At 42.0% G+C, this 71,805-nt stretch overlaps 3 protein-coding genes across 3 annotated transcripts in view; all 3 read right to left on the reverse strand.

Moving 5' to 3' along the window:
• The window catches only part of LOC133759213 (Fc receptor-like protein 3), a 17,881-nt gene extending 13,897 nt beyond the window's left edge, over positions 1 to 3,984 (reverse strand). Inside the window, exons 1-5 of the mRNA XM_062190160.1 lie at positions 3,954 to 3,984; positions 3,186 to 3,206; positions 1,949 to 2,191; positions 1,213 to 1,473; positions 695 to 979 (exon numbers count right to left, since the gene is read on the reverse strand). Of these exons, the coding sequence (XP_062046144.1) occupies positions 695 to 979; positions 1,213 to 1,473; positions 1,949 to 2,191; positions 3,186 to 3,206; positions 3,954 to 3,984 (841 nt within the window). The remainder of the gene's footprint in view (positions 1 to 694; positions 980 to 1,212; positions 1,474 to 1,948; positions 2,192 to 3,185; positions 3,207 to 3,953) is intronic.
• Positions 3,985 to 33,207: 29,223 nt separating this feature from the next.
• LOC133761025 (Fc receptor-like protein 2) lies at positions 33,208 to 51,932 on the reverse strand. Its single transcript, XM_062193674.1, has 12 exons — positions 51,902 to 51,932; positions 51,022 to 51,042; positions 45,138 to 45,398; positions 44,608 to 44,892; positions 43,452 to 43,739; positions 42,357 to 42,635; positions 41,932 to 42,048; positions 36,495 to 36,522; positions 35,435 to 35,520; positions 35,125 to 35,190; positions 33,343 to 33,374; positions 33,208 to 33,246 (listed from the first exon to the last, which is right to left on the reverse strand). Exons 1-12 carry the CDS (start codon positions 51,930 to 51,932, stop codon positions 33,208 to 33,210), a joined length of 1,533 nt encoding a protein of 510 aa, XP_062049658.1.
• A 16,476-nt stretch (positions 51,933 to 68,408) lies between these two features.
• LOC133759214 (Fc receptor-like protein 1) overlaps positions 68,409 to 71,805 on the reverse strand; it is a 6,652-nt gene continuing 3,255 nt past the window's right edge. Inside the window, exons 6-9 of the mRNA XM_062190161.1 lie at positions 71,330 to 71,357; positions 70,339 to 70,421; positions 70,016 to 70,110; positions 68,409 to 68,480 (exon numbers count right to left, since the gene is read on the reverse strand). Coding sequence (XP_062046145.1) covers positions 68,409 to 68,480; positions 70,016 to 70,110; positions 70,339 to 70,421; positions 71,330 to 71,357 — 278 coding nt within the window. The remainder of the gene's footprint in view (positions 68,481 to 70,015; positions 70,111 to 70,338; positions 70,422 to 71,329; positions 71,358 to 71,805) is intronic.

Genomic DNA, 71,805 nt, shown 5'->3' on the forward strand with positions numbered 1-71,805 from the left:
GATGCTGCCATAAATAAACCAATAGCAGCCATAGGCAGGGGTCTAAGGTAGGAAATGGGAAATTACAAATGGAGCAACATTTCTCCCCACTCCCACAATAATTCTCATCTTTGGGGAATGTGGGCACCCAGGTCCACCATCTTCCTAAGCTGAATGTTGCCCACAGTCACATTTTACAGGCATTTATCTCAGGAATCTCTGGTGCAGCGATGGGCCACAGAATAAGAGGAAGCAGTGGAGACGTTACTTCTATCTGAAGTGACCTTGCTCAAAATCCAAACCCTATCTAAACCCTTGAAGACTTCTGCAGCTTCACCTCCACGTCCCCACATTCTTCTCTAGCTATTCTAGTTTATGCCCCCATTCCTCTTTCCCCAGTATTTTGTAAGAGTTTAGGTCCAGAAATGAAAACACCATACAGCCTCTAAAGCCAGCAGCGTTTCTTGTTGTCTGTATACTCATGAGAGAACATCTTTGTAACCCTCACAGAGCTGGGCACCCTGCAACTGATCAATAACTATGACTGACTTGGGTGGAAAAGAATGTTATAGGAAAGTTAGGTGAATGTTGAACCTGCAGGAAGGCTAAAAGCCCCTCTCTGTCATGTCCACCCAAGAGGCAGGTGATATTCTTGTTCTGCTCTATCTGCCCCTACCAGCTCTGACCCTGTAAGAACAGCCCCTTGGACACTTACTCTGCACACGTATCTGTAATCTTGGGCTCTTTTTGATGATGCTGTTGTTTATTGTCTTTGCCTTACACCAGTAAGAGCCTGAGTCTTCCTTCCTTGTCGTGGGGATCTGGAAATCTGGGGAACTACTCCAGCCTGGCTGCAGGCCCTGGTCATCTCTGTAGAAGTGGAAGTGGAGCTGGACATCTGACTTCTGTGGATGGACCTGGGTCTCACAGGTCAGGGTCATTAGACCCCCTTCGATAGGCTGAGTGGGGCTTGCTGTCAGCACAGGCTGTGGAAACAGCTCTAGAGAGAAGAACACAACCATTCCCAGGGCAGTGAAGTGCAGAGCTCCTGGAGAGAAACACCTGAGTTTTTAGCACAGACTTCAGGCATTGGGGAACCATGCAAGTGGAGCCCACTGCCTCCACGACTGGCCCTTCAGAGGCTCTTCAGGAAATCCCCACTGACAAGCCCCCTCCCTCAATTCTCACCATTTCCCCACCAAAACCTACAACCCACAAAAGTCCAGCCATTACCTTGAACTTGGATGTTTAGAGGTGTTGAGGTTTTTGGCCATAAAATTCCAAGTATTTTCCTTGAAGCAGTACAATAATATTTACCACTGTCCCTGGAGACTGAATTTAGTGTAATGCAGTCTGGGTTGTTATTGTCAGGAAGTCGTTTAAAATTCTTGTAGTACGCCTTCTCACTTGTTTTCTCTTCTTCTTTCCCCTGGCATCTCAGGACTACATCATCTCCTTCAAAGACAGGGTGTGAAACCTGCAGAATCAGCCAATCTGCAAAGAGCCAAGAAGCGTGCTCAGTTTATCCCCTGGTATTTCTTTTTTCCCCCTCTTTTCTGCCCAGGAGGAGAGAGCTACAACCTTCACATATCTGCAAATGTCCTCCACCAATGTTTCCACATGACTCCAACACCCAATTCTTCTTTGCCCTAGGAGAATGAACTAATTACAAGAAAATGCCCTTGAGAAATTTCCCCCACATGCACTTAAGTAACAGAGGAATTTTTTCCCATACATCCCAAACCTTTCTTTGGCCTGAGTCCATTTTTGCCAGATAGCCCCTGGTATACCAGTGCTTCTCTGGACAGAGAAGATGAGCAATACAGCACCATGCTGCTGCCCTAGCTCCTTATTTTCTCCTCTGAAGTCAGTACATCACACACACCCATGCCTGGTTACAACTCTCGAGTCCCTGAATTAACCCAGCCCTCAGAAACCCTGCCCAGTGGCTTGACTTTCCTTTCCTCACCATCTGAAAATTCCACATGCACAGGGTCACTGAGGGAAGATCCTTGTGTTTTGCATTGGTAATATCCAGAATGTTCAGTTTGGATCTTGTTAGATTCTGTTTTCCAGACATTCCCATCATGATACCAAAATACATCTCTCCAGGCTGGGGAATGGAAATCTTTGCATATGAGAATCACTTTATTGCCTTTGAAGGTCGTGGACCATGGAGGATCGAGGAGAAGGGCAGCTTTTGGAGGGGTTCCTGCACAGGCAATACGAAGATGAAGGCAGATAAATAGGAGGTGGGCACAGAGCAGGGGAGGGCTCAGCCTTGCAGCTGGGAGTTTCCTGGAGCTAATCTCAGTCAGAACCAGAATGAGAAATGTCCCTGGGGAAATATCTGGGACACACTCTATTCTTCCTCATCCTTTGCTCAGCCTGGTCATAGTCAAGCAATCCTGGGGATAGATCTCCAATTCCTGATATGGGCTCAGCAAAGCTATCAGATGTGATGGGTAGTTGAACAAACACCATGAAGGTCTCAGAAGGTGGGTTGATTCTGAAATGCTCTTGTCTTATACATCCCTGTGAAGCCAGGATGTGCATATCTCAGAGGTAGTTTCTGAACTCTAGAAAACACACTTCCTACTTGGCTGATAGCATTTGATGATCAGGCTTTTTTTGTTTGCTTGGTTTTGCACTCACTTCTTTTAAATCTTGCTAGCCTGAGATTCTACAAGAAAGAAACTTTTCATCTAGATTGGACACAATCGATAATTGAGGACCATAAAGAATCTGAATGGAAGAAAGTGAGCTGCTTGAAGGATCTGACTGATAGGCCCAGAAGTTGAGCCATGGCAGAACCATGCACTTCTTTGGGAAATGGATAGTTCACTGTAGCATTTTCCTCTAAGAATGGGAGTCATTGCTATGTCCTTTGGTGGTGGCACTAGCTTGGATACATGCAGGGAGAGGTCTAGGGAACAGAGGAGATCAGATGTGAGGTTCTCTCAACATCAGCTTCCTACTTGCGCCCTCCCCTCAAATGTTCCCTTTCTTTCTACGCTGAGACGTCCTGGACTGAGAAACCTGCAGATGGAGAAGTGAGAGGAGAGTCTGTTGCCCAGCGTAGGAACAGGCATGACTCCAGTAGCAAGCTCACTGGTGTTGGTGTGTCCCTGCAGCCTCATTTACAAGGATTGGGATAGGACATGCTGGGAGGAGACCCGGAGGATCAGAAAGAAGGGGAAACTCACCCAGTTGTTCTCTTCCAGGAGCTGTGAGGGAGCCAAGATTCAGAGACTCAATTAGACACTTTGGGTAAAATTTTCCGACAGTGTAACCACGATCATTTCTTCAGTTTATCCTTCCCAGTTTTTCTCCTGTTCCATACCACTCACAACCCATAAAAGCAAGAAAAAGTAGAGTGGAATTTGTTTTACAGCAATGGAATGCCTGGAACCCTGGCTTGGTGCTCTGCTGTGGCTTGCCTCGCTGCTTTGTAGCACGTTCCCTCCCTCTCTTCTCTAGCCTCAACTCAGCAGTGCGGAGACGGGCAAGGACTTGGAAAGAGGGCATCATCTCCTCTCAGTTCTTGGGATTCCTATGGTCTCCCTGACCTTTTCTACCTCAAGTTAAATGTTGACTTAAAACTTTAGAAACAGTCATGTTTCTTAGTAGATCTTCCCTCAGGTGCCTTGGTTTTGAAAGTAATTGTTTCTCTGAAAAATAATTTCATTTGAGGCCATAGCAAAGAGGGACATAGAGTTGTGGGTTCATGGAAAGAAAAGTCCAAGTTTCCCAGGATTTGAGCATCTGTGGGAAGCCAAAAGCAGTATTCTTGGCTGGCTCTGATGTTGTATTCAGAGACTTTTGGTTGTCCTGGGACCCAGTTCTGCTCATTTCCCATCTCTCACTGTCTGTCTCCAAGCCCTGAGTGGAAGCAGAGAAAGCAGCTCCCCGGCTATTCCCCTGGCTGACTTTAGAAACCGAGACCATTCCGCTGGCCTGGCCTGGCTACTCACCCAGGATCAACAGCAGCAGCCACAGGAACATGGGGGCCTGGCCTGGCTGAGGGCTGGGCACATCCATCTCACAAAAGCTGGGCTTATCTCTCATCCAGGAAGCAGGGTAGGAGGTTTCTGCTCAGATAACACCTGCAAAATTAGAAAGGGGAAGTAGAAGAACTTAGTATCACATTATACTTTGAGTTCTGAATACATGAACAGGGCTGCCTTTGTACATGATGTTTCTATCTCACCCCCTGGAAGCTGTGTATATTTAAAATGTTGGGGATTACCTCCCAGTGGTTCAAGTCTCTCAGGAGAAACTTCCGCAGGTCCATGCCTGAGTTCTCTGAGAGTGCCAGGCTGTGAATTGGCTAGTATTCATGTAGCTGTTTCTTCACCTTTCAAATGGAAATCCCCTGTATTACCTCGAATTCACATAGCCACTGGTTCCACATGAGGCTCTTCACATAGGCTTATCTGTGAATGTCGTGCCCTGCTATGTGTTAGTATGAGTCATACACATCAAGTTGTCAAAGTAGGTGCAAAACCCTTTTTGATGTTTACATAATGGGCATGAACTTTACCCACATTTTCAGATTAGCAAAAGGAGCTGTCCCTAAGTCCCACCCACACCTGTGCAAATCAGGAGCCAGATGAAACCCACCCTATTTTTAAGCCAGGGCCATTTTCAAACAGGCTTTCACTCATCTTGCAATTCAGAGGTCCTACCCCATTCTTTTCTGTTTCAGGCCCTGTGTGCATTTTTGTTGTTGTTGTTTTCTTTTTTGTTTGTCATATCTGTCATTATTTTCTTGCTTGCTTTTGTCTCTTCACCTTAATTAACATTTAAGTCTTCACCACCATTATATCCCCTGTGCCTCTAATAACACTTTCTTGAAAGCAGGTATTTTATACATATGTGGTGGGGTAGTGGTTACTGTTGAATGGACTGTGAGAAACTCTGACTAGTATTTCACAACCTTTTTGTCCATTAGCATTCCTCTAAAGAGCATTCTTAAATTTTTTTTTAAAAAAAGATTCATTTACCTCAAAGGCAGAGTGACAGGGAGTGGAGAGAGAGAAAGAGGGAGAGGGAGAGGGAGAGGGAGAGGGAGAGGGAGAGGGAGAGAGAGAGAGAGAGAGAGAGAGAGAATCATCCACCTGCTGGTTCATTCCCCAGATGGCTGCAACGGGCTGAAGTTAGGAGCCATGAACTCTTCTGGTTGTCCCATGTGGGCCATCTTCCGCTGTTTTCCCAGGGGCATTATGAACACACTGCATCCGAAACAGCACATCTGGGACTTGAATAGCATTCTGACATGGTATGCAGGCTCCGCAAACTAACACACTGTGTGTAACACTGGCTCCAGACGTTTTTTCCCCTAGCAACTTTCTTCATTCATGAAATTCCCATACACAGATAGACAATCTGCTTACATACTGTCTGCTTAGCTGTACTTTATATAGTAAAAGGTGAGGTGTTTTCCCCTTCCTGAGAACGGATTTGTGGGGATGGTATCACTCCTAACCTAGGCCTACAAACACACCATTCTCAGTAATCTAACTAACAGGATAAACGTTGTGGCCATCGAAGAGACTTTTACCGTAGAGATGGAAGATGATCTCAGGCCTGACCCCGTCACTTCTTCAGGGCTGCTGACTCTGAGCATGAAGGGAAAAAGAGCTCCTGTTTTGTTCAACAGATTTACATCCTTACCCCCACAGAAATCACCAAAGTTTGACTTTCCGTTTGCATTTAAGGGATTGTGCACATGCAGTTCTCTAATTAGGCTGCAGGATTGCCAGAGTTGAAAAACAGGTCTGGTTTGGTCTTCACTGTGCTCTCAGTACCGAGTAGAATCCTTGTCACCTACCAAGGTGTCAGGAAGTTCTTGGCTGAACCAGTGAATGGATTTTAAACAATGAGGAATAAGATGACAGTAGAAGAGGATCAGATGTATTTAAGATATTTCCTTAGTAATTCCATTTTTTAAAAAAGATTTACTTATTTATTTGAAAGACAGAGTTACAGAGAGGCAGAGCCAGAGGGAGAGTGTGAGAGATATCTTCCATCCCATGGTTCACTCTCCAAATGGCAGCAATGACTGGAACTGTGCCGATCCAAAGCCAGGAGCCAGGAGTTTCTTCCAGGTCTCCCACATGCATGCAGGGGCCTAAGGACTTGGGCCATCTTCTACTGCTTTCCCAGGCCATAACAGAGAGCTGGATAGGAAGTGGAACAGTTGGGACTTGAACTGGCACCCATATGGGATATGGGCTTTACCCTCTATGCCACAGCGCCAGCCCCTAGTCACTCCCTTTTAAAGGCTTCTCCAATATTCTGAAGAGGAGGTATAGATTATATCTACTTATTTAAATTAAATTAAACTCCTGATTAAAAATTGTACCCAGTTCATTCATAGTATAGGATCACTGTAAACTAGTAATTGTAGAGAGTGTGTGCCACTTGTGGGCTAGGTGTCTCTCTCATGTGTGTCAATAACACTTTGATTTCCTTTGCCACAGAGCTCATCACAGCAAACTATAATTTCCTATGTCTGACAATATTCCTTAGCGTACCTTTAGGGAAGTAAAGAGTTCAGGCTCACTTTTGTTTTCTTTGTAGACAGCACTCATTAAGGCACAGTTGAATATGGATAAGTTTAATGTTTAGCATGTCCAAGTCCAACGAGCTCGGACATGAACAAAAACGAATTCCTTTCTTGGTCAGAAGTGGGAGTTTTGATGATCACTGCTAACAGTTGTTTCCTGTGGTTGAGAAAGATGCTCAAGAAGCAGTCTTTTGAATTTCACTGACCAGCTGGGGCCAAAAACGACACATTTTCTATCTCCTTCTAAAAGACATGGAATATATCATGTTCATTCCATAATCCCCACTGTAGCACAGGCCTGGCAATTTAGTATAGGATGGCCAGATTTGGAGTGCCCAGTGAAATTTGAATTTCTGATAAAAACTAAGAAAATTTTACTTTAACTGTGTCATATAAAATATTTCAGGTATTTGTAACTATACTAAAAATGTAATGCTTGTTTATCTGAACTTGAAATGTAACTAGAAGTCCTGTGTTTATACTTGCTAACAATCCTAACTGGACAGAGTCAGTTCTAATTTGTATGAGTGAGTTAATGAATGATTGTGTTGGAGGCAGACTTGTTTTCTTCCACAAGCATGCACCTTCACCTCCATTCCTCCCTCTACCCCTTAACTCTCTTCATTCTGGGGAAGGTGCAGAACCTTATTTGATTTCTAAGTTTTGGAAGAATGAAGGAGCCATGCTTGTTTCAGCTCCATGCTCTTCCTCCTGGATGCAAGCGTGTGCTGGGAGGAATCTATGGGTGGAGAGCAAATTCTAAGACACTGACAATTGGTGCATGGGCTTTTGTAAGATAAACAGAAAAAAAAAAAAGAACAAATTTGTCTAAATGGGAGCCACATATTCACAAGGAGAAGCTTTTGATGGGACCAGGCCTTATGGTTCTTGGCCTTGGGCTTTAGCCAGAGAGTAGAATTCTTTAGATTGCAGAAACAAATACTGGACTACCTTTTAAACTTAACTACTGAACCTGGGCAAGAGGATTTCAGCCTTAGGGATAATTGTTTGGTGACCTCGTAGATGACATCAGCTTATGGTGTTTCTATAGAAAGGTAATTACACTCGTGGAGGACAAATTAGCAAAGGGTTCAAGAACCTCATGAGAGGCCTCAATAGAGCTGCGAATGTCTTTGCAAACAGGGGCAGATGAGGCACATGGTTGGTTTCAAAGACCCAGGGTAGCCTGGGTCTCTTTTCCAAGGCAGTCGTGGCTGAAGTGGACAGCTCTTTTAGCCTCTGGTGGCTGGAGTAGTATGCTTAGCCACAAGATTCCTTGTGTGCTAGAAAGCATCAATGTGAGTGTCTAGTTTCAAACTGCTAGTCCCAAAGCTAGGAAGGCTCCTTGTTATCAGTCCTCAAATTCCAACCTGCATTTAGGTCCTAGGAGTAAACAGGAGGGGCCACACTTGATTCATGTGGTGTTCTCTAGACTCAAGCGAGAAACTGCTGGAGGAGTTTCAATACTGTATAGTTATTGCGTGCAAGTCTTGCTCCTTCTTCCACAGGCTGTATAGTTATTGCGTGCAAGTCTTGCTCCTTCTTCCACAGGATCATGCCTGATAAATCCATGGACTTCAGAAGGGATGAACGTCAGATTCTTGGGAAGAATTGATTTTCATGGGAGCCTTTGGGACACAGAAACATATATAGCAGTTTCACTTCAGAAAGTGTTGAAATATATTTTGTAACTGAAATAAATATGAGGGAAGGTGAAAATACTCTCCAAGAGGCAGGCTCTGAAGGCTAACACAATTCCATACTGGCAGCAGCTCCTGTGCTGGCGCCAGGGCAGCTCTGTGTCTCTTAAGAGACCTCTCCTGAATGCAGAATCAAGGGGGCAGAACACTTCCCTCCAAGAGGAAGTGAAAACTAGAGACTTTAAATAGATTCACTAGGGGAAGAAATGCACAAAACCCAACTTCACAACAGTAAACGCTTGCTGTCAGCATTAACCTTATGTTGGGAGGTTTCTCACAACTGAATGTAAATTCAAAGGTTCTGAATCAAGTGGTGTTAACCAACTTGCATCCTGCTGAAGTTAAACAAAGACTTTAACGGATTTTTTCTCTTCATATGTAAATGGATCTCAGTTATGGTCCATGGAAACATTCAGAATGAGTTCTAGGAGTATGAGACTGCTAAATACTACAACTGCAGAGTTCGCATTGGCTTGTCCAATTCACAGGGTATGGGCCTACTGGGATCAGACTTTATGCCCTATTAATGCTTTTTACTCATTAGAACCACCATTCCTGAGAGTCCTGGCATCAAATCAATACCACCTCTGAGGCTCTGAAAGAAATGACTCAATTCAGACAGTCGGAACAAGCATTGCTGAAACAACCTTAGCTCCATTCAACACTGAAGACTTCCTCTTAGCTGAGGTTAATAGAAAAAATCAAGGACCAAGGCTTACCTTAATTTCTTTTGACTTTCCACTGAGAGGATGTTGATTGATTTAAGGCTCTAATTTATATTTTAATGTGTATGGAAATTTTCTTACTAGGGGATTTAATCTTTGAATGTAAATTTCTTCCTAGAAATATGCAACAGGGAATAGTGTAATGAAGGCCAAACAAAGTCAAATTTATCGCATCTCAAAACTGCAGTCTTAGTTTTGAAAGATCTTATCTTAAATTTTAATTTCATTGAAGAACATTTGAATTGGTTTTTGGACTTAATTTGGGATGGAAAATGAAATTAGGGCAAATTTCCAGCCTTGGATGCCAAATGACGTTCATGTTAGATGATGAACATGATTTTTTTTGGGGGGAGCAGCAATGTAGCATAGTGGGTAAAGCTGCTGCTTGCAGTGCCTGCATCCCATATGGGCACAAATTCTAGTCCTAGCTGCTCCATTTCCAATCCAGCTCCCTGCTTAATACACCTGGGAAAGTGGAGGATGGCCCAAGTCCTTGGGCCCCTACACCTATGTTGGAGACTCAGAAGAAGCTCGAGGTCCTGGCTTTAAATTGACCCAGATCTGACCGTTGCAGCCATTTGGTGAATGAAGCAGTGGATGGAAGACCTCTCTCTGCCTCTGCCTCTCTGTAACTCTATCTTTCAAATAAATAAATAAATCTTTAATAAATTATGTTTTCCTGAATCCACTCAAGAAATTTTATGTCTCTACCCACCAGCAGTCGCATGAGGATATTCATAGGAACAGAGTTGGTCCTGGGAGAACAACTTCATAAACATAGGTGACAAGTTCTGGGAACTCTGAGAGATATTGTTTGCAACGCAAGGAGAAATAAGATAGGATTCCTAAAAATCTACAAGGAGAAACCTAAGTTTTTATAGTGAAAATGGATAAATTTGATAAAAGATGTATGCACAAATTACTATGTGAAACAAGTATGAAATAAGTATAGTATCAAGCCAAGTGTGTATATGACATAAGTCTTTGTCAAAGAAAGGTTTTGGCACAATTGGAGAAATAGAAGAAAGTCATAGTTCCAAGGCCAGGTAGGGTAGAGATCTAACCACATTTGCATGTCATTCTAGGATGAGACAGGAAGTTTCATTCCCCATCTTTCCAATATTTTCAACATTTGAAAGCTTAACAGTAAAATAAAATGGAAAATAATTTTCTCTGTCTTACCTCATCTCTCCTCTTTTTTTCCTCCCCCTCTTTTTTGTATCACTGTCTTTGATTCACAAAGCTTATAATAATGCTCTACTGGTGAGCTAAAACATAATACAAGTGGCATCTACTGATGAGGTAAGGAAATAGCATGCACACAGAAGCAAAGTGCAAGGAGATTGTAGCTTTGGAGTTCACTGACTGCTAAGCTCTTGGAAAGATTTGAGAGTACCTATGTTCTGCTTTAGGGCCCAGTGATCTCTGAGAGACAAAATGGTATATACAATACACTCGACTCTGAGCCTGCATAGAATGGATATTAAATGGTTAAAACATTAAACCTTGAACTGGTCCAGGAATCTGAAATTGGATTTAATTTTATTACACACAGTATTTGATGTCTTTGTGTAGTGGTAGAATCTTTTTCACATCTGCTCTAACAGAAAACTGATGAAGCTGTGAGAGTAGATGAAGTTGCCCAGGAAAGTGTCTGGACAGGGGGAGAAGTCACTCTGGAAAAGAGCCCTGAAAAGGATCCACATTTCAGGGAATGCTAATGGTGGGAGAGGAGAAGAGGAGACTGGGGTAGGAATATTTGCTCACTTCCTCACTCTCAGATTAAACTGACTTATCCTCCTTCTTTTCAGGAAAAATGGAAGATACATGATGGGAACTCACTCATTTTTACCTTGTCAAACCTGCTAACTCTTAATTCTGAATTCACACATTCATCCCAACCAGCAGTGTTCTTGAAGCAATAGGAGGGAGAGCTACACTGCAAGACCAGTCTGACCTGACCTGATTCCACACCACCTTGCCTTCTCACCAATTCTACCACTGACTTTCTTTCTGTCTCATATCTTCAAATGCTCCATTTCTTCTTCCTGTCAGAATTCAAATATGACAATATTTTTTAATTAAAAGCAGCAACAACCATGACAACTCTTCTCCTAACTGAAGTATTTCTGAATCTACTTCTAAAGACCCAGGAACAAGGTTTAAATCTTGGCTGTGCTATTTTTCCACCACGTGACCTCAGGTAAATTACTGAAATTCTTTACATCTCCTTTACATATAAACTTCTTCAAATTATGCATTCACATACATCACATCTGCCCTGCCTAGTCAAATTTCCAACCAATTTGCAAATTTGCTTCCATCATTTCTCGGAATCTACTCTGGCCAGTGTCATCAAGATCTTGACTTGAAATTGCCTCTTCTTTTTTTTTTTTTTCATCTTTAAAATCTTATTTGACTTCTTCTTTTGAAGTGTTATTTACTTTTGGTTTCCATGACGTGACACTCTGTCCACTTTCTTTCTGTGTCTCTCTATTACTTCTCAGACTTCTCTGATGCTCCTTATCTCTGTCCTTCCCTTAAGTGCTAGAATTACTCTGGTTTCAGTCATAGGCATTTTTATTCTTTTTTTATTCTACGTGCCCTTCTTTGCTTATTTATTCCTCGCTCACAGCATTCAATCCTTACTTAATTAAACACGATTCTGTCCTTACTGTAGAGGCTAGATGAAAGTGGACATTCATTGGATATTGTCTTCCATCTGTTTTACTGGCTCTTCCAATACAACACATCAAAAAATGAAATAATCATTTTTATCCACATCTTCTCTTCCCTAGATGATCCCATCCCCATCCACTCAGGTGCTCAAGTCAGAAACTTGAAAATGTTTTTATTTCTTTCTGGGTTGCATTTGTTTATTTCACAAGGCTTAATTCACACATGAAAACAAAACACTAATCCAGTTTAATTCGTAACAATTATAAAAGTAAATATTTGTTGGGACAGTGTTCAATAAATTTCACTTTTCTTAACAAGCATTGCATTTACATGTATAAAGTGTAATACATGGGACTACAGAAATTTATAATTTCTGTGTTTTTAGAGGAAAAGACTAACCACCAATGCCTCTTGTCATCAATTAGCACTTTGATTCTCTCCAGTCTCTTTTCTATTCCTAGATTTATTAGTTCTGTTTGATAAAATTACCCTTAACTTCTTTCACTTCCCTTTTCATCAATATGACCTAGTCTAACCTTTCACTACTGGTCTAAAATAGGGCTTCAAAAAGTTCATGAAAAATGGAATTAAAAGATGAACTTGTAGGGCCGGCACATTGGCACAGTAGGTTAATCCTCCGCCTGTGGCGCCAGCATCCCATATGGGAGCCGGTTCTAGTCCCGGCTGCTCCTCTTCCAATCCAGCTCTCTGCTATGGCCTGGGCAAGCAGTGGAGGATGGCCCAAGTCCTTGGGCCCCTGCACCCGTGTGAGAGACCAGGAAGAAGCACCTGGCTCCTGGCTTTGGATCAGCACAGCTCTAGCCATTGCGGCCATTTGGGGAGTGACCCAACAGAAGGAAGACCTTTCTCTCTGTCTCTCCCTCTCACTGTCTGTAGCTCTACCTCTCAAATAAATAAATAAAATCTTTTAAAAAACCAGATAGACTTGTTTACTTTTTTTTTTTCACCAAATAAAACATACTTTTTATAACCATTTTCTCCGTTTTGGCAAAATGCCCTTTTCAACTGAAAGATCAATTTAAGTTGACTTATGATCCATGCTCAACATAATTTCTTCCCACTCCTATGAATTTGGGCTCTGCTTAGAGATCATAGAAGAGAGAGAGCTTCACCTTGGGACACAACAATAATTCCACAGATCTGGAAACTGAGACTACAGCTTGGCTTTGGGACCTTCCCTTTAGTGGACCCATAGGAAAAAAAAGAAACAGCTTACTGTTTATGTAAGGATCACTTATTATGATGATGCTTGCTGATGGACAAGAGTATGACTGGAATTCAAGTACCTTTTATTATATTCAGTAGCAAAATTTTCAGATTTATTGACATAATTTTTAAATTTCCCTATGTTATCCTTTGACAGTCCGATTTTGTGTATCTACATTTTCTTGATTTTTCTTAGCCAGTCTTGTTAGATGTTTGCATATCTCATTAGTCTTCTTACAGAAATAGCTATGGGTTTGGCTGATTCTCACCCTTTATCAGTTGTTTTCAGTTATTCTCTTATTTTTAACCTTTCTACCATTCCTTCCCTTTTAGAGAAGATAATTCTGTTTTTCCTTTTTTGAGCTTTTTGATTTGAATGATAGGTCTCTTGACTTGAATCTCATTTGTATTAATTCAAGAAATAATTGTTAATGAATGCAATAAAGCTCCTCATATCACTCTAGCTGTGTTTTATATTTTTCACACTATGTTTTCATTATCATCCTGTTGTTTTTTATAATATTCTTTAGGAGTTCCTCTTTCATTGTGGTGCTATTTAGAGTAAGCTTGTGGGGGGCCGGTGCTATGGTGCGGTAGTTTAAGCATCTGCTTGCTGTGCTGGCATCCCATATGGGCTCTGGTTGGAGTCCTGGCTGCTCCACTTCCCATCCAGCTCCCTGATGATGGCCTGGGAAAGCAGTGGAAGATGGGCCCCTGTATGCATTTGGGAAATCCTGGCTCCTGGCTTTAGATCAGCACAGCTCTGGCTATTGTGGACATTTGGGAAGTAAACCAGGAGATGGAAGACCTCTCTCTCTGTGTCTCTCCCTCTATCTGTCTGTAACTCTGCTTCTCAAGTAAATAAATAAATCTTGAAAGAAAATAGAGTAAACTTGCTTTTCTTCATACATGAAACTTTCTGTTATTTTCTTTAAATGAATTTTACTACATTATAGTTTGAAAACAATACACTGGCTTTTTTTGAATTTCTGATAGACTTGAATATTCCAAGTGTACTCTCAAAGATAATAGGCTGGCACCAAGGCTCACTTGACTATTCCTCCACCTGCGGCGCTGGCACCCCCGAGTCTAGACCTGGTTGGGGCGCTGGTTCTGTCCCGGTTGCTCCTCTTCCAGTCCAGCTTTCTGCTGTGGCCCGGGAAGGCAGTGGAGGATGGCCCAAGTGCTTGGGCCCTGTACCCGCATGGGAGACCAGGAAGAAGCACCTGACTCCTGGCTTCCGATAGATGCAGCGCGCCGGCCGTAGCAGCCATTTGGGGAGTGAACCAACGAAAGGAAGACCTTTCTCTCTCTCTCTCTCACTGTCTAATTCTGCCTGTCAAAAAAAAAAAAAAGATAATAAGTTTTCAAATTCACATATGCTTAGGTCTATTTTAATCCATCATTGAAAGCCGCTGGCCGGCGCCACAGCTCAGTAGGCTAATCCTCTGCCATGCGGCGCCATCACACCGGGTTCTAGTCCAGGTCGGGGCGCCAGATTCTGTCCTGGTTGCCCCTCTTCCAGTCCAGCTCTCTGCAGTGGCCCGGGAGTGCAGGAGGATGGCCCAAGTCCTTGGGCCCTGCACCCGCATGGGAGACCAGGAGAAGCACCTGACTCCTGGCTTCGGATCAGTGCGGTGCGCCGGCCGCAGTAGCCATTGAGGGGTGAGCCAACGGCAAAGGAAGACCTTTCTCTCTGTCTCTCTCTCTCATTGTCCACTCTACCTGTCAAAAAAAAAAAACTGCTATGTTTTTGTCTAGTCTTTACTTATTTTGTCTATTGGATTTCAGAAGGGTCGTGATAAAAATCAACACTTAACTATCATTGACTAACTTTTCTTTCCCTATAGTTCCCTTGTTACCTTACATATTTTGAGAGTATATTGTTGCATGAGTGTGTTAACATGATATTAATATCATCTTGATTTTTACCAGTATTTACTTTGAATATGTTTCTTATGCTTTTTCTTCAGCTTTTCTGATTTGTTTTAAGTGTATAAACAGGTGGTTAAAATGAGAGTTATGACTAGACGTCATGACTCAATAGCTGTAAAGCTCTAAAATTAGATGCTGAAGAGCCATATGTGATTTTGAAAGTAAATATGGAGGAGCTGCTCTCTGACTCCTGTACTCCTGATCTACTGGAAGAGTGTGAAGGCTTTGGAGAGAGAGGTATGAGATTGGTGAATGTGTTGCTTTGAGCAGAGTCATTGAGGGGTAGATTTCTCCTCATTAAAGGAGGATGGGTTTACGGGGTACTTTCTTTGCCTTGGGTCTCAGAGAACTTTGACATGCATTCTCTGTATTCAGAGGAGAATGGTAGACTGATATGATTCCTTCGTGGGCAATCCAGAGGGAAAGAGAGAAAAAACTAACTGCTCTAATGGTGAATCTGGGAGAGAGCTTTCTCAGAGCTTCCTGGCACCTCAGAAGAGGACTTCACAGGACAGGAAAAGAGAACAATAGGAGGCAAAGTGTTGTGGTCATTTTGAGTTTTGTCTAATAAGGCCACATGGAGGTGTGGAGAGATCCTAGAAAGAAACTGTTGGAGGTGAATATCCTGTGCTGGAAAAGGCGTTTCAAGGTCATAAGTTATTGTCTAGACTGATGATACCTTTGCATGGATTAAGGAAACTGAAATGGGAAAGACCCAGCCGGCAATTCCTGCATAGCCAATTAGAACCTTCCAAAAGAGAGAGATAACTGCTTTAAATATCTGGATGCCTGGAGGATGTGAAGCCTGCTCCTTTTCAAAGTTGTCTTCTTAGGTAGCAGCCCCCAAGTTTTGGTGCCACCTGGGGTTGGGAAATGGAGAAAGATGGAACAAGCACATTCTACTCTGTCTTCACTACAGGCTTTCAACATGAAATACATCCAGGCTGACAGAAGGAAAGAGACTTGTTGCAGAGAGAAGGGGGATAGTTTGAATTTTGATTAACATCTGGGATTTGACTTATCTAAGAGTGAGAAGAAAACCCATGATACCCACCTGAATTTTCTCCTAAGAGAAGGCAAATTGTATCATGACAAAATTCATTTTAGTGGTGAAATGGGAGAATAATCTCTTTGTTTTGAAGGAATAATTCAGATAGTAATATTGGAACTCAACTAAAGTGCATTCAAATGATATTATTTGTGCTCATTTAGCTATTATGTTATAAATATACTTCTGAATGCACTGTTGGATTTTTAGGCTGCTGCCTATGATGCTGGCATCTTCTATGAGCTGGTGTAAATCTTGAGCTGATCTACTTCAGATCCAGCTTCCTGATAACGTGCCTGGAAAAGCAATTAAAGATGGCCCAAGTCTTTGGGCCCCTGCCACCCATGTGGGAGACCTTGATGGAGTTCCAGATTCCTGGCTTTGACTTGGCCCAGCTCCAGTCATTGAGGCTGTGGGGAGTGAACCAGCGGATGGAAGATCTTCATGTCTCTGTCTCCCCCCAACCCTCCTGCCTCTGGAACTCTGCTTTCCAACAAATAAATACATCAAAATAAAATAAAATAAAATAAATCAGTCTTAGAGTTCATGACTTCATTATTAAGCTTCTCATTTACGATCAATGTAAATACTGTGGTAATGGGACCTGGTTTCAGTTGTTTTACTTCATCCTTTTTGCTTAAGCATATTTTTCTTTATGTCTCTTTCCCCCTGGCCTACCAGTTTTCATCACAGAGGTTGAATTTCATTTTTGAGTTTCAATGTTTTAGTCTAATTTTAAGTGCTGTTATAACATTTGAAGGGGCAAATCTAATTCTACTTGGAATGGAAGACTTTAAAATGTGCCCATTAAACTGTGAGAAAATAGTGGTGAGCAGATATCCAGTGTGGAGTCTGGGTGTTGTTGCTTTATGGTTGCAGTCATAGACTCTGCTCAGCTTGTAGCTTGGGAACCCTTTCCTGCTCTGGCGAGGCTGTCTGGGGCGTGAGCCAGCAGATGGAAGATTCATTCTCTCTCTCTCTCTCTCTTTATCTCTCTCTCTCTCCTCTCTCTCTCTCTCTTTCCCCTAACTCTGCCTTTTGAATAACTAAATGAATATTATTTTCAAAAACCCAGAACATGAGCAGGAACTAAGTCCTGAGATATTAGCTTCCTCACACCCACCTCTTTAGCTCGAAGTGGAATAAAAGAACCAGACTCCACTCTGAAAGCTGCTTTTGCTGCTGTGAGGGACTGGGTGATGATTCAGAGTAGAAACAGATTAGGAAACTCTATCAGAGTCTCTTTCAGAAGAGTTTGTACACATCATCAAACGATGAGTTTCTCCTCATTGGAAAACCAGGATTCAGCTCTCAGGAGGTCAAAACATCATCCATTTATTCAATATGAATTTACAAAGTGCCTATACTCAATTAGCTTCCACTTTCAGCCATTTCCAGGTGGAAATGAAAGCTGGCATCCCTAGAGGGCCCACCACGTGTGTCCTGCCCACAAACTGGCAGCCAGATTGGGTTCCTTCTGTACTTCTGGAAGGGTAGCAATATAAAGCTGAGTCATCCTTAACTTCAGGTTTAACACAATATTTAACAATACTTGCATCCAGACATAGGCCATTAAAAGATACAAGAAATATTGAAGGTAGCTAGACTACAAACTAATTTAAAAGATTGTACAGCATTCATTTATGCTTGAAATTCCAGTCGTACACCAAATGTGTGACCATGAGTAATGATTTTCTGGCCAGCCAGGAGAACTGACAGAATCAGTTCGATACCTGGATTTGGGGTCTGAATGCCTCATGAATCTATCAGGCTGGGTTGTTCACTTTAGGTGAGAAACATGCATCAGAATTGATCTGATATTTATTTGGCTGATATTTCAAAGAGAGTATTGCTGTTTCTTGCTATCCAAGTGAGGTTGACAGAAGTTTCTGCCTCAGGGCTGATGCTGTGGCATAGCAGGTGGTGCTGGCACCCCATATGAGTGCCAGTTCGAATCCCAGCTGCTCCTTTTCTGATCCAGCTCTCTGCTATGGCCTGGGAAAGCAATGGAAGATGGCTCAAATTCTTGAGCCCCTGTACCCACATGGGAGACACAGAAGAAGTTCCTGGCTCCTGGCTTCGGATCAGCCCAGCTCTGGCTGTTGAGGCCATTTGTGGAATGAACCAGCGGATGGAAGACCTCTCTCTCTCTCTCTCTGTCTCTCCCTCTATCTATAACTCTGCTTCTCAAATAAATAAATACATCTTAAAAAAAATAAAGAAGTCTCTGCCTTCCTGTTCACCTCTTGTAAAGGAAGCTGCCTGTCAAGCTGTGTTCCATTTTTCTCATTAGAATGAAGCTGGACTCCATCAGCAGTGTTGCAGTTCTCCAAAAACGTCAGGTCATATTGGTCCATCTGAACTTGGTTTCCAGACCATCTATCACTTTTATGGTCTCAGTGCTGGTTAAGCCTGGACTTGTAATTGTAGTACATTCTCTGGTTTTGCTTTCAAGTCAAGTTTGTTAAGCCAAATCCACAGCACTGGGTAAAGACATCCTTGGCAGATTGATAAAGGTCATCATATGTGTGAGCACGGCCATCTTCCTTCTGCTTAGGGGGCGTGCTAGCAGACTCGGCAGCAGCTACCACTGGATTAGAAGTTGAATTTTCTTATGTTGCTCTGAAGGTTATACCTTCCTTTTAAAAAAAAAAAGATTTACTTATTATTTATCTGAGAGGAGGAGTTACATAGGGAGATCTTCCATCCACTGGTTAACTCCCCAAATGGCTGTAACGGCCAGAACTGGGCCAGATCGAAGCCAGGAACCTGGAACTCCATCTGGGTCTCCTGGGAGGTGGCATGGGCCTAGGACTTGGATTATTCTTTGTTTCTTTCCCAGGCACATTAGCGGGGAGGTGGAAGGGAAGTGGAGCAGCTGAGACTCAAACCAGCACTCATATGGGATGCCTGTGTTGCAGACAGTGATTAACTGTGCCACAAGGCCAGCCTCCCATGTGTTCTTTGTCTGGTGGTAATTACTAACTTTCCAAGATGAGTAACAGCGTTCACTTACATTTCTTGGAAGCAACTCCCTCCCCATACTTCAATCACATTATTTTACTCTTCAGTTTAAATAATAGAATTTTGTCTACGTGTTTTTGTTTCATATATCTTATCATTGTTTAAACAACAAAATTTTACTATTTTATTTTATGTAAACTCACTTTTTATATCTTGTGACATATTTTTTTCTTCTCACTTGATGACTTCCTATAACCATGTTTTTAGTGTTGTGTGTATGTGTGTGTGTGTTGTATGAGTGTTCCGTGTTAAAATTTCAAAACTTTTTATTCACCCTCGCAATTAAATAGAAGTCTAGATTGATACACAGGTTAGACTTTCCTTGTGAACACTTTGAAAATATTATTTGTCAATGACTTGCATTTAGGGCTCTTGTTAAAAAGTTTTAGGTCAATCTGATTCCTGTGGCTTATAAACAATGCATTTATTTTCTTGAATATTTCCTTTGGTCTTTGATATTACTAAGTTTTACTTTTATGTTAACATTACTTACTGTCTATTCAGTTTAGCAAATGATATTTTCTAAATGAAATTGTTTATCTTTCTAACTTTCTCTGTTTTCATAATATTCTTTGCTATTTTTTCTATAAGTGTTCTCTCTCTCTCTCTTTTTTTTTTTTTTTTTTTTTTAGCTGTAGTACACAAGTGATACAGGTACTCACACTTCCACCACCATCATTCATAGTTAGAACTTTTCCTTTTATAGTGTTCATCTCTCCACTCCTTCTTGATATACTTAGCAGAGTCTTTGCTGAACTTTGAGCTGTTTTATCTTTAGGACTATTCTATGCGCTAATCAGTTATTTATTTTGATGATCGTTGCAGTTTGACATGTATAGGAAGTGTGGAGTCAGAGCAAAGGACCTAGAGGTCTGCAGGAGATCGTCATTTCCTACTTGCCCATCCCCCTTGAAGATTTCTCTTCTGCAGGCCACTGCTCTGCTCTTTCCCAAGATATTTCTCTGCCTCTTTCAATGGTAATCACTCAGTCCTTGGGCTGGGCAGGAGTTCTCAAGAGCTATGCCATATGCTTGTGCCTGTTGCTCTGTGCTTCCCCGTAACGGCTGGGTTCTAGTGCTGCCCTGATAATCACTCTACTGTCATTGGTGGGACAATATTTGTCCATCAATCAGTTCAGAACAACATGAGTGAGAGAAATGATGTCATCCAGGAAGCACTCCCTTCCCTTCCTCTCCGAGCCGTGCCTGCTTCCCTGCTTGTCTGTATCCTGTGTATTTATAATAGATTTTCATAAGGTTTTGATAGGCAACAACCCGCATCTTGTTTATGCCTCACTTCCTCCAGTTTAAGAGGAGGAGCCTAGAGCCATCTTGTTCATAAATGTAGGGTGGCTAATGAGAAAGAGAGAGGGAGAGAGAGAGAGAGAACATACAAATGAAACAGAACGAGTTTCTTGGTGGGCAATGTCTGGTCATTGACCACCATTTTTGAGCACCCGGAATAAAGGCTAAAGAATTGGTGAGGCTGGCGCCGTGGCTCAATAGGCTAATCCTCCACCTGTGGCGCCGGCACACAGGGTTCTAGTTCCAGTCGAGGTGCCAGATTCTGTCCTGTTTGCTCCTCTTCCAGTCCAGCTCTCTGCTATGGCCCGGGAGTGCAGTGGAGGATGGCCCAAGTCCTTGGGCCCTGCACCCGCATGGGAGACGAGGAGAAGCACCTGGCTCCTGGCTTCGGATCAGCGCGGTGCACCAGCCTCAGTGGCCATTGGAGGGTGAACCAACGGCAAAGGAAGACCTTTCTCTCTGTCTCTCTCTCTCTCACTGTCCACTTTGTCTGTCAAAAAAAAAAAAAAAGAATTGGTGACCGTTGAAAAGCTGGGCAGTGTCTGTCTGCCAGGAAAACTCCTGTTTTCTGAGCAGAGGGTCATGTGAGCACAGACCAGCCTGGGCTTGAGGAAACCACCAAACATTTGCATATCTGCCAGTGCTCAGCCTCATGTGTCTGAAGCAGCATCACTATCCGGAGTTGGTCAGCACAGGGTGAGAAATATTTCTGAGAAAGGACCCGCAGGGAAACAGCAAATTGTCCCCTGACTAAAGCTGTTGGAGAGAGGATAATGAACCATGAGAACGGGGCAGTCGTCTCATCTCTTCTCAGTCTGTAATTCTGAGGACTTTCTAAGCATTGGTCCACCACTTCCATATTTCCTTTCTTTCTTTCAAATTTCTTCTCCCATCGATGACATCTCTCTCCCTGAACCCACCCAACACTATCACATACTTCACTTTGCTCCCAGAAGGAAGCTTCAAAGACAGCATGCATTTGAGGTACATTTCTGAGAGCTGGTCCCTGTGTCAAAACGTTGGATCTCTCCAGTTTTCTTTTCATCGCTACCTCCACTTCTTCAAGGCCCTGATGTAGATTACGACACAGAGTCATGGAGAGAACCTGCGGAATAAAAGCAGTTTCTCCCAGTGTTTTGTAGGATATCCAAGTCCCCACTTCCCAACTTTTTTTTTTAACTTTTATTTAATGAATATAAATTTCCAATGTACCGCTTATGGATTACAATGGCTTCCCCCTCCCATAACTTCCCTCCCACCCGCAACCCTCCCCTCTCCCGCTCCCTCTCCCCTTCCATTCACATCAAGATTCATTTTCAATTCTCTTTATATACAGAAGATCAATTTAGTATATATTAAGTAAATATTTCAACAGTTTGCACCCACATAGAAACACAAAGTGAAACATACTGTTTGAGTAGTCGTTATAGCATTAAATCACAATGTACAGCACATTAAGGACAGAGATCCCACATGAGGAGCAAGTGCACAGTGACTCCTGTTGTTGACCCAACAAATTGACACTCTAGTTTATGGCGCTAGTAACCACCCTAGGCTCTCGTCATGAGTTGCCAAGGCTATGGAAGCCTTCCAAATTCACCGACTCTGATCATATTTAGACAAGATCATAAAAGACAGGGTGAGGATAGTAACCAATGATCCTAAGAGTGGCATTAACCAGGTCTGAACAATTATACAGCATTACCCACTTCCCAACTTGAGGTCAACCTTAAGCTAAAGAATCAATTCCTTCATTCCAAAGTAAAATTCGGAATGTTTCCTAAGTACAGAGAAAGCAATTGTGTTTCTTAGTAAAGTTCTCACCTTCCCTTGACCATAAATTTTAAGTGTTATCATTTTAAGGGGTCTCATTGCCTATCATAAAATTTAATCCATTATCCAAATGGTGTTGGTTTTTATTCTGTATGTGAGGAAAGCAGGGTTTACTGGAGTTTGGTATTAAAATAAATCCTAAATACATCATTTCTAAAGTTTTCTATGAGATCAGAATAGAAATTTATTGCAAAGAAAATCCTTTTTCCTAAATATAAATGGGAATGTGCCCTTTTACATTTTCTTGAAAATATGAGACTTCTCATTTTCTCAATTTCCAAATATCTCTGGGGACAGACGTGGAAGTAAGACCCAGCCTCCCTGATACACATGATCATAGACTTGGGCTCTGTGAAAGTCCCCAACGGCTCTAGATACTTCACTACACATTCTCTTCCTGCCCTAGAGTTCGTTCTAAGCTGTCCAACTCACCAAATGCCAGCATCAATGACCAGAGCACCACGAGGTCTTCCTCACTCTGCTATTTGAGAAGAGGCTGCCTCAGTAACTGATCTAAGGGGACCCTCAACAAGTAACAGGAAGTAAGGGTCAGAAGAGACTCTTCAGAATATTTGTCTAAGAAGGAAAATGAGAAATTAAAAACCTCCTCCGATGTTTCACCTCTATTTCCTCACACAGTCTGCTGGGAAATTGGAGATTGTTTTTTCCAGTAAATCTGCTTGTTTATCTGGGTAGAAATGTATCATAAGCTAGGAGGGCCTTCATGAAAACACAGGGACAGCGTAGGGAAATTGTTGCCAAGTTGTTGTTTGACTCTGTATAGAAAAACAGCATTCATTTCTCTAAACTAGTTATGCTACCCAAAATGCTGAGTTAGACGTGAGCATATTCATTGTAACATCATAGTTAGTAATTGTCGATACTACGTAGGCTCTCATGTAAGTAATTTGCAAAGCGAGTTACTGTATAGTCAAACATACAGGTGCTCTGTCCCCCGAAAGTCTGTTAGTTGGCAACTTGGTCACCAATGCTGCAGTATTGAGAGGTCAGAGAGTAGTGAAGAGCAGTTCATCACTGCTGAGGTGATGCCATGTGGTGCTCTGAAGCTGGTCTGCCTCTCCTGGACCAGTGGTTCATGAAGGACTGGTTATGAAGACTACAACAGCAAATTGTGTAGGTCAATTGCCTTCATACCTTTTGGTTTGTGTGCCTCTCCTTATAAGTTGACATTTAATATTTATTATTCTAAATTTATATAATTGAAGATATGTAATCTTTGGCATACATAAAATATTAGTATTTGCAGAAAAATATGATACCACTTTTGGAAGTATGTACAATAAAAATTAAACTCTTGAGAATTAAATTCTTGAGAATTTGATACTATCATGGCTTTTAAAATGTGAGCATGAATAAACTTTCCTTTGCCAATTGCAAATTTTGTAGTTTCTTGTTCCCTTTTTCTGTGAATGTACATTTTCATTCATTTGAGAATTTAAGCGCAAATGTAACTCCTCTTTATTTCTGATCATGTTTTATTGATCACACTCTTTTTATAAAAATGTTCTGTGATCATAGGACTCTGTGTTAAAACACTTCTTGGTTAAATTATCTTTAGAATTACTTTGTTATGCAACTGATCGAAACTATAGAAATATATTACATATTTTGATTAAAGTAATGGGCACTAAAAGATAACTTGTACTAGAAATCTATCTTTAGGCCAGCGCCACAGCTCAATAGGCTAATCCTCCTCCTGTGGTGCCGGCACACAGGGTTCTAGTCCCAGTCGGGGCGCTGGATTCTGTCCCGGTAGCCCCTCTTCCAGTCCAGCTCTCTGCTGTGGCCCGGGAGTGCAGTGGAGGATGGCCCAAGTGCTTGGGCCCTGCACCCGCATGGGAGACCAGGAGAAGCACCTGACTCCTGGCTTCGGATCAGCACAGTGTGCCGGCCGCAGCAGCCTTTGAGGGTGAACCAACGGTAAAGGAAGACCTTTCTCTCTGTCTCTCTCTTTCTCACTGTCCACTCTGCCTGTCAAAAAAAAAAAAAAAAAAAAAAAGAAAGAAAGAAATCTATCTTTAAATGAGATGTGAGCACTCTTTTAAACATTTTTAATTGTCTCATATGTCCAATGAAAACTGTTTTCTAACTGATCCAGTAGACAATTATTGAAAAGCTATAGTGAATGGAAGGGGAGAGGGAGCGGGAAAGGGGAGGATTGCGGGTGGGAGGGAAGTTATGGCGGGGGGGAAGCCATTGTAATCCATAAGCGGTACATTGGAAATTTATATTCATTAAATAAAAGTAAAAAAAAAGCTATGAAAACTATGGACTGCCCTCATCAACAGGAATATAGAACATAGCATACAAAAAGTCAGCCCTCAGTTCTATTTTTCATTTTTATGGATATCAGCAATGAGAAGCATCTTTCATGTACACGAATAGATTGGAATAAAAGAAGTTCTTGAAATATAAGTTTTAAACCATTCTCAAGCCCCTTCTTAGTTATGTGCAAAAAGTGTAGATATCTGTCCCCCAAAATCACTAATGAGTCTCATACTTGAAACTCAGACTCTTCAACGTGATTGTAAATGAGAAATTAGAAATCACATTATTTGAAAAGTATTTATCATTAAATAAATATTTAGAGTCATCAATTTCCTTGTCTTCTTTGACTTATTATAATGAAAATACTTTTCTAAAACTTATGAGTGATTATTAATTGTATTTTTTCTCTTTCTTTACAGATGTCTTGTTTAATTTAAAGTACACAGGGAACAATGGGCAAAATAAAAATTCTTCTACCTGCTTGGCAGTATTCATATGAAGCTCCCTTGGGTCACCATCTGTTTCTCTGGCCATGGATGCTGTCTAGTGGAGTCTGTGGGTACTGTCTAGAGAAGGCTGAGGGTAGGTACCATAACCATGTCGTTTATGCTTTCTTCCCTGCTGGATCTCAGGGTAATTGTAGGAGTGAGATCACTCTACCTTGTGATAAATCCATGAGACATGCTAGCTTTCAGTCCTTGATGCTGAGAGCTTCCACAGTAGGTGGACTTACCAAATATATCACTCAATTTTAATTCCTGGGTGAGTCTTTCCTAGGCAAACTTATAGCTATTTCTACAAAAATTTTTGCTTTGTGTGTGTGCGCGTGTGTGTGTGCTAATTTTTGTGTTTATTTGATTAACATCTGGGTTGATTCCATTTCTTAACTATTGTGAATTGAGCTGAAATGAACAGGCAGGTACAGATAACTCTTTCAGATGCTGATTTAATTTTCCTTAGATAAATTCCCAGGAGTGGGATTGCTGGGTCATATGGTAGATCTGCCTTCAGATTTCTGAGGCATCTCCATATTGTCTTCCACAAAGACTGTACCAGTTCACATTCCAGCAAACAGTGGATTAGGTTACCTTTCTCTGCACATCCTCACAAGCATTTGTTGATTTCTATATGAGAGCCATTGTAACTGGGGTGAAGTGAGATGTCCTTGTTATTTTTATTAGCATTTCCCTGATAACTAGTGATCCTGAGCATTTTTCATGTGTCTGTTGGCCATCTGAATTTCCTCTTTTGAAAAATTCCTGTTTGTGTGTGTGAACTGTTGAAATCTTTACTTAGAACAGAGTTGGTCTTCTGTATATAAAGTTAATTAAAAATGAATCTTAATGAAGCATGGGATGGGAAAGGGAGTAGGGGGTGGGATGGGAGGGTGGGTATGGGGGGAAAAATAACTGTCTTCTTAAAGTTGTACCTATGAAAATTGTATACATTAAATAAAAAGTTTAAAATAAAAAAAGAAAAATGTCCATTTCTTAACTGGATTGTTTGTTTTGTTGTTGTTGAGATTCTTGAGCATTTTATAGATTCTGGATACTAATTCTTCATCAGTTGCATAGTTTGCAAATATTTTCTCCCATTCTGCCTGTTGCCTCTTCACTTTGTTGAATGTTTCCTTTGCAGTGAAGAAGCTACTCAGCTTTATTTAATACTATTTGTCAATTTTGGCTTTGATTGCCTCTGCTTCTGGTATATCTTCCAAGAAGCCTTTGCCTATGCTAAAGTTGCAGAGTTTCCCAAATGTTCTCTAGTAATTTGATATTATTCGGTAGTATATTTAGGACTTTGATCCATTTTGAGTGGATTTTTATGTAAGGTGTAAGATAGGGGTATTGTTTCATACTTCCACGTGTATAGATCCAGTGTTCCCAGCACAATTTGTTGAAGAGAATGTCCTTGCTCCAGGGACTGATTTTAGCTCCTTTGCCAAAGATAAGTTGGTTATAAATGCATGGATTGACTTCTGGAGTTTTTATTCTTTTCCACTGGTCTACACACCTATTCAATTATTTTGTTGCCTGTTTTGATTATAACTTCCTTGTAGTATGTCATGAAATCTGGTACTTTGATGCCTCCATCTTTGTTTTCATTTTGTAAGATTGCTTTAGCTTTTTGGGGTTTCTTGTGTTTCCATATAATTTTAGCATCATTTTTTCTAGATCTGAGAAGAATGTCATTGGTATTTTGATTGGGATTGCATTCAATCTCTTTTGGTAGTATGGATATTTGACAATAATAATTCCTCCAATCAATGAACAGGGAAGATTCTGTCTTCTGTTTCTTTCTTTGATGTTTTTTAAAGATTTATTTATTTGCAAGTCAGAGTTACACAGAGAGAGGAGAGGCAGGGAAAGAGAGAGAGGTTCACTCCCCAATTGGCCACAATGGTCAGAGCTGGAGCCAGGAGCCAGGAGCTTCTTTCGGGTCTCCCATGTGGGTACAGGCACCCAAGGACTTGGGTCATCATCTACTGCTTTCCCAGGCCATAGCAGAGAGCTGGATTGGAAGTGGAGCAGCCAGGTTTCAAACCGGTGCCCATATAGGATGTTGGCACTTCAGGCCAGGGTGTTAACCCACTGTACCACAGTGCCGGCTCCATCTTTAAAGTTTTATAATTTTTATTGTAGAGATCTTTCATTTCCTCATTTAAATTTATTCCAGATATTTATTTTTTTGTAGCTATTATGAATTGGATTGATCTTACAAGTTCTTTTTCAGCCATGGTATTATCTATGTGTACAAAAGCTAGTGACATTTGTGTGTTAATTTTATGTCCTGCCACTTTACCAAAGTTTTTTAGGAGTTCCAATGGGCTCTTAGTGAAATCTTTTGGTTCCCCTATATACAGAATCATGTCATCTGCAAATATGGATAGTTTGATTTCTTCCCCCCAATTTGAATCCTTTTAACTTCTTTTTCTTGCTTAATGGCTCTGGCTAAAACTTCCAGAACTATCTAGAATAACAATGGTGAGAGTGGGCATCCTTGTCTAGTTCCGGATCTTAGTGTGAATGTTTCCAAATTTTCCCCATTTAATAAGTTGCTGGCTATGGGTTTGTCATAAATTGCCTTGATTGTGTTAAGGAATGTTCCTTCTATACTTAATTTGTTTAAGGTTTTCATAGTGAAATGATGTTGTATTTTATCAAATGCTTTCTCTGCATCTATTGAGATAATCATATAGGTTTTGTTCCCCAGTTTGTTAATGTGATGTGTCACATTTATTGATTTTCATTATATTGAACCATCCCTGCATAACAAGCACAAATCCCACGTGTTCCAGGTTAGTGATCTTTCTGATGTGTTGTTGGATTTGATTAGCTAACATTTTGTTGAGGATTTTTCCATCTATGATCATCAGGGTTATTGGTCTGTAGTTCTCTTTCTCTGCTGTATTTTTTCATTTTCTGGTTTAGGAATTCAGGTGAGGCAGCCTTCATTGAAGGAGTTTGGGAGGATTCCCTCACTCAATTCTTTCGAATAGCTTGAGAAGAATTGGAATTAGTTTTTCAAATGTCTGGTAGATGCAGCAGTGAAACCATCTATTCCTCTTTGTTGGGAGATTTTTTTTACTGAAATTATTGCTGTCTTGGTTATCAGGCTGTTTAAGTTTTCTGTGTCTTCGTAACTCAATTTTGGTAGACCATATGTTTCCAGGAATCTATCCATTTCTTCTAGACTTTCCACTTTATTGGCATAAAGCACTTTTTTTTTTCACAGGCAGAGTGGACAGTGAGAGAAAGAGACAGAAAGAAAGGTCTTCCCTTTCCATTGGTTCACCCCCCAATGGACGCTATGACTGGCATGCTGTGGCCAGTGCACTGCGTCGATCTGAAGCCAGGAGCCAGGTGCTTCTCCTGGTCTCCCATGCGGGTGCAGGGGCCCAAGGACCTGGGCCATCCTCCACTGCACTCCCGGGCCACAGCAGAGAGCTGGACTGGAAGAGGAGCAACTGGGACAGAATCCGGCGCTCCAACCGGGACTAGAACCCGGGGGAGCCAGCGCCACAGGCGGAGGATTAGTGAGCCGCAGCGCCGGCCCATATAGCACTTTGTAGCAATTTCTGATGATTTCATTCTATTTCTGTGGTATCCACTGTTACATTTCCTTTTTAATCTCTGATTTTAATGATTTGGATCTTCTCCCATTTCGTTTGGTTAGTTTTACCAGTGGTGTAACAATTTGATTTATTTTTTCAAAAAAACAGCTCTTCACTGATCTTTTGTATTTTTGTTTTATTAAGTTTATTTCTTCTATAATTTTAATTCTTCCTTTTTTATTAAAGATTTATTTATTTATTTGAAAGTCAGAGTTACATAGAGAGAATGAGAGGCAGAGAGAGAGAGAGAGAGAGAGAGAGAGAGAGAGAGGTCTTTCATCTGCTAGTTCACTCCCCAATTGGCCGCAACAGCTGGAGTTATGCTGATCTGAAGTCAGGAGCCAGGAGCTTCCCCCAGGTCTTCCCATGTGGGTGTAGAGTCCCAAGGACTTGGGCCATCCTCTACTGCTTTCCCAGGCCATGACAGAGAGCTGGATCAGAAGTGGAGCAGCCAGGTCGCGAACCAGCACTCATATGGGATGCTGGCACTGCAGGCGGTGGCTTTATCCGCTATGCCACAGTGCCATCTTCTTAATTATTTCTTTACTCCTACTAATTTGGAGTTTGGTTTGTTGTTTTTTCTAGGTTCTTGAGATGCATTGAAGGTTCATTTATTTGAAGCCTTTCCAACTTCTTGATGTAGGCACCTATTGGTATTAACTTCCTTCTTAACATTGCACTGCTTTTGCTGTATCCCATAAGTTTTGATAGGTTTCATTGTTGTCTTCATTCATTTCCAGAAATTTTTTGACCCACTGTTCATTCAGGAGCATGTTGTGCAGTCTTCGTGTGTTTGCATATGTTCTTGAGATTCTTGAGTTGCTAATTTCCAGCTTCATTCCATTGTAGTCAGAAAAGATGCTTGGTATGCTTTTGATTTTTTTTTTAAATTTGCTGAGACTTGCTTTATGGCCTAGCATATGGTCTCTCCTAGAAAAAGTCCCATGAGCTGATGAAAAGAATGTGCATTCTGCAACTGTAGGTGAAAGGTTCTGTAGATCATTTAGGTCCATTTGGTCCATACTGTAGATTAGTTCTTTTCTTTCTTTGATTTTCTGTCTGGTTGATCTGCCCATTGATGAAAGTGGGGTGTTGAAGTCCCCCGTTACTATTGTAATGGAGTATATGTCTCTCTTTAGAGAAATCAATATTTGTTTTAAAGTGCCAGGCACCCTGGCATTGGGTATATATACATTTATTATAGTCCCATCTTCCTATTGAATTGATCCCTTAATTATTACTCATTGCCCTTATTTTTTTATTTTTATTTTTGACAGACAGAGTAGACAGTGTGGGAGAGAGAGAGACAGAGAGAAAGGTCTTCCTTTTCCGTTGATTCACCCCTCAATGGCCGCTGCAGCCAGCGCACCGCGCTGATCAGAAGCCAGGAGCCAGGTGCTTCTCCTGGTCTCCCATGCGGGTGCAGGACCCAAGGACCTGGGCCATCCTCCACTGCACTCCTGGGCCACAGCAGAGAGCTGAACTGGAAGAGGAGCAACCAGGACAGAATCCGGTGCCCCAACCGGGACTAGAACCCTGTGTGCCAGTGCCGCAGGTGGAGGATTAACTGGCTGAATGGATTACAAAATAAGATCCATCGGCCGGCGCCGCGGCTAACTAGGCTAATCCTCCGCCTTGCGGCGCCGGCACACCGGGTTCTAGTCCTGGTCGGGGCACCGATCCTGTCCCGGTTGCCCCTCTTCCAGGCCAGCTCTCTGCTGTGGCCAGGGAGTGCAGTGGAGGATGGCCCAAGTCCTTGGGTCCTGCACCCCATGGGAGACCAGGAGAAGCACCTGGCTCCTGCCATCGGATCAGCGCGGTGCGCTGGCCGCAGCACGCTACTGCGGCGGCCATTGGAGGGTGAACCAACGGCAAAAGGAAGACCTTTCTCTCTGTCTCTCTCTCACTGTCCACTCTGCCTGTCAAAAATTTAAAAAAAAAAAATAAGATCCATCTATTTTCTGCCTATAAGAAACACAGATTTGTCAAAGTTTAGTTGTCTGTAGATATGTGGGTTGATTTTTTTGGTTTTCTATTCTGTTCCATTGGTCTATATGTTTTTTGTAATATTTTCTTTTAAAAGCAAACTTGTACACACCATAATACCTAGCAATCACACTCTTAAGCATGTATCACAGAGGAATGAATATCTGTGTTCACTGAAAACCTGTACATGAATATTCATAAAAACTTTAGTCATCATAGCTAAAACCTGAAAAGAATCCAAATATCCTCCAATGGATGAATGGTTAAACAAATTGTGGGAATCAGCGCTGTGGTGTAGTAGGTAAAGTTGCTGCCTGCAGTGCAGACATCCCATATGGGCGCCGATTCAATCCCGGCTGCTCCACTTCCCATCCAGCTCTCTACTATGGCCTGGGAAAGCAGTAGAATCTGGCCAAAATCCCCAGGTCCCTGCACCCATGTGAGAGACCTAGAAGAGGCTCCTGGATCCTGCTTTCAGATCAGTGCAGCTCTGACCATTGCGGCCATCTAGGGAGTGACCCAGTCAATGATGGATGGAAGACCTCTCTTTCTTTCTCTGTGTCTGCCTCTCTGTAACAACTCTGCCTTTCAAATAAATAAATAAATCTTTAAAAGAATTTTGGTATATCCACAATATGGGATATTACTCTGCAATAGAAAGGAACAAATTGTTAATGAATATAGCGAGATGGCTCCAAGGCATGTATTGAGTTTCAAAAAGTTTATTCACTGTATGGTTTCACTTATACAACATTTTTTGAATAAAGAATTACAGTAATATTACAGTAATGAAGAAAAACTTAGTGGTTGATCAAGAGATTGGCAGTAGAGTGAGGACAGTGTTGCTATAAAAAGGGAGGCCTATAGCGAGGACAGTTCTTTACCTTGGTTATTGCAGTGGTCATCACAAAAAGCTACACATGGAACACGAATTGCATAGAACTACACACATGTGTGTGCATGTTTGCAAAATATGTGAAACCTCCCAAAGCTTTGTGGATGTTACCAATATCAATTTCCTCGTTTTGATGGAGTTCTATTATTATGCAAGATATTACCACAGAGAGATGCTGGGTTAAGGGGACACATTGTTTTGCAATTTCCTGTGGATTTATAATCATTTCAATATAAAAATTTAAAATCATCATCATTCCTATTTATTCATTTTGATGAACTTAATTCAGTGTAGTTCATATAGCATTCTGAATTATTCCTCGATAGCTGAAATGTAAAAGTCAAGTTCACATAAACCTATGACCTTCCCATGGGTGACTGCCTTCAGTGGGAGAAGGAATTATTAAAAACATTTATCAAAAAGGTGTTGTAAAAATTCTGATAATTGCCTTTAACAGTCATTTGACTAGGGTTCCTTATTACACAACTTTTTAAGCTTTCATCATAATGATTTGAAGGCTGGATGATAATTATGGATACCTTACCTGAGCATAATGTACACTAATACAGTGTTACCTATAGCCCAGAAAATGTGCCAGGCAATTTATGACCAATCTTCATAACAACACTTCGGGCTATCACCATTTAAAGGTGAGGAGACTGAGGTATGAGGAGGTTAGGACAGTGAGCTGAAGATCACATGGTTGGCATGGGCTGGAGTTAGCAAATCACAGTATGCAGTGGGTTCCATTGGCTGTGATCTTATTCTCTACAAGATGCTTAATATTTAGAGGCTGGCATTGTGGCCCAGTGGGCTGAGCCCCTGCCTGTGAAAACAGCATCCCTTATGAGAGCTGTTGTGCGTCCTGGCTGCTCCACTTCTGATCCAGATCCCTACTAATGCTCCTGAGGGGGCAGCAGAGGATGTCCCAAGTACTTGGGTCCCTGAAACCCACATGAGAATGGCTTCTGTCTGCATCAGCCCTGGCCCTTGGGCCATTTGAGGCATGAACTAGCAGCTGGAAGATTTCTTTCTCTGTTTCTCCTTCTCTCTGCATAACTCTGCTTTTCAATTAAATAATGTAAATCTTAAAACAAAGATGGTTGGAATTTCAAAAAGACATAAACACTTTTTTTTTTTTTGACAGGAAGAGTGGACAGTGAGAGAGAGAGACAGAGAGAAAGGTCTTCCTTTTCCATTGGTTCACCCCCCAATGACTGCTGTGGCTGGTGCGCTGCAGCCGGCACACCACGCCGATCTGAAGCCAGGAGTCAGGTGCTTCTCCTGGTCTCCCATGCAGGTACAGGGCCCAAAGACCTGGGCCATCTTCCACTGACATAAACACTTTTTAATTTGTTTAAATTTATGTAAAACTGAATTTTCAAAGTCCTGGACAATGTGGCAAGCTCAGCTTAGGCAGATGTTTATTTCTACAAACTTAACCCTCAAGTTCTCACAAAAGCAGGAGAGGGTTAGATTTAAATATTTGAGTTCTCTGGGGAAATAAAAGACAACTGAATCTAGTTGGGAAGGAATAATGCAGACCACAAATGGATTCTGTTCTCGTCACTTCAAAGTACGTAAAGGTGAGATGTTGTCTCTCTTATTCGTTCTTCTTTCCTCCCTGGTCTGTGCATTAATAGCTTAAGAGAATATAGCAGAAAAAAATTCTATGTATCATACCTGAGATGCAGGATCAGTTCAATAAATATTTAATGTATAAAAGGAGTTATTAAGGGAGGAACATGAGAACAAAATGAGGACATGCACTTGATTGCCAGGCTCCCTGGAGCACAAACTGGCTGCCATATGGCCTCGAGCATTCTCATAAGGTTTTGTAGAACCTTTAGTGTGACTCCATTCTTGCTGTTTATCTTCCCCTCTGATTCCTCCAAGTCTTAGGACTTTTTCACAGAAGAGTAGATGACTTGAGAGTCCTGGGAGAGATACACAGAAATAAAGAACTGAGTGAACAAGAGAAGCAGCACAGCAAAGAGATGCAAGATGGAGAACTTTCAAGGACTCTAGCTCACCTTGTTCTCCAGAAGAGCTCTTCTGATGTTTGCTGTGGAGGGGAAAAAAGTAGTACTGAGATCTTGGGTTCCTGCTTAGATTTCACCCTCAGACTTTATGCTCCAGAGCATAGAACTACTATGCTTAATGTGTGGAATTCCACCATCTCTTATTCTTCTGTAAAATCCTATTCCTTAATGTTGCTCATTTTGAGATTTCTTGAAGACTCATTCATCCTCCAAGCCCTCCACCAATATTAGTCACAATAAAACCTTTCCTCTTTCTGAAGAAATGTCCCACTTGTTACTGCCCACATGACTTTTTGTCCTTTTGACTTTTCTGACCATTGCAACATTCTGCCAGGGTTCACTTTCTTGTCATTTCTCTATGTTCTTCAGGTACCCAACCATTGGTGATTCACCCCACCAAATAGAAAGAAATTGCAGGCACAGATAAGAGATGGCAGGCCCTGAGTCACATAGCAGTTAAGGTTTGGGGGATGCTCACTGATGATTTTCATTCTCTATTTTTTCCAGTTTTGCATAGTGGGGCAGAATCTCCTTCCCTCCCCAGTTCCCAGGTGGAGGACACTGGAGGATCCACAAGCACATCCCCCAAATAGGAGCCAGTTTGCTCATTTGATCAAGCTAGGAGAATCAGCTTTTTTTTTTTTTTTTCTTTTTTTCAGATCCATGGGAAATCAGTGCCAAACATGAAGTTTTCAAAAACAGAAGCAAGTTGAGGAAGGGAAAAGCATCTGACTAAGGTCCCTTCCCCACCAGGCATAGAAGGCTATCCTGAGAGGGCTTCTACTGAAGAGAAGGGCTCAATTACAGAGGTAGAAAGCTTCAGTCATTTTTATTTAGGACCAAGCACACTAATTACAGAACAACGACTCTTTGGAGACACTAGCTTTTGTTTTTGTTCCGATCTTTTGTTGTTTAAAATTACTTAAGAATAAGTGGACAGACTATGGGTCTGTAAGTCAGTAACTAGATGGTTTGGAAGTTGAGTATCATGTGGAGACTACTGTACCCTTTGATTCTCTGGGATGTTCACAGAACAGAGAAGGGGAAGGAGAATGATAGGGTATTCAGCTACCGTGGGCACAACTCTGAGCAAGGCTAGCAGAGGACTCATTTTCAGAGATTCAGAGGAGAGTGGCTGACCACTCTCTTGACCAGCAAATTTCCTGACCAGGAAATCAGCCCAGCAGCCACAAGACACTGGTTCCATCATAGCCAGCTGGGAGCACAGAACAAAGGCAAGCATTTGTGGTTGCATTTTCAAAGGCACTGGAGCAATAGCTAAAGGACATTGCTATAGAAACATCGGCTCAGTTCGTACAAAGCTGAATGTTAAACTGAAAGTTTTCTAGATTAGGTTGATTCTTTCAGTGACTCCTCCCATCTGATCCCCAAGACTACAGATCCTTTAAAAGATGCGCTGCTGGGGCCAGCATTGTGGCATAGTGGGTTAAGCTGCTGCCCATGACAGCAGTATTCCATATGAGCATTGGTTCATGTTCTGGCAGCTCCACTTCTGATCCAGCTCCCTGTTAATGCCCCTGGGAAAGCAGCAGAGGATAACACAAGGGTTTGGCCCCTGCCACCTATGTGGGAGATCTGAATGAAGCTTCTGGCCCCTGGCTTTGGCCTGGCTCAGAACTGACTGTTGATGGTCATCTCTCTTGGATCTATAGATTTCATATCAAGGGCAAGTGCATTGAAGCCTCTGATGTACAAAATATGCCACTTTCCTGGGAAGATACATCTAACAAGAACTACTTTGCAGTTTCTCACCTGGACTGTGTGGCTGCTGGATGCTGCAGACCTGGGAATAAATCACATCCGCATCTACAGAGTGCACTGCAGGGAGAAAACAATAGCTCACAGATATGCCTAGCCAAGTTCAAACCTCATACACATTTTCCAAGTCCCCTGCTTCATAAATGCATCCTTCTTAAGAACCCCAAAGTGATCCCAAGACAATCATTGGCTTGTGGGCAATACTAGGAGTAATGAGTTTGTAGTATGAAGACCACCTATTGGTCTTTTCTTCTGCTCTCTCCCTGCTTCAGCCCAAGACACAATCCCTAATAGGAAGACTCACCATTGACATACACTGGCTGCTGCTCCTCTAAGGCTAGGAGTGGGCTGGGTGGGGTGCCCTCTTCAGGGTTTGAGCTGGAAGCACCTCTGTGAGAATGTGAATTAGTGACATGATACTCTCCGGGGTTGTGAGTGACAACAGAGAGGGAAGAGTCTGGTGAGAAGGATGGTAGAAGCCAGGAAATCATAACTTTCTGCTTGGGTGTTTTAATGGTCCTTATGTAGACTATCTACTCTGATTCAGCAAATTTTTCTGTCTCTCACGTTTACCTCTTTGGAAAGCTATTAATTAGAGACTTATAAGTAATACTGCCACAGATGTGATTTTTTCTCCTGCAAAACTTTTATAGAGTGTCACTTGCCTCTTTCTCATTACTGTATTTCTCTGCACTTTCTAATACTCTGTGTATGTCTTCCATTTCCTATAAGTCAGGGTGTCCCTTGGGAAAATAAACTATTCTATATGTATTTTCATTACTCTAAATATCTAACAAAAACTTACTCATATGTTATAGGTCCTCAATAAATCCAATACTATATCCAATACTATACAAGATATTACCTAGAGTGATGTGGACCATGCTAAGCCAGAAGTGGAGACATGAGTAAGTATTATAGAAAGATTCCATGTGACCAAATAGCCTTGATTCCTTTGTACAAGCAATAGTAGTAAGTAATTAAAACTGTGAATGGGGGCAGGGAGTGACATTGTGGCACAGAAGGTTTAGCTGTGATTGCAAAGCTGACATCCCATATTGGAGAGCTGATTCTGCCCTGCACCACATCCTGCTCCCTGCTAATGCTCCTGGGAAAATAGTGGAAAATGGAACAAGAGCTTGGGCCCCTGCCACCTAAGAGGGAGATACAGATGTAGTTCCTAGTTACAGGCTTTGGCCTGGTCCAGCCTTGGCTGTTGTGGTCATTTGGTGAGTGAACCGGTAAATGGAAAATCTCTCTGTCATTCTGCCTTTCAAAAAAATAAGTAAGTCTTCAAAAAAAATGTAAAACTGTGAATGGGAGAAGCCTTTAGAGTTGATATTTTGGCTGGGAAGAGTTTTTACCTGAATGCTTCAATGGCAGAACTTTCTCCTGAAAAGTAGATAAAGGAATATTTATTTCAGGGATAGTAACTTTAACTCTTAAAGCTTTTATATGACTTAACTATGTGTCACCAGCTGGTAAGATATAGCATATAGAATAGTAATTAAATTATATTTTGTTCACCTTATATTTGCACCACTATTAGTTATTATTTAAATAATACACCCCTAACCCCCACCCCCACACCACTGATTTGAAATGCCACTTCAAATGCAACCTTATGTACACTGATCACCATTTCTGGATTTTCTACTCTGTTCTACTGTCTCTTTGTGCATGGATGTACCTGCAATGATATTTGAATTATTGTAAAATATAATATATTTCAATTGCTGATGGCTCTCATTTTGTTTTACTACTCTTCTGTTGTAGACTTTACTTGACCGTTCTGAATTTTTATACGTTGTGATATTTGTAACACTTGGTCAATAGCAAAGGTCTCAGGGTTAGGCTTGATATAGACATACATAAGGTCCACTAGGCTATCCTCTTGTTCTATGTAGCTCTGCATACTGTAGAACCAGAATAATAATAATTATTATTATAATAATAATTCTGTAGAACCAGAATCACATAATATCAGGAAAGAAGGCCACATAGATGGATATTGGGATACCCTGGCTCAAGAAATCAATACTTCTTGTCACACCCCTAAGTGTGTGAATATAGCCTCCAGAGGTGAGCACTACGAGGGAATTCCAATGTCAGGAGTTACAATACTTTAGTAATGCCCCTACTTTTGTTTCCCATCAACCATTTACAATCCTGGTTAGAATCTTTCCAGTTTACCAACCATGAAAAATGCTGCTGCTAACACAACCAATATTCCAACTATATTTGGTTTCCCAGAAAACCATGATACAAGGTTAATCTAAGTTTAGTTTCCTTAGAAGAAAGTGAAACTCTATAATTAGCTTGTTCAGTCTTCCAGAAAAGGAAGTAAGACTTAGAATTTTCTACCATGCCAAACTGTCATTCAAGCATAAGGCAAGGGATAGACATTTAATTACACAAATGAAGTCAGTGTCTGTGTCTTTCGCAATTCCTTCTTGAAGAAAGTATTTTTGAAATGAGCTTTATCTACTTTGGAAGTACTCTTGAATAATAACAAAAATTGATAATATGTTAGTTCACAAAGAAAACTTCAAAAAATATTCAAAAGGTAGATATACTTTTATCACAATGGAATATATCATTTATCAAAAGTACGAGAACTCTAGATATGCCTAACACTTATAAGCTTAAGGGAAATCAAGTGAGTGTGAATAAGCATATAAGCGTAAGAGAATTAATTGAATGAATTTGAATGAGCAAAGGAAGAAGGAGATAAAGTACTATTTTTTGAAGTTACTGAGTCCCCTTGTTCAAATAGCTAATTATAGTAGCAAGAGTAAATAGGGGCCAGCATTGTGGTACAATAGGTTAATCCTCTGCCTGTGGCATGGGCATCCCATATGGGCGCGCCGGTTCTAGTCCTGGCTACTCCTCTTCCAGTCCAGCTCTCTGCTGTGGCCTGGAAAAGCAGTAGAAGATGGGCCAAGTCCTTGGGCCCCTTCACCCGTGTGGGAAACCCGGAAGAAGTTCCTGGCTCCTGGCTTCAGAACAGCACAGCTCTGGCTGTTGAGGCCATTTGGGGAGTGAACCAACGGAAAGAAAACCTTTCTCTCTGTCTCTTTGTTTCTCTCTATCACTGTCTATAACTCTACCTGTCAAATAAAAAAAATTTTATTCAGAAACATTTCTGTATGGATCTAAAATTTAGTCATAAATATGAAATAATATAATTTTGAAGAAAATATGAGGGATGGGATTTTTGTGTCATTTAAATGGGAAAGATTTCCCAAATTACAAAATCCAAAATCCATAAAAGAAAAGAAAAAGATTGTTTTGCTAGATCATCCAATTAATGTACTAGTAGTTTATATAATGTTTAGTTACTGTGTCATCTTTTGATGGATTAATTTGTTTCCAACTGAGTTGTCTATTTGAAACAAAAATAGGTGCCATACATAAAGTCACTACAAAATAGGCTGTTAATTCCAGAAATCTGAACCTCGAAACCATGTCCAGAAATAGTCACCCTGGTTTTATTAGGAAATTTAGGGAAAATAGCTTTCTGTGGGACTGTGTGTAACTTACAGTGAGAAGAACGTGGTGACTGAAGGTGCAGTCTAATAAAGGCCTCCCACTTGTTCCTATCTTCCTGTCATGTAGTGTCTTGAAAGGTGACTGTGTCACTCCTCAGTAAAGAAGTAGTGACTGCTTCTCCTACTTGCATTGCAGCATGACCATGTCACTTAATTTGGCCAATGGTACAATAATAAAAATGACTCAATAGTAAGCTTAAAAGGTGGTTTTATGTCAAAGCTTGCCCACCCGTGGGCACTGTTATGTACAGAATGTTTGCGTAATGAGAATTCATATATTTGGAGATAGGTGCTTTTATCAAGTTTAAGAGATTAAATTTAAATGAGGCTCTGAGCACGAAGCCCTGAAATAAGAGGATTAGTGTCTTTATCAGAAGAGAATTCAGTCTTTTTCACTATATCTGCACAGGGAGGAGTCATGTGAACACAGAGCAGGATGGCAGCTGCTTACAACTTCAGAGAAGAGGCTTCAGAATGAAGCCACCGCTATTCTTATCTAGGACTTCCAGCCTCCGGAACTGTGAGAAAAGTCATTTCTGTTGTTTAAGACACCCAGCCGGCAGTATTTCATAATGGTGACCTAAGCAGACTAATATAGGCGCCCGTGCTGCCTTCTGTGGGTCTAGAAGAGTTGAAGATAGCTTAGGTATGCTGTGGGGTGGAGCTAAGGTAACTTTATTTTCTTATTATGTGGATGAGGAGACAGAGCAGGGTTGGATGCCAGCTCCACACATAGACGGTCCTGGAAGGTCATCTCATCCCTGAAAGAGTAGGTTGGTGGTGAGGCAGGAGGTTCTAGAAAGGACTGAGGGCCTGGAAAGCTATTTTGGGAATAGAGTGGTAGAGAGGGGTCCAGTTTGTACAATATGCCATCTCCTTCATCTTAGGTGGCTTAAAAACCAGAACTTCCATTGGACGACTTGGAAATACTGGCCTGAATACTTACTATATAGGAAAAAAAATCAACTGATAAGTTTCTAAAATTCCTTTCACTTGATGGTAGGCAGTAACTCTAAGGAAGCATTTAATGAGACCCTAATAGTTTACATTGGGATTCTGATGTATCCCATAATTGTCCTGTATCTGATAAAGTAAATACCACTTTACTGAAATAGATGAAATTTATGTGAGGAGAATAATTAAAAGTCAGGAGTTTGAAGCTTTACAGGCAGGCAGATATAGATTTCGGTCTTGCCCTGCCCTCTACTGGCCATGTGAGCATTGCAAACTATTTGACTTTGTTTTGATAGTATGGATAAAAACACAAACTTACCTTTTTATAGTTATAGGTAACATAGGTAAGCTTACCATGCATAATAGGTTCAATAATTGATCACTAGTAAATGTTTTTGAATGATAGATACTAGCAGAGATCAGAACGACAAACCACTTGGAAAAATTCCCTAAGTCTTTTATTTTAGAAACATGCTACCGAGTCATGTTAAATTATCAAAACCACAACCATTTTCAGGAAGGTGTTGGTTACTAAAGGCAGATGACTTTACACTTCCAGTAAATATTGATGAAGAATTTTTTTCTTCATCAATTTTGAACCACCCATCTCTGAAGGACTAGAAATGCTGGGGGAAAATCTTTTAAAAGTTTGTTTAAGGGCATTGACAGGGTAATAAAAAGAAGCTTGGAAGAAGCTCCTGGCTTTGGATCAACCCAGCTCCAGCTGTTGCCATTTCGGGAGTGAGCCAGTGGAAGGAAGACCTCTCCCTCTCTCTCTCTCTTTCTGCCTTTGCCTCTCTGTAACTTTACCTTTTAAATAAATAAGTAAACCTTTTGAAAAAAGAAAGTAGTTGATAAAAGGTATTTCAGATTCATAATAACACTTGCTTTTGGAGTATGAGACAACTTGTAAATTATAAATAATTATTTATATAAATAAATTATATAAAAGAGAATTTCAACCTCCTTTTAAATATGCCTCTGGAAAAGCAAATAATACTTTTTGTTTTGATGCTGAATTTACTGCAAAAATGACTAAAGATGCTCCTGGTTTACCAGCCCGCGCAAATGTTCATCAACTCTTCAAAGGATTCAGATTTTTTGCAATGTCTATTGCAGAAAAATATAAAATCACTCCTATCACAAGTGCAAATGTATTGCCAATCATTCAGATATATGGAAATGCAGCACAATTTCAATGATATGAATTAAAAGAGGATATTGGTATTGGCTCCTGCGCCATTTGCAAGTGATGTATACATAAAACAAAGGCATGGAATTTGTAGTGAAGATCATTGACAAAAATAAGTAAGATCCCTCAGAAGAAATTGAGATTCTGATGCACTTTATAGTGTTGTCCACACAAAATCCAAACATTACTACTTTAAAGGATGTCTTTGATGATGGTAGATATTTTTACCTTGCTACAGATTTGTTGAAAAGAGCAGAGCTACTGGATCATTTTCTCAAACAAAAATGTTTCTCAGAATAGGAGGTTAGTGAATTACTGTAGGTAATAACTAAGACAGTTAACTGTCTTCATTGTCAAGGAGTTGTTAATCGTGATCTTAAACCTAGTAACATTTTATACATGGGTGAATATGCCAATGCAGATTCCATTGAGATCTGTGATTTTAGGTTTGCAAAACAACTTAAGGACAAAATGAACTTCTCTTAACTCTATGCCACAATGCATACTCTGTACAATTGATGTCCAAAAGGTTCTAACAATTTCTCTGCACACTAACTACTAAAATTCCTTTCAAATAAAGTCACTTTAATACTATTTTCTGTTTCATAAAATAATGGTTTGGGGAATCATTTTCAACCATCAAGATGCATATGTAATAGTGTAATGCTAAATAATGTCAGTATTTTTAACATCAGATTCTGAAGGATGTTCAGTGAATATAAGTGAACTACTTGTGTGTGCTAGGTGTACGGTTTGTCTTATATTTTATTTTGCTTAGAGAGAGAGAGTTGATTACTGAGTATACAGTTTAGTCTAGAAGACTTTGATAATTAATAAAAGAAGTTATACATGTTCTCTTTTTTTAAAAAAAAAAAGTCCCACTATATAGAGGTCACCATGCTGCGAGGAAATCCAGGCCACAGCGAAATGCCTCCTTCCTTCCTCTCTTTCTCCTTCTCCTTTACCTTCTCCTTCTCCTTCTTTCTTTTCCCCTTCCCCTCCTATTCTTTCTCCTCCTCCTCTTTTATTGCAAATAAAACCTGTACCAGTAGTGGAAAAGTTCATAACAAAAAAGGGAAAACAAAACAAATAGCAGATACTAACCTGATATCTTGTGTGAACAGGAATAAAACAGCAGAGCAACAACGGCGAAACCAAGGGCCCCGAACAGTCCCCCAGCCACTCTGACTGCGAGGAGTTTTCCTCCATAGCCACCAGGCCCTGAGGGGAGAATCCAGTGTTTCAGCCTCAGGGGGTAAAAGTCTTGGGCCCTGGAGTCCTTATCAACACCAGATGGGAACGGTAGACATATGTTCATCCAAGAAGTCATTTAAATATAATTTGTACTTGTCAGGTTAAGGGAGAGGACAGAAGAGGCTAGATACTAAGATCAGCCTTCCTCTCCCCCCACACGGAGCGGAGAATACCCAGGACATCTGTCTTTTGAAAACCCAACACGATACCAGTAAACACGGGTGGGACAGAGCCATTGACCACAACCTTCTGTATCCAGGTATCATCAACCCCACCTGAGATGGAGAGTGACACCACTTCACTGCGCTGGGCCCCCAGGCCATTGTCAGCCTCGCAGGAGTAGTTTCCAGAATGTTGTGGCGTCAGGGAGAGGTTGAAGGCGGCTCCTCCTCCACTGGGGGCTGAGCTGTTTCCCAAGGTGATGTTTTCATGATAAAACCGGTACAGGATTGGGGGAGACCCTCTCAGGGCCTCACAGTGCAGCTCTACCACGTCCCCCACCATAGCCTGGGCTCCAGGGGCTCTGAGAGTGAAGAGAGGTCGGGACACTGGAACTGACAGATAAGAGGGGGGGCTGTCAGAAAGGATTTGTGAGAGTGCAATAGACTCCCAGACTTCCACATCAGGGTCTCAGCAAAGGGCCTGGCCCTTGGGTCATTATGTATTCTTTCTATTAACTTAACTAGAAAAACCAGGGGAAATTGTCTCAACATTGTATTTGGAAATTTGGGAAGAATGGCTAGTATTGTGGCACAGGGGTTTAAACCACTTCCTGCAATACTAGCATCCCATGTTATACTGGTCCACTTCCTATCTAGGTTCCTGCTAATGTGCCTAGGAAAGTAGTGGATTATGGCCCAAGTACTTGGGCTTCTGCTACCCACATGGGAGACCTAGATGGAGTTCCAGGCTTCTGGCTTCAGCCTGACACAGTCCTGGCTTTTGTGGCCATTTAGGGAGAGTGAATCAGTGAATGGAAGATTCTCTCTCTATCTCTCTCTCTCTCTGTGTGTTTCTCTCAATCTCTTTCTGGCTCTCCTTTTTTTGGTTTAACTCTGCCTTTCAAAAAATGCACACATCTTTTTAAATGAAGAAATTTAGGGGGATATCATTTCTGGTACACTGTCTGAAGACATAATCATTTGTTGGTTTCATCTTATTCTTTCATTTGCACAAATATAGCCCTCTTTATATTTCTTCAGAAAAAGGAATATGTGAGTAGCTGGACTTCCAAGGGTCACCCGTCTTCAAATTGCTGTGGTTCTCCACTGCACACTGTTCTAAGACATCCTGGGATTTCCCCTCGTCTCAAGGGTATTATGACATTAATTTTGGAATTTCTAGCTGAGATAAATGAGAGCGTAACTCACTGTGTACAAGGATATTCACCACCTTGCTCTGGATGGCGCCATGACCATTGCTGGCTCTACAATAGTATTCACCAGAATCACACCCCTTCACGGATGGGATCTCCAGCTCTGCCGACATAGAACGCTGGGTCTTCCTTCCCAGACTGGTTTCTGGGTCCTCTCTGTGCCAGGAAAAGGTGATGTTCCCTGTGCCCTTAGCCACCGCACAGAGAAGGACCAGCTTTCCTCCTTCAATCACCCGTCCCCCAGTGGCCTGGATCTCTAAGCTCACATTGGAGACAGGGATTCCTGGGTGGATATAAGAGAAAATGTGAGAAGCCTTACTATGGGACATCCTAGGAACATGAGGGTAGATTGATTCTACTCTTTCTTGCAAGGAGTAAGAACTTGGGGATTGTTATGTGTGCATTATAAATATTCCCAAAGAGATGGGTATCCATGACCACTATCCTTGAAGAATGTGGATACAGGCGCTTGTATGTCCTAACCCTGATCCTGGATGATTTATCGGGTAGTGATAATTAGAGAATTTATGATGATTCATTCGGTCCATGAGATGGGAAGCTTTTAAATTGGCTTAGACATATCATTGTGCAGACAGGTGCATTCTGTACAAAACAAAGAGGAACACCAGTACAACAGTCCTCCTCTATAAAAGGCATTTCTTCCAATTACAATCCCAATAACAATTCCCATATCATTCAATTTCAAGGTTTAACCAAATTGCAACCACTCTTCTGGTCACTCCAGTTCTTTCTGATCTCTGCTTCCTCTGACATTTCACAGGCTGTAGCACAACTCTACCTACTAATAAGTCAATTTGTGTTGGGATCCCTGCATGTGAGCCCCATGGAACATCACTGGGGGTGGACACCTTATCTTCTGGAGTACCCAACACACAACACACCATTAGTGGTCAGTGAAGGCTTGGTCAAGGAGTATTGGTTGACTAATAAAGAAGAGAAGACTTACAGGGAGCTTAGTCCATTTTGGATTTTTATGAAGAGAAATGCCATGAGTATTTTGAAGTTTCTCTAACTCAGTTCTCACTTTCTACAAGGACAGGAGTTGTGCAAAGAAACAAAAAGATTAGCAGTCTAAGCTGAAGTCTCAGCATTATTTTCTGTTTGCCAGGCTCAGCCCCACTTTCACTTACTCTGCACATGAATCTGGGATCGGAGGCTCTGTTTTCTGATTTTGGGAGTCACTGTCTCTGCCTCACACATGTAGGACCCTGAGTCTTCACTCCACACAGCAGGAATCTGGAGCTCTGCGGAGCTACTCCAGCCTGACCCCAGGGTCTGGTGATCTCTGAAGATGCAGAAACGGAGCTGGACATGTAACTTTTGTGGAAGGAGCTGGGTCTTACAGGTCAAGGTCACTGGTGTACCCTCCAAGGGCAGGGAAGAGCTGGCTGTCAGCACAGGTCGTGGAAAAAGCTCTAGAACAGTCCCCAAAGCAGTGAGATTCAGTATTTCTGTGGAAAAGTACCTGGTGGGAAGCAACTGCAGCCAAGAAGACATGAATGACCAGACACATATCACCCATCACATCTTCCTTGCATATTCAAACCACCAGACTCTAGCCCATATTTAGTCTGTGGGCAGCTTTCCCTTACCAAGTACCCACCCCGCTCTGCTACCAATCTCCTGCCCAGCCCAGTTCCTGTGATAGTGAAGATTTTACCTTGAACTTTGATTTCCACTGTTTTTGAAGTGTGTTTATTGCTCCACCATGTTGTTAAAGTAGCACTACAGTAATAATTGCCACTGTTGCTCAAAGCTGCACTGTAGATAGGGAAGTTTGAAACGTGTTTTGAAGAAAATACTTTTATTCCATTCTTGTAGTAAGTCATAGTCTTTATTTTTGATTCATCTTTTCCCTTGCATTTCAGAAAAATGTTATCTCCTTCAAAGACAGAAGAGGGCACCATGAGGGTCAGCCAGTCTGCAAAAGAAGGAGGGACACTGGATTTTCCAATTTTTCAGAGACTCCAGATTTCTAACCTTTTCCCTTGTTCTTGGGCAGTAGGATTGTTTCAAACATGGCCTCTATGTCTGTAGACAAGACGGAAATGCCAACCCCTGCTTTAATTACTCAGGGTTGCATCCCATTCTTCCTGTCTTAACTCAACCTTCTATCACAGAATGTCCTCTCCAGGGGTTGCTCTCCTTAGATTTGCCATAAATTCTCCAATTTCTGCCCTGTCACTTTATTTGTTTGTGATGCCAGACTATGTTCTGTGTTTGTGATGTCTTTTAGGATTTCAGCTGAAGATTTTAACCTTAAGGTGAGGCACCATGTTTTATCGCAAATAAAAAAATTTCCTTCCTGATATTATGTTATAGCATGACTGCTGGAATTTGGATGTGTACAGCACAAAAAGCAGAGGTAAATGAAATATGAAATGTAATCTCTTATAAATGACCACTGCAGAATCAGAGCCAAAATTCGGAATTGTCACTTTTTAAAAAAATTATTAATTTATTGTAAAGGTAAGATGAGAGAGCAAGAGAAAGAGAGAGATCTTCCAACCATTGATTCACTCCAAAATGGCCATAATGGCTGGGGCTGGGCCAGGTGGAAGTCAGGAGCCTGTAACTCCATCAGGGTCTCCCACATAGGTGGCAGGGGTCACCACCATCTCCCGCTGCTTTTCCAGGTGTATTATCAGGAGCTGGGTTGGAGCAGAGCAATGAAACTTGAACTGGCACTCCCATAAAGGATACCAGGGTTGTAGATGGCAACTTAACCCTCTGTACCTTGGTGCCACCCCATGGAATTACCATTTTTGAAAAAGTATATGGTTTATTACTGGCTGGTCCAGAAAGACCAGAATTACTGCTGAATACTGGAGAGTGATCTTTTTTAAAATGAATTTAGAAGACTAGAAATTGGTTGCAGTAACAATTAGCTTGAGATTGTTTTCTTTCCTTTATAGACGGAAACTATCCCATGGGAACTCTGTCTTGAAACTTTCAATTAAACCGATTTTTAAACTGACACATGATCATTGTAGATATTTATGGCTGCATGATATTCTACTTTGATATATGTATATTTTATGCCATGATCTAAAGAGGATAACAAGCACATCCATCACCTCAAACACTCATCATTTCTACACAAATTCCTGGGGAGAAATGCTGTCGAGCACAGGAGGGAAGCATTCTGAGTCATGGCTGGAGATGTTGTTGGAAAGACCATAAGGGGCATGGGTAGCCTCAAAATGAGCTTGAGCTGGTTGATTGATTCACAGTCTCAGACTCCATGCTAAGGGGCAGAACACTCCAAGAATGAACCACAGGTGAAGAGTAGTTGGAACTAGATGGTGCTGAGTCCATGAGAGACCACCCCAAGTGGGAGCAGCAGGGAGAACTGACTGAAACCCAGAGAGGAAGCCCCTGAAGAGAAGGCCATGGAGCTTGGAGGCCCCGAAGTAATAATGCAGATAGAGTGATCCATCACCAAGAGTTGCTGATTGATTTTAGTTTTCAGAATGTTTGACCTAGTGTTTGATATCCAGCTCACATTGCTTTGCAGCTAAGTCTGCTACTTTTTAGTTGGGTAGTCTTAGAGAAAGCACTTTACCTCTCTACCCTGGTTTTCTCACCTAGGAAGTAGAAGAGTGAAGAATATTGGCTTCTCCTTGGTCTATTGTAAGGATGCTTATCTATGAGATAAGCACTGTGCTTATACAGATGGACCACTCAGTGAGATGTGAATATTCACAGCCTTGAAGGAGAATGACTGCTGCAGAAGCTAATGATGGCTGGGGAAAATTAAGAGGTCATCATGACTGCACTTTAAGAGCAACCAAATAATGGAGTTCAAGTCTGAGATGGTGTGGGCTTGGGAGGATGTCTCAAAGGAAGGGATGGAAATGACTTGGAGATAAAATTTCTGAGTGATGTCATAGAGAATGAAAGTAAGTTGGTCCATACCTATTGAGGAACCCACGAAGACTTAGAATAGGGTTTGTTAAGGATGTTCTGTGGGGTCTGGTGCTGTGGCACAGTAGGCTAGGCTTCCACCTGCAGTGTCGGCATCCCATATGGGGATTGGTTGGTGTCCTTGCTGCTCCTTTTCTTTATTTTATTTTTTAAAAGATTTTATTTATTTATTTGAGAGGTAGAGTTACAGACAGTGAGACAGAGAGAAAGGTATTCTATCCGTTGGCTCACTCCCCAAATGGCCGCAAAGCCAGAGCTGCGCCGATCCGAAGCCAGGAGCCAGGTGCTTCTTCCCGGTATCCCATTCAGGTGCAGGGGCCCAAGGACTTAGGCCATCTTCTACTGCTTTCCCAGGCCATAGCAGAGAGCTGGATCCGAAGAGGAGCAGCCGGGACTAGAACTGGTGCCCATATGGGATGCTGGCACCGCAGGTGGAGGATTAACCTATTGCACCACGACACCGGCCCCAGACTGCTCCTTTTCTGATCAAACTCTCTGCTATGGGCTGGGAAAGCAGTGGGAGATAGCTCAAGGTCTTGGGACCCTGCACCTACATGGAAGACCCAGAAGAAGCTCCTGGCTCCTAGCTTTGGATAAGCTGAGCTCCTGCCATTGCAGCCATCTGGGGAGTGAACCAGTAGATGGAAGACCTTTCTCTCTGTCTCTCCCTCTGTCTGTACCTCTATCTCTCAAATAGATAAATGGAATCTTTAAAAAATAAAAAAAGAGTTTGTGGTGGTCACTCTGATGCCCACTGCCTGGCAGTTTGGAGCCCTCAGCTGAAGTGTGGCTGGCTCTATGCTGGCAGTCACTGCAGTGCAGCCATGAAGACTCTATTCTGTGATACAGTATATCTTAGTGGAGTGAAAGGAGACAGAAGTCCTGGAGGAGCAAGGCGATGAAGCCATAATGCTTCATCTTCAGGGCATTCCAGATCCTCTAGCAACCAGGTTAGATGGAAAGGAAACAAGCAGTAACAAGAGGCTGAGAATGGCTGTTCCTACAGAAGTGCTGATCCTCAGATAGTATGGAAGAGAAATGCACTAGGCAGGTGTGTGGCTGGGACAAGGGGGTTGGGTGATGGAATGGAGACAGGAAGAAGGTTCGATTGTGAACAGAGAAGTCCTTAGGTAGAAAAATGTAATCAACCACAAAGATTTAACTAGGAGTAAGATATCTATACATCTGAAGATTTTTTTTTTTTCCCTCGCAGGAGTAGCAGTAAAAAGTGTTTTCAGGCCGGCGCCGTGGCTCAACAGGCTAATCCTCCGCCTTGCGGCGCCGGCACACCGGGTTCTAGTCCCGGTCGGGGCACCGATCCTGTCCCGGTTGCCCCTCTTCCAGGCCAGCTCTCTGCTGTGGCTAGGGAGTGCAGTGGAGGATGGCCCAAGTCCTTGGGTCCTGCACCCCATGGGAGACCAGGAGAAGCACCTGGCTCCTGCCATCGGAACAGCGCGGTGCGCCGGCCGCAGCGCGCTACCGCGGCGGCCATTGGAGGGTGAACCAACGGCAAAAGGAAGACCTTTCTCTCTGTCTCTCTCTCACTGTCCACTCTGCCTGTCAAAAAAAAAAAAAAAAGTGTTTTCACTAGAACTATGTAGCAAATGCAAAGGCAAATAATATTTTTCAGAGGTTTGCCTTGTGAGGGGAAGTTTCTAAGTGGCGAACCCAATGCATGGGTGTGGTTAGAAGGAGTAAATGAGGAAGAAGACAGCTTGAGGGGCTAGGTGCAGAGAAAGACATCTCAGCTACTATGCCAAGTAGCATTTTCACACTGCACAAGGGAGTGGGAGTCTTACCAGGCCAGAGAATTTTTACTGGAGAAAAGATTGGGGTCCAGAGGCCAAGGGCTGCCCAGCTTACAGAGCAGGCAAACAGCAAAGCCATGATTTGAATCTGGGCCGTGAGGCTGTGTAACTCCTACTCTTTTCACTGTATGATGCCAGACTAAGTTGTCTTTTATTCTTTGTTGAAGGGAGTGTTTAATATTCTAAAGAACATCCAGCCTTCTGAGAAAGGGAAAGCAAAAACAGACAAACAAACAAACATAAAAACAAAAACAGAGGAAGAAGAGGAAAGAAAAGAAAGGAAAAGAAAAGAAAAGAAAAGAAAAGAAAAGAAAAGAAAAGGCATTGCCCTTTCTCTGGACAGTTGGGATGACTCACTTCCAGGAGCCTGCCAACGTCACACTGAGACTGAGTAACTGCACTATTTCCACTCATGGTCAAAAACCACATGACTGTTAATGAAGGCTTCCTCTAATTTAAACATAGGAAGTGGAGCTGGGTGAATTACAGAGTTGGGCTCACACACCTTATGTGAGACAGAATGAATACAGAAGATGAGACTTGCTCTTGAACAAGCTCCAGGTAGGTACCCCTGGACATCCTGATTCATTCAAGCTTGAACAGTGATCTGCTTGTCCCAACACATTTGCTTAGAGCCCAGAGTCCCCTCGACTTGGCAGTTGGCGTCAGATGGGCAAGGGAATAATTCTCCCTTGCTTTAGTCTGGAATCGCATGGAGATTCTGTATATAGAATAAAGTATTTTTCTCATTGGCTTCCTTTACTGAGCACAGTTTTAAACCAAAAAGAGTGAAATCTTCTTTAGAGATGAAATGTTTTTAAAGTAACACCAGTAATGAGGCCAGTGCTGTGGCATAGTGGGTAAAGCCTCTGCCTGCAGTGCCCACATCCCATTTGGGTGCCAGTTCAAGTCCTGGCTGCTCCATTTCTGATCCAGCTCTCTGCTGTGGCCTGGGAAAGCAGTAGACAATGGCCCAAGTCCTTGGGCCCCTGCACCCACATGGGAGACCTAGAAGAAGCACCTGGCTCCTGGCTTCGGATCAGCATAGCTCCAGTTGGTGTGGCCAACTGGGGAGTGAACCAGCAGAATGGAAGGCCTCCCCTCTCTCTCTCTGCCTCTCCTCTTTCTATAACTCTGACTTTCAAATAAATAAATAAATGTAACCCCATTAAAACAAATTCAGAATTAAACAATGGATCAAGAACAGGGGTTGGCCAAGCATGCCTAAGAGTCAGTCCATGTTCTATTTGGTCAATTAAGTGTAATTGGAATACAGCTGGCCAGTCCCCAGCAGCGCTCCTGAGGTTGGGAGAGCTGAGTAGCGATGGAGGGATCTGAAAAGCCTGGCTATCTGTTCTCTTGTAGGGAAAGTTGGCTGATTCCTGATGAAGAGCTGAGACGCAATGATGACATATGCTGATTCAACCACACGTAAGTTTTCAGCTCCAAGGCTTTCCTCTATGAATAACTTGCCAGAGTTTGAAGAGGTTCCATATTCAGACAATATTAAGAAGTTATATTAATACAGACAGGAAGGATAGTCTCTCCAAATCATTCTACCAGGTCTTCATGCCCTTTTTCAGATGTAATTCCTCCCACTCCCCACCTTACATCTGTTTCTTTAATAAAAAGGCAAGCACCTGGGTCTTCCAGAAGGCTGAGCAAAGCCTGTTTCACCCAAGCGTGGAGGCTGTGTGACCTCTGAACACCAGCCCAGGGGACCAGTGACATATGGACATCTGCAGCAGCCTGTGCTGGCTGGGTGACTCATAGACCAGAGACCAAAATATAAAGACAAGGGGAGCTCACCTGCCTGTTCACTGGCTGGAGCTGTGAGGGGATCAAAAGCCAGAGGTTAGCACTGAGCATTTGCTTTTACATGAAGACATTGATCTTTCTCTGATAATTTGCTCAAAAACTTCTTTCCATCATTCCCTCCTTTCTATTCCCCTACCCTCATAGCACCAACAATTCAATCTCCCTCAAACATACGAACACTCATTCCTTGTACCAGTTGCAAACCCATCCCCTGAGCAAGAGATTGCCAGGAACAAGTCCAGTAGCTAGCTGGATGTTGGATATTTAATAATTCTCTCCTTTATTTAATTTCCCTTCCCCTTTCCAATCATCCTCTCTCATGCCCAGATTTTACAAGGAGTAGATGCACTGCTGCATGGCAGTGCATTCCTGGGTCACACTGGATTCATCAGAGCTGAATCACTCTAAGTTAATCCTTTTCCTTGAGCTGTATTTGACCATGGAGCCCTTTCATTCCAATAGGTAGTATTCATTTAGTGCCTACTGGACACAAAGAAAGGGATCTTGCTTGCTCGCAGTAGCCCTCATCTCCCTCATGGCCCACGACTGAACAGAGCAAAGGGAACAAAGGATCTCATTGCATCTTCTGAACCCAAGTCAAATTTTGAACAATAACTTTTCATGGAGGTGAGGGAAAGTCATGATCAATAAATGAATGGTGAAGTGACCTGTCTGGAACATAAATGATTAGGATGAGCTGTGACTTGATTTTTCTCCAGTCCATTAATTGCTTTGCATCAGCCTGAGCAGGAATTAAGAGACCTGTGCATTCCCACTGGTCCCGATGTTCTGTTAAGACCTCATACCTGCCAAGAACTGGGGACCTCCTCCTGCTGCCACTTGAGTTCTAGCTGAAATGATCAAGACTCACCAAAGATGACCAGCAATGCCCACAGCAGCATGAGGACCAGTTGCAGCTCTATGAGATGTTCTCTCTGCCACCAGTTGGGAAGCCTGTGGGACAAAAGTGGATAGAAGTGTTTTTCTGAATAGGTTTTGCATAATTAGCAAAAAGGGAAGTGAAAAAGGTCTGCAATGCTTAACCACTTACTTTTGTCCTGTTAAGTGCTAAGAGAATTAGAGATAATTCTCTACATGCTAGAAAAACTTCACATCTTGGCTAATGATGATAGTTCACACTATCTTCACATTTCTTCCTGTGTCAGTTCTAAGAACCTTGTGCTCAGCAAGTCCTTTAACACCCACAGCAACCTGAAGTTAGCCCTATTTCCTTGACATAATTGGGGAAACAGTGTCCTTTTTCTTTTTTATGGATATAACAAAATATCTCAGATTGAGTCATTTATGAACACTAAAATATTGCTAGTAGTTCTGGAGGCTGGAATTCCAAGATCAAGGCACCAGTGGATTTCATATCTGGCAAGGGCTTGTTCCCTCTCTGTGTTCTCACGTGGTGGAAGGAGAAACAGGCTTCCTCCTGCCTCTTTTGTCTTTTTTTTTTTTTTTTTTTTTTTTTGGCCAGGCAGAGGTAGACAGTGAGAGAGAGAGAGACAGAGAAAAAGGTCTTCCTTCCGTTGGTTCACCCCCCAAATGGCCGCAACGGCCGACGCGCTGCAGTGATCCGAAGCCAGGAGCCAGGTGCTTCCTCCTGGTCTCCCATGCGGGTGCAGGGGCCCAAGCACTTGGGCCATCCTCCACTGCCTTCCTGGGCCACAGCAGAGAGCTGGACTGGAAGAAGAGTAACCGGTACAGAATCCGGCGCCCCAACCAGGACTAGAACCCGGGGTGCCGGCGCTGCAGGCAGAGGATTAGCCTAGTGAGCCGCGGCGCTGGCTGCCTCTTTTGTAAAAGTACTGATGTCATTCCTGAGAGTTCCACCCGTGTGCCCTAAGGCCTTACCTCTTTTTTTTTTTTTAAAGATTTATTTATTTATTTGAAAGGCACAGTTACAGAGAAGCAGAGGCAGAAGCAGAGAGAGAGAGAGAGAGAGAGAGAGAGAGGTCTTCCATTCTCTGGTTCACTCCCCAAGAGGCCGCAACCACAGGAGCTGCGCCAATCAGAAGCCAGGAGCCAGGAGCCAGGAGCTTCTTCCAGGTCTCCCATGCAGATGCAGGGCTCCAAGGACTTGGGCCATCGTCTACTGCTTTCCCAGGTCATAGGAGAGCTGGATCAGAAGTGGAGCAGCCAGGATTCCCATATGGGATGCCAGCACTGCAGGCAACGATTTTACCCGCCACACCACAGCACAAGCCCCAGGCCCTATCTCTTAATATTGGGCATTAAAACTAATCATCAACATACAAATTTGGGGGGAATGTCTATATCAGACAATAGCAACAAGTACACTGACCAAGATTTACATAAGTCTAGTAGTAATAGAGCTGGGATCCAAATCCAGTCCAGTCACATAGTCTGGCTCTTAAATACTGTGATGTGTTGATATGATATAGTTCTCCAAGCTCTTTAGAGCAGCAAAGTCATTATTTCAATGATTTCAGTTTCTTTTTTTTTTTTTCAAAGCAAGATTTATTTATGTCAGAGAGCTCCTGGTGGAGTGACCAGGAGGGGGCTTCAAGAGAGGCATACTTGAAAGGGCTGGTGGTAGTGGGGTTTTTAAGCACAATTTTGGGAGAAAAAAAAAAACAACAACTTGACAATCAACTTGATGTTCAGTTAAAAGGCCAGGACAAAACTCATCAAAAGACGTGATCTGTAATCGTATTTTCCCTGTTTGGCTTGCTCACGATAAGACAAAAATGCCGTCTGAAGCCTGGATAGGTAACTTGTTCTCACAGTAAGCTGTGAGCTCAGGAGGATGGAATCACCATCCCATTATGATTCTCATGATAAGGTTGGAAGCTCTCAAGGAGTAGGGCAGGTACTTTTCACCTTGCTAGAGATAACTTTTGGGGAAGCAAGCATTTTGCACCCTCAGTTTCCACCAGGATCAACCTGACTGCCTATTAACCTGACTCCTCACATTCCCTCCCCAGAAATGGACCCTAGCTTCTGTTTTGGGGTATGGAGCAATGTCTACTCTGGCTTCTTTAGACTGAGTAGGGATGGAGTAGGGACTGGCAGTCCAGACAGGGTTCCAACAGGAGGGGCCTCTCAAGGGGGAAGCAGCTTGCAGAAACTGCTCCATCTGAGGTTTCATGTGCATAGCCATCTAGAATTTCACTGTTTCAAGTCTGGATAAAATGAATCTAACAAGCAGATTAAATTCACAGGGTCTAAAACAATGGACAGAGTCATTATTAGAGGACCTAAGAAAATTTACTCATTGAAAGAAAAATAGAAACTGATGGAGGGAGGGGGAGTTGATAATAATCAGATGGGCATTAGAAGTTGGCCAGGTATATATGGGGGTCCAGACCTATCTGTCTCTTCATATGGGGAACTGGAGGTGTGAACCTCCTTAGGGAAGGTACCCTATTGACTTCCATTACCTAGCTGGCCTGGAGGAGAGCAGGTCTGAAGGTAGGTGGCATATCTAAAACGAAATTTACAGTTCTGTCTGAAATATTACTACCCCTAAATTTTTCCCAAAATTGTGCTTAAAAACCCCTCGACAGTGGTGGTGACTTTGGAAGCTGGGCAGGGTGAAGTGCTTTTCAGCTTAAATCCCAAAGGGTCTGCAGCTCTGGCCTGGGAGTCCTTCGACTCCAGGGCAGTTCCATTTCAAGTGACCCATCTCTTGGCTAGCAGAGCTGATCGGGCTCTTCAGATCCTAACTTCTGAAGCATTGGCTTTCCACATGGAAAACCAATGATATTTGGGGATGGACTGGCCTTGTTGGGTCTCCCTGATGGCAGATCATGGTGTAGTTGGCCTGCCACCTCTCCTTACATTGCTCCTGCTGCCGGGCTCACTCTTCTTCCTCCTGGTCTCTGTTAAAGTAAACCAGAAGGAGTCTTTATGAGGATGCAAGTCAAGGTGTACTCAATCCTGTTCCCAATCTTTGGTGGTCACAGAAATCGGTGGTCACAGGCATCTTAGATAAGATGAAGCCCCTGAGGAGAGCTATGTCCTTACTTCAAGATCAAATATGATGATCACCTTATACAAACTGAATATAAATCTTGAAATTATTAGCAAAACTTTCTCTACCTTAGTTTGGTTTGAAAAGGGAAGTTTTGCCTATTTACCCTGCCCATGACAAAATAAATATAGCTGTGAAATCATAATTTCTTTTCTATGTAGCCAGGCTATTATTACAGAAAATTGTTAGCCATCCTTTTTTTAAAAAAGGATTTATTCATTTATTTGAAAGTCCGACTACACAGAAAGAAGAGAGGCAGAGAGAGAGAGAGAGAGAGAGAGAGAGAGAGAGAGAGAGAGGTCTTCCATCTGACTACAGAGAGAAAAGAGGCAGAGAGAGAGGTCTTCCATCCGATGGTTCACTCCCCAGTTGGCCACAATGACTGGAGCTGGGCTAATCTGAAGTTAGGAGCCAGGAGCTTCCTCTGGGTCTCCCACGTGGGTACAGGGGCCCAAGGACTTAGGCCATCTTGCACTGCTTTCCCAGGCCATAGCAGAGAGCTGGATCAGAAGTGGAGCAGCCGGATCTTGAACCGGCACCCATATGGGATGCCGGCACTTCAGGCCAGGGTGTTAACCCATTGTGCCACAGCACCAGCCCCAGCCATCCCTTTTATAAGGTCTAAAGATCAACCTGTGCATCCTGGGAATCCTTGAGAATAGGATCAGTTTCCCATCTTCAAGAGAATAGAGAAACGAGGAAACAAGTCAGGCTTCCCAGATTGTTTCTATCTGGAACTTAATATCAAATGAAAATTTAGCAAGCCATTTCAACTGTCAAATAACAACTTAAGAAAATATTTACCAAAAGGTTGAATGCTTTCTATAAATTTTAAGAGTGCATGTAGTTGGAACTATTTTTTTTAAGATTTATTTATTTGAAAGGCAGAATTACAGAGAGGCAGAGAGAGAGAGAGAGAGAGAGAGAGAGGTAGGTCTTTCATCTACTGGTTCACTCCCCAAATGGCAGCAACAGCCAGAGCTGGGCTGATCCAAAGTCAGAAGCCTGGAGCTTCTACTGGGTCTCTCATGTGGGTGCAGGGGTCCAAGGACTTATGTCATTTTCCACTGCTTTCCCAGGCCATTGCAGAGAGCTTGATTGGAAGTGGAGCAGCCAGGACTCTTAACTCGTGCTGATATGGGATGCATATGGGATGCACTGCAGGCAGCAGCTTTACCCACTACACCCCAGTGATGGCCTTGAGTTTTGTAACTTTTGGACATTTGTACCAGTAGCATTTTAATTACTGTTACTTAAAATTTAGCACCACTTCATTTCTTGACAGTACCTTTAATATAATTCAAATAGACTAATTAGTTGGTATCTCTACAAGATGAGAGATATATCCTTTGACATTTCCTGGGGCCCAACTTGAAATATCAAAGTCCAAAGAATTTGGAACTTTGAATGTCTGTCAAAGACACCAAGAAGGCTTAAAATAAGTGATAGAAACAGGATCCTTAACATTATGACATAATATAGATTAGATTTGATCATTGCTACAAAGTGATCACTCAAATACTTTAGAATAAGTATACATTTAAACAAACTGAAATTCTTTTAAAACTCAGCTGTTCTTAAAGAATCAGAAGTTAACAAACAGTAGAGAGCACAACAGATTCAACAGAACACAAATCTGTGTCTCTTTGATTATCCCAAATATCGGAAATAAAACCTTAAATATAAGAGTTAGCACATGGTGGCTAGCGCCACGGCTCACTTGGCTAATCCTCCGCCTGCGGCGCCGGCACCCCGGGTTCTAGTCCTGGTTGGGGCGCCAGGTTCTGTCCTGGTTGCTCCTCTTCGGATCCAGCTCTCTGCTATGGCCCGGGAAGGCAGTGGAGGATGGCCCAAGTGCTTGGGCCCGGCACCTGCATGGGAGACCAGGAGGAAGCACCTGGCTCCTGGCTTCAGATTGGCTCAGCTTGCCAGCCACAGAGCGCCTGCCATACTGCCATTTTGGGGGTGAACCAATGGAAAGGAAGAGCTTTCTCTCTCTCTCTCTCTCTCTCTCTCTCTCTCTCTCTCTCTCTCACTGTCTAAATCTGCCTGTAAAAAAAAAAAAAGGGTTAGCACTTGGAATCATCCCATAACTTAAAACAATTTTAACAAAGTCAGAAGTAGGGAAGAGAAGAGCTTACTAGAGCTGGCTAGAAAACTGGCAGTCACCAGTTAAACAAAACTATTCAAAGGAGATGTTGCAGTTTTTAAACAGATTTCCAGATCTGAAATTTAAAACTGTTTTCAAATATTTCTGTTGATTTCTTTGATTTACATTTTGTAATAACCCTTTATAAATCTCCAGATTAGGACAATGTGTTCTAAATATGATAGCACACCCAATTTCAATCTTAGTCACTTTCTTCTTTTTTAAAAAAATATTATTTATTTGAAAGTCAGAGTTACAGAGAGAGGACAAGAGGTAGAGAGATGGAGAGAGAGGTCTTCCATCCGCTGGTTCACTCCCAAATTGGCCACAATGGCTGGAGCTGCACTGATCTGAAGCCAGGAGTGAGGAGCTTCCTCCGGGTCTTCCCATGTGGGTGCAGGGGCCCAAGGACTTGGGCCATCTTCCACTGCTTTCCCAGGCCATAGCAGAGAGCTGGATCAGAAATGGAGCAGCCGGGACTTGAACCGGTGCCCATATGGGATGTGGGCACTGCAGGCGGCGGCTTTACCCACTATGCCACAGTGCTGGCCCCTGCCTTAGTCACTTTCAAGCAGTGTTGAACTATTTTTTGTAGACAGTGTGAAAACATATTTAACAAACACAAATAGTTTTTTTATAGACTATAAGATGCTAAGAATACCAAAGTTTGCATTTAGACACATTTATCTCATTTACCTTTATCCAATTTATATTTAGCAATTATATCTAGATGACTTAAGGAGCTGATATTATACCATATATATCATTTATCTCACCATATCATTTATCTCAATTAAGGTCAAAATTATATTCATATGGAATTACACTCCTGTTTGTAAAAACTCCAGATGGAAATCAGTGACGTAAGCCAGAGACTGCAAAATTCACATTAGGGGCTATAACAAGCTCTGATTACTCATTGCTATTTCATCCAGATCTGTTAAACCAAGTCATAGAACAAATCTGGAAAGTTACAAGGCAATTTTTTTAGGCAGTGATCAACATAGATTCAAAAGAGAGAAATTTCTTTAAACCTAATGTCCAGTTATAGCTGAACCAAATTGTCATACATGAGATTGTTATTTACCAAAGACGTCTTTTTAGATTCTAATTGAACTTGAGTCTAATTTTCTTTTTACGCAAAAAACACCTTAGGCCAATGATGCCTAGTCAACAGTCAGCTACTTGGGACTGCCTCTGAAATAAGCACATGTTCAGGCAGCTGCAAGACATGTCCCAAGGGTGACAGTAGGCTAGGAGCCAACGTGCCAGGGATCGGAAGTCCACTGGAGAATACTCACCATTGTGTTGGGTTTAAGGAGGGAAGGCATCCATCAGAGCAAATGGGCACCCCTCCATATTTAAACTCAAGGTCTGGAGCTACGACCTACAAGAAGCCAATACTGGAAGCGTCTAATCATGGAGCTGTCAAACCAGTCCCAGGGATGAGGAGTCAGGTCAGGATGCGTCTCAAGAAGTCCAAGACAGTGGCATGGCGGGTACAGCTGCCACTTGCAGTGCTGGCTCCCATGTGGCCAGAGTTCTTCAGTCATCTTGGGGACTTCTCCCATCGCTTACGAAGGGCCAATCCACATGGGAGAGGGAGAGGTTAGAACACGTCTCAGCTCCAGGAGATTGCTCTAACCTAACCAACAAGCTTAACCCCTGAGTCTTAAGGCTAGCAGCTGCACTAAGCACTTTTAACTGGCTGACAGCGACCCCAGTGTTCTTGAGAAAGGGAGTTATTGTTGGAGGGGGGTGAAACTTTCCAGAAACCAGAAGTGAGAGCAGTCCGCTTGCTAACCCATCCCATGAGATGATCAGAGGCCGGCTGGAATCAAACTCCAGCAGGATCCCAGTCACATTGGAGTTGCATTCCAAATCACAACATCAAAATGTTACAGGTGGAATGGCTGGCAGAGAAATGATGACCTCAGTTCTTTGTCTCAAATGGAAGAATTTCCAGGCAGATGAGGCAGAAAGTAAAGCAAGACACAAGCGGGGCTCCAAGAGAAGCAGAACCCCAGCTCAGGTTTCTCAGGTGAGATTTCCCTTCCTCAGTTTCTGACTTTCTAGAAAAGGATTTTGCTAAGCATCAAAACGCTTGCTTTGTATCATTTAGAACACTATCCCTTTTCCTATTTGTACTCCATTTTGTTTTTATACTACAGGAGGATCCTAATATAGTTAGTCTCTGCAAAATAAGGCATTCATCATGCCAGGACCAACTATAATTCTCATTGGCATTCGATGTGGTCCCCATAAATATTAGAGGCAGTCGCCTCCCCTACCTGCTGCCCAAATATAATGAAGCCTGAGTTCAAACGCCAGCCCTCTGCCCAGGCAGGTCAACCCTCTTTTTCATTACCCCTTCACTCTATCCTCATTAAAATAAAATCTTCTATAGGTAACTAGCCACCTCCTTACCTCCTTTGAACCCTTAAATCCTTAAACCCAATAGAAAGCAGCTATAGGACAGATCCGATTCTTTGTCTCAGTTCTGGGCTCCTTGCCCAGTGGGAACATTGGTAACTTTGCCATCTGCTTTATCACACCCAATCCTCCTAAACACTTCAGTAATATTGCATTAGGTGGTTTCTTACCACCAAGGGTAGCAGTTTTCTGCAAGACAAAGACAAACCTGCCACTATGATATTCAGGAAATGACAATTACGAGTTCCAGTGAGTCGTTAAATAAGAATTTCGTGTTTTCCATGTTTAAGTACTTGGTGATCTAAGATAGCAAACTAAGTAAGCACTTATCTTTAACTCTTGTTCCTTTCAAAGTCCCATTAAATGTTGGAAAGAAAATTAAAGGTCAAAATAAAACTGCTGTTGGAAAATAAGAAGTGGAAAAATTAATTCTGGCAAGTTATGAAAAACTGAAAAAAAACCTAAAAATTCTCCCACTTTAAATGCTTATAAGAGATAGATGACTGTTACATAATTTTTTTTTGACAGGCAGAGTGGACAGTGAGAGAGAGAGACAGAGAGAAAGGTCTTCCTTTTGCTGTTGGTTCACCCTCCAATGGCCACCGCGGCTGGCGCGCTGCAGCCGGCGCACCGCGCTGATCCGAAGGCAGGAGCCAGGTGCTTCTCCTGGTCTCCCACGGGGTGCAGGGCCCAAGCACTTGGGCTATCCTCCACTGCACTCCCTGGCCACAGCAGAGAGCTGGCCTGGAAGAAGGGCAACTGGGACAGAATCCAGCACCCCAACCGGGACTAGAACCCGGTGTGCCGGCGCCGCAAGGTGGAGGATTAGCCTATTGAGCCGAGGCGCCGGCCTGTTACATAATTTTTAAATGCACAGCTAAATGTATAAGAAAGAAGGGGAATTCCCAACCCAGTTAAAAAAGGAAGTAGAAACAGGATGTTAAACATGTAAATTGTCATTACTGTTCTGGGAGGAGGGGGGCAGGAAGTTCTACACAAGGTGATTTTTGGTGGGGAGGTAGAATTCATGTTGGAATAAGAGACAAAATCTTGGGTCTGCAGAAGGAAGAATCTTGAAACGAAAACACTGGCATGAAATATTGATCGTCCAAAGATTTTGTTATAATAAGTGAGTGGTTGGTGGGGGGAATTCACCCAGCAACTCATATGATAAGTAGTTTTATCTTTTTATGAATTCTGGGGGCAGAAAGTTTCCCCCTGAAATAACAAAACCCCAAGGTCATGCCACCTTAATGGATATACTCTGGGAAATCCCAAGTAAGGAATTAACATAATAATCACACCTGCGCTGGTGATATTCCAAGAGTTTAGAAGGAACAAATGCAAAATGTCTTTGATTGACACTGTCAGAAGCCCAGGACAGCATGACAGCAATTAGATGGCAGACTAAAAAAAAAATCTGCAAATAGTGTATGTTTTGGATGCCATTTATCTTCTCCAAACATGACGTTAAATTTAGTCCTCAGTGTGACAGGAATGAGTCTTACTCTCACAGGGCTGGATTAATTGCCATGAAAGCAGATTGTTCCAGCGCAAGTGCAGCTTCCTTTACTTTCTCTTGCTTCCTCCCTTGCCATGTGATCTCTCATTCACCATGCTATGCATGGTGTGGCATGAGGCCCTCACCAGAAGCTGAGCAGATATGGGCACTGTGCTCTTGGATTTCAGAACCATGAACAGAGATAAATCTCTTTCCTTTCTAAATTACCTAGTTTCTGGTGTTCTGTTACAGCAACAGAAGGTAGACTGAGACAGACAGTTATCCAGTAACTTTGGATAACCTTGGAAGGGTTCTATGGCTCCATTAAGAATCTCCTGCAACACAGTAGAGCATGAAACAACAGCACAATGGAGACCGAATGCACAGAAAGAATCTCTGATGATATCAACATATCTGAGACACCTGGAGATGGATGGGAACAAAGAAGATGAGCAAGGGTTTGTCACACTCAACCATGCAGCCTGTTCTAAGGAGGACATGAGCATCTGTAAACACTGAAATAACCAAGCTCCATGCCTGTGGCAGACTCCTGAAGAGGAAGATGCTGCTTTACCTCCCCTTAGTAAGGGACTTCTATTGTGCTGTACCAAGATTGGGGTTGCCACCCCTTCCAATGCAATATACATCTATTACTCTGGAGCCATGACCACATTGTGTGTGCCCACATTCCAGATCCCAGGGCCATAGACACTACTTACATGTCTACGTTTTATGCACTGGCTCTGTAGTACTGAAAGCACTTAAACCTCAAAAACTGGAGCCACCATTTCTATGGGATAGCTTTGTTCCACGTCTCAAGTGACTCACTCTCTTTGTGCACCTGTGCTACCAACCTTGGCTCTGTTGTACCATGAATGTTCATGTCTCTGACAGCTGAGCCACTAGTATTTCAAGGCAGACCACTGCCCACACCCTGAAGCCACTGTGCCACCTTGTATACCCATATTCCATACCCCAGCTCAGTGACTGCACCAAGCACACCTAAGCCTTAGAAACTGCTACCAGCCAGTTAACCCTAGGCTCCAGAACTAGTCTCTCTGAATGCAGCCATTCTCTAGATCAGTGACTGTGTCTCAATGGGCTAACCTGTACCACAGACCTCCGAGCCACTGCAGCTGTGCATACACTCATGCTCCAGTACCTTTCTCACTATTACCAATGTGGCAGTGGGGGTGCCTATGCCTGGGAACCATTGCCAGAAAAACCCGAGGCCCCAAAACCATGTTCCTTCTGCAGATGAACCTGCTTCAGACTCCAGACCCATGCCTGTCCCAAGGGCATCACACTTCAGACACCAGAATCAGAACCACTGCCACTGCAAGCAGCCCTTAAGTTGGATCCGACACCAAGAAGGATCCCTTCAACCAAGACTTGGGAGAAAAAAGGAATAACAGGGTAAAAAGAGATTAGGAGTACTACTGCAGCCTTTATCACCAAAGGTCCTTGTCACTGAGAACATATGCAATCTTTGCCAACACCAATCACAGCTGACAAAGATACATGGAGATTACACTGTGGTGCGCTCCCTGGAGCCAGAGCTATTACATCCTATTCAGATGGTGCCCTCACTCATCTGAAGGAGAAAGTCTTTTCCCCATGAAACTAGTCCATAAAGTCTAGAAAAAGCAGTGCACATGCGTCAAATAAAAGCAACAAAAACAGGAAAAACAAACAAGCAGAACACCACCAAAACAACATAAGAAGTTTTCATTATCTGACTCTAAAAAATGGAGACTTATGAATTTCCTGATAACTAAAAATAATTTTAAAGGATGCTCAAAGAATTAGAGAACACAAAAAATCCAAAAAATCAGACAAATAACCCATGAACAAAGTTAGGAGTTTAACAGAAAGAATAAAGCAGTTTTTCAAAGCAGACAGCAGTTCCAGCACTGAAGAAACAATGATTGAAATAAAAAATGCCATAGAGGCATCAATAGCAGAGTTGATCAAGCAGAAGAAAGAACCTGTGAGCTTGAAGGGAAGTTATTTAATTTGTCCAGTTAGAAGAGAAAATAGAATGAAAAGGAAGGAAGGAAGTCTGAGATTTATAGTACAGCATCAAGAAAGTTAACATTCACCTTGTAGTACTTCAAAAAAGAGAAGAGATTGAAAATGGGAAAGAAAGTTTATTTGGTAAAATAGTGACTGAAAATTTTCTAAACCTAAGAAAATACACAAACACCTAGGTACAGGAAATTCAAAAATCTGCAATCAAATTCAACCCAAAGAAGTACACAAAGATGCATTATAATCACACTGTCAGCAGTAAGAGAAAATAAGATCCTCCATAAGGACATATGTGGATAAAAATTTTTAGTCTAGGAGATCCTAGACTAAGATAGTGAAAGTGCTGACAGGGAGAGAAAATGTCAAAAACAAGTGTTTTATCCAGCAAGACTGTCCCTCAGAAATAACTGAGATAAAGACTTTTCTACACAAGCCAAAGCTGAGAAAGTTAATCACTACCAGGCCTGCCTTTACAAGAAATGCTAAAGGGAGTTCTTCAGTCTGAAATGAAAAAACAATAATTACAGCATTAAACCCACAACAATAAAACACTATACATAACAACAGGCAAAAATGAAAGGGGATGATTGTAATACTGTTTTTTTTTTTAGTACTTACTGTGTTCCAAACACTATTTTACACTGTTTTAAGCATTTTACACATAGGATTTTACTTAATTTTTAAAACAACACTGTTTTTAGCTATAACTGCTGTTTGAATTTCACATTAATTTGAAACAAACTGCAGCACTAGTAAACTGGTAGAGAAAAAATGTAAATTCAGACAATCCTTTCTCACAGACCATGCTGTTAACAATTTTTTGCTGATGATCTCACCAGAAAAAAATTATAACCACTAAAATAGGAAGTGGGTTAAATAAAATAAATATAGCCAAAGACAGAATTAGAAAGATAAAAATTTTAAATTACTCAGAATGCAACATAGAAATGAAAATCTGAGAGAATAGTTAGGAGTAATGAAAATAGAATTAGAAGAATTGATAAACTTCTAATATGAATTAATGAAGGAGAGAATTAAAGTAATATTAAGAACACATAATAAATAAAAATATTTTTTAACTTTGAAGAAAGACACGAATTAAGTGTGGGTGGCAGGGTGTGTAGGGTGGGAAGTATCACTATGTTCCCATGTCTGTACACATGAAATACATGAAATTTGTATACCTTAAATAAGATGTTAAAAGAAAATAATTTAATAAATAAAAATTTTAATAAAAATAGTCATTAATCTCAGACTAAATAAATCCATATTTAGACTAAATAAATCCAATACAGTGAGATTACATAATACCAAAGATAGAAAGTCTTAAAAGCAACCAGAGGGAAAAAAAAGATTAATTACAAAGGAGTAATTATTAAATGGATAGAAGATTTTTAAAAGGCTATAAACAGACGGTACAAGACCATGGAATAGTATACTAATACTGGTGAGTCTTTAATTAAGCAATAAATTTTAAAATCTTCTTTTGGACTTTTGGACAAATGAACTCACTGATCCTATTAAAAAAAAAAAGACCAGAGAGACCAGCACTGCGGCATAGAGGGAACAACCACCGCCTGCGGCGCCAGTGTCCCATAGGCGTGCGGGTTCAAGTCCTGGCTGCTTCGCTTCTGATCCAGCTCCTTGCTAATGCACCTGGGAAGGCAGTGGAAGATGGCCCAAGTGCTTGGGTCCCTGTACCCTTGTGGGAGACCAAAAGAAGCTCCTGACTCCTGGCTTAAGCTCTTCCCAGGTCCTGCAGTTGGTGCCATTTGGGGAGTGAACCAGTGGATGGAAAAATCTCTCTCTCTCTCCCCCTCCCTCCCTCCTTCTCTGTAACTCTACCGAAGGAAGGAAGGAAGGAAGGAAGGAAGGAAGGAAGGAAGGAAGGAAGGAAGGAAGGAAGGAAGGACTAGAAAATTTGAGTTCATAAGGAAAGAAAATAAATATAAAGGATTGGAATTTAAGAAGCCATAAATAGACTTAATGTAAGTATTAGACAAGGGACTAATTGTATAAAGAGGTTCAATTTTCTGGTCACATTGGACTCCAATTCCATAGTGCTCCTATATTGGAGCTCCAAATAAAAACAGTGGCATACAAAATGTAAAAATCCCTGTTTAGCAAAAAAGTAATAAAAATTCCCAAGAGCCAAAAACAGAAACTCAAAGCAGAAACTCCAACTGGAGGAAATAGGAGAGAAAAGAAATTAAATGGAAGAATATTTAAGGCAGACAGAATGGAAAGTGAGAGTTCCTGAATTGGGGCTACATTGGATGTATTTGAGGAACATTGTGGTTAATGTGGTTGAAGTGGATTCTGTAAGGGAAAGAGGATGGGAGGACATGTGACATTACACAGAGCCCAGAATCAATTCAGATGAGCTAAAATATCATAAAAGTAAAATGAGAGAGAACAGACTATTTAGTAAATGATAGTGGACAACTTATGTTGGTTTGAAAAAGCAATGTAAGATATCTACCCCACACATTTTTTTAAATTCTAAAAATATACACAAAAATGTAAAGAAAAAGCAGTAAAATTAGATTCTTTATTTGCACAAACCATATGCATGAAATATAGATGACTATTAAAAACTATGAAAGTATTATAAAAATATATGAGAATATTGAAGAGAACATAATTATATGTTCTAGAAGATAATAGAAAGACAGGAAGACCAAGACATAAAAAGTGGAATACACGGCTGGCGCAGCGGCTCACTAGGCTAATCCTTCACCTTGTGGCGCCGACACACCGGGTTCTAGTCCCGGTCGGGGCACCAGATTCTGTCCTGGTTGCCCCTCTTCCAGGCCAGCTCTCTGCTGTGGCCAGGGAGTGCAGTGGAGGATGGCCCAAGTGCTTGGGCCCTGCACCCCATGGGAGACCAGGAGAAGCACCTGGCTCCTGCCATCGGATCAGCGCAGTGCGCCGGCCGCAGCGCACTACCGCGGCGGCCATTGGAGGGTGAACCAACGGCAAAAGGAAGACCTTTCTCTCTGTCTCTCTCTCTCACTGTCCACTCTGCCTGTCAAAAAAAAAAAAAAGTGGAATACAGCTGCACAGAGACTAATCTTCCATATTTTAAAATTCACTGTAAAAGAAAAGTGAAATGAAAGAGTAGACATAAACATTGGCCTTGCATACAGTGGAAGAATGGTCAAAAACCATAACATCTATTCAGTGTTCCTTGAGGGGCAGAAAATGACTCAGAACATGTTTAAGAAATTTCTGGAATGATGAAAATATTCTATACTAAGACAGAAGTTTGGATTACACAGTTGCATGAGTTTGTCCAGTTGGTGGAACTGTGCAACAACTGTGCCTGCCACCATTTGTAAGTCATGCCTCAACTTAGACTTCCTATAAAAGCTGTAAGAAGAGAAATGAGTACACAGAAAATGGACAAAAGCTAAACCAAGGAAACTTTTTTTAAAGACTTATTTATTTATTTGAAAGGCATAGTTACAGAGAGGCAAAGACAGAAGCAGAGAGAGGTCTTCCAGCAGCTGGTTTATTCCCCAATGGCCACAATGACCAGAGCTGAGCCGATCTGATGCCCAGTTTCCAACGTGGTCGCAAGGGCCCAAGGACCTGTGCTATCATCCTCTGCTGCCCTCCTAGGCCATAGCAGAGAGCTGGATCAGAAGTAAAGCAGCCGGGACCTGAACTGGTGCCCATATGGGATGTCAGCACTACAGGTCGAGGCCTTAACTCACTTTGCCACAGCACCGGCCCCCAAGGAAACCTTTAGGAGAACCACATAGTAACATTCAATTTATGGAAAGATGCTCACTTGCATCAATAATTTAAGAAGCATGAGGGGCATTTGTTATGATACCTTTCTACCCCAAATTGATTGTCTCATATGTTGTTGATGGATGTGTATGTTGATACAGGTTTAAGGGAGAAAGATTTAAGAACATTTAACAAAAACATTTAATGTACACAGCCTAAAATACAGTAATCCCAGACTTATAAATTTATCTTCCAGATAATCTGTCATGAATGCATAAATATTCTTACACAAGGACATTTGTTTGAGTATTGCTATTATAGTATAACATTTATGAAAGCCACCTTAATGTCTAGCAGTAATTAAAAAGGATTAAAATATGTTATTTTAGTACTTAGTATGACTGAATCAAGCACTTAAAAAAAGGCTAAGATGACCATTTTATGTTATGCATATTTAACACAATAAAATATATTTTATGAATTACTGTAAAACAGAAGACAATACAGTCTTTAAGAATAATATAATAAATCTAAATATAGATTTGAAAGTATTTCATGAGTTTGTTAAATAAACTTCTAAATATCTATACATTTACATGTACATGTAAGTCCTTATACAAAAATATTTTAAAAAACCTAAATTTTTAACCATGGTTGTCACTTTGTGGTGCTAGCTTGCAGGAAAAACTCTAACTTTTCATTTTATACGCATTTAAATTGTTTTAGTTTGTAAGAATGGGCATATGATTGCTTTCAAATTATGATACAGTCCTCAGACTACATTGTAATATTTTCAAAGAGTTTGTTAATAAAAGAGGAAACAGCATTTGTAAAACTCTTAGAGGCCATAACAAATACAGAAGTTTGGATGCAGTGAAACTTATAAATATGATAAATATGTGGATCTTTAGATTGGCCCTTGTATACAAAATATGTCAGCAAAATTGAAAGTAATCACAATAACCTTTGCTGTAACCTTGTTTTACATATGTTTTGGTAGTAGTGGCCCCAAAACCCCTGAATAACATATTTTACATGAAAAGAGGATCCTGAATCATGCAAGTAGCAGGGCTAGGGTTCTGCACTATGTGAGCAGAGAAAACATTTGCACAAACTGGTGGTCAAAGCTCTCTTTATGGAGAGTCCTGCAAAATCACTAACCTTGGGTTTGTGCAGGCAAAGCTTCACTGTCTCCGCCTTAAGATCCCAGATTCTCTTATCCAGCACCATTTACTTATATGATATAAAAAGAAGTAACACAACAACTTGACCTGTTTCTAAAGGAGCCAGCAGCTATCAAGTGTTGGTGAAAAAGTCCCTCCCACTTCTCTCTCTGTGTTGGTTCTCCTGAGTGATTTCTTCAAAGTTCATGCCAGCCTTACAGTAGGGGAAGAAATAGTCTTCTACAGAAAAACACCTGGATGAGGTGTGATGGAAACTTATTTTCCAGGATCTCTGAAGAACATGTGGGTCTGAGACATGGGGTCCTGGGTGGTTTTCCAAGAATAGACTCTTCCATCAGGTTACATAGCATCTTCATAGTCCACATCGGTAAAGTCTTCCTTCCTCACCCTAGAATAAATGTCTGAGGATTCCTGTAAGCAAAGGCACAGAGATAGGACCAGAACAAGGAAGAGAAGTAGAACTGGCCTTCCCCTGTTCTTCTCCCCTGGCTAGTCTGGGTGCACCCTCTCGTGGCACGCAATGCAGCAATACAGGACATGTATTGCACACATGCACAATACAGCCTCTTGCAGACTGTGGGTCCAGACCAGCATTTTCAGGGGCCCTGCATCTTACAGGTGGGCTACAGAGGTGCTCCTGGTGGACAGCAAGCTGATTCAAATGTACAAGGCCTTCCCTCATTCTTATGGGCCATTGTTAGGCACCTCCAGGGGCAGTCATTTTTTAAGAATGTCAGACTATTTTATTCATAAACTAAATTTAGTATGTCACTGGATTTTACCAGGACTTGACTTCCACCCTAAGATATCTGGCAAATATGCTACACTAGGTAAAACTACAAAGCACCTGCTGTCCTTGCACACATGCACAGAGTTGCAATTCCTGCAGGTCTCAGAAAGTATTTTTGCATCATCAGTGATAGCTTGAATTGTTCAAGGTTAACAGATGAGTGAGTTTTCATGGCACAATCATTATTAGCTTAGCTGCATTCATTATTGTTATAGTTTGCTGCAGATGGCTTTGTTAACTTTACAATACAAAGTGACAGGTGTATGATCCAGCGGTATGCTAGGAAAAATTGAGTTTTCAAATAAATGAATTTTTAGACTAGGTATGCATCACGATTGAACTATGAGTCACCCTTATGCCTGTAGCTGGAGTAAATGCACATGTGTGGCCCCCAAATTTCCTTGTATAGTGACACTTCATGGTTATAACTATATGTTTTTGCCTCCAACTGTTTTGGGAGATAAAGGATGATGGGATCTTTTTGTATTCCTAAGCTGCTACAACTTAAGAATTTTGAGAACCAGCCCCTGAAGAGAAGAGAGAGGGCATGAGTAGAAACTCTCACTCACGTTATTCATCACCTGGGTCCCAGCAGGTTCAACTGTGGAGGGAAAGGTGAGTGCTATGAGATTCCACTTGTATTTAGTCCTTTACTGACCTCATATTAATAAAGTCTGCCTATTCTATCATCTAGTTTCACAGACTGAGTCCCCTTGACATTTCTGCCTTGTACTTCTTTCTATACAAACTTGATTCTCTTGGTATTCAAAGGAAAATTGGCAGCCTGTGGGGGAGGTGTTAAATAGGACCCTCCTCCAATGCCAAGTAGACTCCCGAGGTTTCTGGACCATTTGTGAATAGGAAGGGACAACGTCAGCAAGTAGGCAGCTGTGACAGGGTGCTGCCAGGACTCTGCAGGGCTACTTAAAGGGAGCACCACCTCCAATGATGCTGAATGGCTGGGGAGTGAAGCATAGAGTAGGTCAGGTTAGCATCAACACTGGGCTATATTCCTGCCTGATAACCTTCAGCCAGGAACCGCGATGTGTACAGTCAGCTCCAAGGGCAGCCACAACGTCTCTGAAAGATACTGCCATGCTGCCATGTTTAGTCACCAATTGTCCTTTTGGTTCCAGGAAACACAAAAGTCAGAGACAAATTCCTTCCCACATGTCTCACCTGCTGTTGAATCCAGTTCCTGCTGGATTTGGTACACTGATGAATAAATTTCATCACCACTTACAGCATTCACTGAAAGAGAAAAAGGGAGGCAACGCAACACTGACACAGGCCATTTTTTTGGTCTCATTTAACTCATCCCATGTCCACCACCAATCACAGCCATGGAAGCAGATGATTCATTTAATTGCAGAAGAGGCTGGAGCGTAACAGGGCCAGGCATGGTTGGCAGACATCACACCGTGGCCCTTTCCCGACTTGTTGTACCTACATTGGCTCAGGTCCCGTGGGAAGCCTCACCGTTTTCATATATAGGCTGTAGCTTCCCTGGATCAAGTGAGTTGAGATGAGTGGATTCTTGGTGTACAGGGCTGGGAGGGCTCCTGCAAACACAGAAACACATGCTATCTATCTGGGGTAGGGTCCCAAATATACCAGACACAGCCATCTGAGAAGGATAAAGCTTCTTGAGCAGAATACTAATTACCAGGAAAATTAGCACAGCTCTGGGGTACAAGTCCACAGGCTGGGTGAGGCATTGGAGAATGTGTGTTACTCCATGAGTGAAAGGTTCTTATCTATCTGACCCCCACCCCCAGATAGTGCCATTCACATCATAGGTGCTCAGCAAATAGGAAATGAAGAAACATTGATTTGTCCCAGATGGAAAGCAGATGGCTGGGCAGAACAAGAACTCGAGGAAGGAGCAGAACATAACGGTCGTACATGTGCAAGTGCCACAGAAAGAGTGACACTCTGGGCAAAATTTGTTTATTTTTGTCAGAAACAATAGACAATTTGGCACTAGAAAAGTATATCAATCAAACATTGGTATTCCTAGATGGAAGTATTCCATCAACAATTTTTTGGTATGTTTATTACTGTCTTGTATATCAGACATTTGTAAATGTTTTCAGATTCTCAAGGTGTTTCCATGTTTTCATTCCTCCCAGCAGCCAATGGAAGGACTTACAGACCCTCAGGCAGTGGTTGACGGAATGAATACGTGGCTCTGGTCAACAAATCAATGTCACTTTCTTATTCTGCCAAAGTATTGAAGGGGATCAATCAGAAAAACCATGAAAGGATTTGAAATATTTAGTTAATGTGTGAAATGTAAAAGAGGATAAAATAGCATATGAATGTTCAGGGTTGCCAGTAGGAGAACTGGCGTAAGTTTGGGGTACTTAAAGCGAGAAAGGATAAAGATTTATGAGCGGGGACAATTAAAATTTTTAAAGTAGTTTTTTTTTTTTTCTTATCAACATACAAGGAGAAAACCAAGCCTCACCTGGGAGGATTCCCGGCTGAGCGTCTTCCTGCAAGTCAAACAAATGAGTGATTTCATCAATGATTTTTCTCAGTGTTTCCTCCAAGCAACCATTTCAAGAAGTTTTGAACTCATATTTCTGAACCCTGTGTCTGTTATACATTTTGGTTTGGTTTTGTAACCACAATACCCAAACTTACCATGGCAAAAGTCCCTGGAGACGGGTGCTGCCATAGTAATGCTATAGATAGGGCAAGATGCACATAGATGCTGGAAAAGCTTGGAATTTTTTTTGTTTTGTTTTGTTTTTTGACAGGCAGAGTTAGTGAGAGAGAGACAGAGAGAAAGGTCTTCCTCCCGTTGGTTCACCCCCCAAATGGCTGCCACAGCCAGCACGCTGCGCTGATCCGAAGCCAGGAGCCAGGTGCTTCCTCCTGGACTCCCCTAAGGGTGCAGGGACCCAAGCACTTGGGCCATCCTCCACTGCCTTCCCGGGC

The sequence above is a fragment of the Lepus europaeus genome, chromosome 5, assembly GCF_033115175.1.
Source record: "Lepus europaeus isolate LE1 chromosome 5, mLepTim1.pri, whole genome shotgun sequence".
In the NCBI taxonomy this organism is placed as follows: Eukaryota; Metazoa; Chordata; class Mammalia; order Lagomorpha; family Leporidae; genus Lepus; species Lepus europaeus.

What these genes read in the sequence shown, in the direction of transcription:
- LOC133761025 (XM_062193674.1), bottom strand. Translation starts at nt 51,932, where the DNA reads ATGCTGCTGTGGGCATTGCTGGTCATCTTTG. An exon ending in ATCCCAGATTCATGTGCAGA is followed by an intron (nt 43,740 to 44,607) that starts GTAAGTGAAAGT and finishes ATATCCACCCAG; the next exon opens with GAATCCCTGTCTCCAATGTG. An exon ending in CTGTTCACACAAGATATCAG is followed by an intron (nt 36,523 to 41,931) that starts GTTAGTATCTGC and finishes TCTACTTTTCAG; the next exon opens with GAGAAAGTTCTGCCATTGAA.